Raw genomic sequence first — 71,468 nt, forward strand, 5'->3', positions numbered from 1 at the left:
TGTGTTCCGAGTCTGAATGCTGATAGATACATAAGTGATGAGATTTAATCCAAACGTGTCGATTGAGGATTAGACAAACAGTTTGGGTGTTCGATATAGATCACATGCTAAGATTTGATCGAAATTACACCTTAGATACCGTTATGAATGAACAGATCTATGAACAAGCTCAGTTTTTTTTAAAATGTATAAAATAAATAAACTTTAATAATATAAAACTCAATTTATTAACATTAATGAATAAAACTTATAGACAATTTTATTAATCTATCATAAGTCATTACTATAAATTTATATTTTGTTTCTATTTTATAATTTAAAACTATTTATAATTTGTCAAAAATAATATAATAGATTAACATTTTAAAAACAATACCATTAATCGAACTCAAACTCAATAAGATTTCCTGCGCCAACTGTAGATGGATATCCCCCGCCTTGGTGTCTCTCTCTAATGATCTGATTGATTTATTGTGCTAGCTGCTGACACTCCTATGTGTCATGGGCAGAAGATTGATGGTAAGCACAGAAACGGATCGACTTTTCTGGCAGCGATAGGCTCAGATTCTCGGTAGGGATCGGGGCAGGATCGATGACTTGTACTGTCCATTCATCCCTACGGACAGGGACGTAATTAAGCATCCGAGGGAGGACCTCTTTCCTTAGTGTAGGTGGGACGGGCTTCTTGTCGGCAGAGGAACCGTTCCCATGTTGCCCTTATGAGCGAGTTGATTCTTCCAAATATATGTTCTTGGTTGTTCACTCCAATAGCCTTTGGTAATCCACTAGGGGTTTTTTCACCAAAGATTTGAAGAAATCTCCATCCAACAGTCCTTGCGTAAAAGCACTCGTCAAAATATCCGAGGGTGTCGAAGGAGGGTCCCAAATAACTCGGTCAAACCGATGAGGATACTCTTGCAACGTTTCCCGAGGCTTTTGCTTCATGGTAAACAAATTGAGCGGGGTCTTCTGATACTTCTTGCTGTTGGTAAATTAATGCAAGAAAGTGTTCTTGAAGTCTTTGAAGGAGTGGATAGAAGAGGTGGGGAGTCGAATATTGAACCATCGTTGTGTTGATTCAGACAAGGTGTTTAAAAAGACTCAACACTTCACCCAATTTGTATACTGATGTAGCAGGGAAGCATTCTTGAAGCAACACAGATGGTCCTCTAGGTCGGAAGATCCAGTATATTCGCCTAGCTGCGGCTGTCGAAAATGATGAGGCAACTCTTGCTCAAGGTTTTCTCGAGCAAAAGGAGTCTCAGGCATGTCTTCGTGGTTAAGGACGGGGGCTTTCCCCTTGTGTTCATCTCAAGGTCCCTCCCTCGCACGGGATTTATGTGAGTCTTCCTCCATAGGTGTTGCACCTCTATTGATCGAAAATATGGGCGGTACAACTTCTTCAACTAGGGACCGCATCCGACCACCCGAAGGGACATCTGCCGTAGGGACTAGGAGAGGTTGTGTCTATCGCATGACCTCTTGGACATCTTGATTAATGAGCTGGTTGAGATCTTCTCACGTCAAGGTCACCATCTACTGGTGGTTCCTTTTCTTCGATGGTGTCGCGGTTGTCGATGGTCTGTCTAGTGTTGACCATCATGGTGTCCTAGATCAGTTTCCCACAGACGGCGCCAATTTATTCCGATCAGATGCCATGGACGGTCAAGCCACCAGTCAACTAGTGATTTGACTCACGTGAAACTTTGCTTCTGCCAGTGAAAGAACCTGAAGATATATTGAGCAGAGAGATTAGACTGGTGCAAGAGAGTCCCTACAAACCACTCTGACGCTCAAGTTAGAATCAATCGTAGATAAAGAAGTTTGTGAAGTTGTCAAGAGAGTCTCTCATACATGCTGGAGGGCTTATATATCCACATGAAAGGCATTTCCACGTCAATTCGAGCGGGGTTGTCTGTCAGGCTCGAAGAGATCGGGTCTAACGCTTGCTGACAGGAAGCGCCGACATGAGACATCTGGGGGACCAAGTCTGTCAACCTCGTAACCGTCCTGTGATGCGACAGTATTGATTATCCTTACCTTTTTGGCATCATGCATGGGTCCGAGGACATCCAGGAACAAAGTTCGACAATCTCATTGTCAGTAGTAGTCGTAGAGCCAATTATGTGATGATTGACTAGAGACTTTTATATCATATTCTATTATTAATAAAGGCAAGATTTTTGATTATTATACTTATTTTATATTTGTGCTAAATAACTAAGTGTAATAATGTTCTTGGGTAGCTAGTTCATATCGATGCTTGAGTTGATAGTAAGATGATGTAGAGAACACTACTTTTAATCATTCCTAGTCAAATATTAATATTCAAGGACGATATTAATGCGTTGAGACTAACTTATAGGTCAACTGGATGACTTGATCTCACAAGTCATGGATATGAGATATCGAGTTGACACATAGGTATACATTAGAGAATGTATACTGAATTGACACACCATGAGAAAGTTTTATGGATCGTTATATGAGTGTCATAAACTTTCTCATGTAACTATTGTTATGAATAGTCTTTAGACCTGAAATCACTATGGTTTCCTAGATAAGGGGTTATGTATTTTGGTGTCGTCAAACATCACCCGTAACAGGGTGGACTATAAAGGCGATCACTGGGTATGTAACGAATTATGCAGAGGGATGTGAGTGGTGTAGATGAGATTTATCCCTCCCATATGACGGGAGTGATAAATCTTGAGGCCTCTTGATAAAGTAGGACCACGAAATGCATGACCATACTCAAATGAGTCAATATGAGATATTGACCTCATTTGCTTGAGCGAGTCTACTTAGGAATTAAAAAACATAAACATTGATAAGAGGATGACACAATCTATGCCTCATTTATCAATCGAGATATCGAGAATAGAATGACATGATCATACATTATCATAGTTACGAAGGTTATGTCGGATCTTGATATTTTTGTCACTTGGGTAGTAATGATGCATTGTTAGATGTCACTCATTGCTTATGTTTTTAAAATGGATTTTAGAGACATTGCCAACATTACGAGAATCTATTAGGTCACACACAAATAACATTTTCTTTTAAAGATGAATTCATTTTAGTTTGACTAAAAGAACAATTAAGCTCATTGGATGACCAAGACTTAAATTAGACTCAAGTTAGTTGAATTTGAGTTAGACTCAAATTAAACCAAGTTGATGGATGAAGGTTGATTCATCATGCATGATTAATGTAGATCAATCATGCATTAAAGAAGAGGAGGTTATCATGCATGCTAAGAAGATTAATCATGCACTGATGATGTCACGTCCCGAGAGACGGCTGCCTGAAAAATTTTCGGCAGCATTTCCTCTGTAATAATTCAACTTTCCCTGAATACATAGTAAGACAGAGGCCTACACGACCATCTACAATCCAACATACATACACAAGGGCTCACATGGCCATAACTACATATACACACATGCATCCACTACTATAACAAATCCACATACAACAACAAAAATATAACAAATCCACAACGATAGTGCGATTCACAATAAAATCCAACGACAAACTCCACAAACTACACATCGAAAATAATACAGAACCACACAACCAAATAAAACCCGAACAAAAACCATACGAAGTACTCAACAATCCAAAAACACACGAAGGAAGACCAACTTCGCCTAGCTGTGAAATGGGGGCAGTCCGGCATAACTCCAAGCTTCGTTAGCCTTATCTACTACCTAAGGAGACAGAAAATTCCAGGGTCTGGGTGGTGAGTATAAAAATACTCAGTGGGTATTAGAAGGAAAGGATACAACATAAAAATATAACATGGATATCAAAGTATACAGTCTTTAGGATATTTACTGAACAAGGTCAAACAAATAAGATATGCAACAAAACATATATCAACCAAGTGCAACAACCACAATCATATAACAGCAAGTATGCATCAACTATAAATGCAGTAAACAAAAATAAACAAATGTATGCATGGTCACTGTCTGCACTCGCCACCCCCAGTCACCCACCTAGTGCAGTGAACTAGGGCTCAAAATAGGACAACTACACACCCTCCAACAACAGACCACTACACGTGAATGGGGAGCGGGAAAAATATCACCGTCTACCGTCAACATCCCCAAACACCCACACTGTGCAGTGAACTGGGATGCACGACAGGAATCACTCGCTCCACCAACAGACCACTACACGCGAGGGGGAGGGGCAGTCTTCAAGAGAGCTATCTAGCTAGTCCTGGTAGCACCCACACAGACAGTGCTATAATGCTCTCACCCACACAGGCAGTGAGAGTTAACAATGTATTATGCTATGATGCACAGTTTAACAGATAACTACTACAACATCAAGATATATGTAACATCAATCATGATAAGTCAACATAGATAAACAACAATTAAGAAGACTGTATTGATGATAAACAGATCATATCAAGGTCAACGGTAAGTATCAAGCAACGAATTAAGCCACAAATGTAATAAGAATAGCAATAGGATAGCTACGAAAAGACCTGTGTTGACTAAGCAAGAGTACCCACTTGGTAAGACGCACATCAAAATAAGAACATCTCCATATAACAGGATTACAAATCATGGTCCTGCAATTTACACAAAATACAACATCTTCTAATACAATATTGTATTAAAATTTTACAACAAGGTAAACCTCAACCGAATCTAGACTAACTCAACCAAGTCCAACTAAACTCCAGTTAACCTTAACCAGATCAAACACCAACTTAACCCAGATCCAATTATCTCAACTTGGCCGAATTAATCAAACCAAGTCCAGTTAACACTACTCATCACTATTAGTATCAATGAAATCAAAATATCTCCACAATGTCATGATATTATCCATTTTAGGCCTAAGCCCTCATGGCTTTGTTCTTGGGCTCTCCCCAAAAGGTCTCATACCAATGGAGATATCTTCCATCCTTTTAAACTCATGGTCTTTTCCATGTGTTTTAGATGTGGGACTATGTTTGCACCCTTGCAACCCAACAATTCCCCCTCAAACAAAGGACCACAAGCTCCCCTCAAACGGAAAGCCTCCGTTTAATGTCTGAATCCTCAATCCACTCGGACTTTCTGCCCATTGGTCCATCCGACCTACTAGGACTTCCTATCTAATCGCAACTAGGATTTTCTGCTTGGTATCTAGTCCTCTTGATTCAGATACGGGAATACTCACTTCCTTTTGTTTAAGGTTCAACCCACATGGTTAAATCTGGATCATGGCTCTTCCGGCGGTTAGTCCGGTGAAAAGCAACCTCGCTCTGATACCACTTGTTAGTACCGATGAAATTAAAATATCTCCACAATGTCATGATATTATCCACTTTGGGCCAAAAGCCCTCATGGCTTTGTTCTTGGGCTCTCCCCAAAATATCTCATACCAATGGAGATATCTTTCATCCTTTTAAATTCATAATCTTTTCCATGTGTTTTAGATGTGGGACTATGTTTGCACCCTTGCAACCCAACAATCTCCCCCTCAAACAAAGGACTACATGCCCGCCTCAAACGGACCCAACAATCACACACACCCAATTAAGTTCAATCCATGCTTAACTATTTTGTTTCCGGTTCATAGATGCTTGTCCTAGCCTATGTGTAAAACATTCATTCTAGATTGAATTTTAATGGAGCTAAAGTTCACGTCAAACATTAAAAACTGACAAAACTATTAAATTTATTGCACTGACTAAAATATTCTACTCTCTGGATTATGGAAGTCTTATCTACTTATAAACTTGCTTATGAGCCTACAAATGATGCTATAGAAACACACACATATACGGTAATTGATGTGGTTATAACTCAAATTCTACACATAAATCTCTGTGATTATATGAACTCCTTATAATCACACAATAAAAGGTTTTGAATGAACTCAAATAATCTTCTATCAAGATTAGTCCCAAGTGGCTTATAAGTAGTTGAACAATCTACGGTTATACTCCCAATCTTTCAAAGGTCATTCAATATTACTATATCCACTAAAATCTAGCTTTCACAATAACCAAACATAAATCCTACTAAACCATAGATTCTTTAAAGCTCTTCTGGCCCTTCCCAAAACAATGTAATAAATATTATGCATATATTTGTTGGCTCAGAATCTACAAAAACCACACCGGCAGAAAGCAAAGAAGAAAAAAACAACGAAAAGAAGAAGGCAACGAGGAAGAAACAACCAAAGGGAAGAGGAAAATTTTTATTGCCGTGAATTGATTTCTACATGATTCTGCTATGTATTTATACACAAATCATGATAAAACTTAACGTCACTTAAGCCATTAAATAAAGGCCACGTAAGCTATAAAATAGGAAAGGATAAATTACTATCTCCGTAGGATAAGCATGACGAAGTCCTAAACGTTATCAAAATAACGTTAAATTAAATCTATCAGGATTATTTGCTAACATTACTCCCCCTAATCCTGATATGGCTGTAAATCATGAACGCCAAGTAGTTGTCGCATGGCAACTAATTTCACTCCTGGCAGTGCATTCGTATCCATTAGCAGAAATTGTCAGCCATTCTCAATTAACTTGGGGACTTTATTTTCCCTGGAGCTTAGAAGCCCTCGCTGGAAAACCTTTATTATGGAAGAACTGAACCTTGTCAATTTTTCTGTTTGAGAAGAATTTATAAACTGCAGCAAGAAGCGCTCCCATTGTTCTGAGGCATATGTCTCAAGATCCTCTAAGATTGGTAATCTTACGGTTGTACTCAATGGCATTGGTTCTCTAGGTAAAGTCCCACCATTCACAAGGTGCTTTTGAATATTGATCTGGAACTTTGGGTTTATCTTATAGCTTGTCTCCTTCTTTCTGTCATTAACTTCAAGGAAAACCCTCAGTTGAGGCAACCTATCAATGGCCACTTTGTGTTTGGAAAACCCATCAGGAAGCAACCACTCTTCCACTGACTTTGCTGTTATTGCAGTATCAATGTACAGCATTTGCAAAATGTACCTCTTAGCCATAGGGGGCAATGATCTGAGAACGGCTTCGCAGATGAAAGCACTGTCGTAGAGCTTGTCCAGCTTCACAGCCGGCAAAGCCGCCACCATATCCATGAAGTTCTTGGCGACGATCCGCACCTGCGGCATCTTCTCCTTCCGTGGGATCACAAATCGAGGAGCAGGGCGGCGTGCTCCTTCCTTCATTGCTTCGTACCAGCAAGCCTCGGTTGCAGCCTCTTGGTAACAGGTCGGCTCTTCAGACATCATCAGCATTATCTCATTCTCTTCTTTATCAATACCAACCACTTCCTCAGTGTTGGCATAGATATCAGCAAAGGACCTAAAACGGACTGGCCCTTCATCAGATTCAGGTGAGGTAGTTGCATGAGTGTTCGATGATGATGTAGATGGACTTGATGCTCCTGTCGATGATGGTGTAGATGGGCTTGATGATGGTGTAGATGAACTTGACGCTCTCGTCACGGTTGCTGTCGGTGGTGTGGCATCTTCCGCCCCTGCCTCAATGTCTGCTGCAACAATCACCTCGTCGGTATTGAACGCATCCACCACCATAAATTCTGGTAGGTCTTCTTTATTATCAGCACCTGCGTTCCATATCCATTCACTATTTTCTTGAAACACTACATCTCTACTTACTTGTAGCTTGCCATGCCTTGGATCAAACAGACGATGAGCTTTGCAGCCTTCCTCGACACCCAAGTATACCATGGGTGAACTTCTGTCGTCAAGTTTCTTAAGGTGAGGGGTTGTGTTTTTCACATATGCAACACAACCGAACACCCTCAAGTGAGCAAGATGTGGCTTCCTCCCCATCCAAGCTTCAAATGGGGTACGCTCTCCTAGCGCCTTAGTTGGGAGACGGTTTAGCAGATAGACAGCATGCCTAACCGCCTCTCCCCAGAACCTTGCCGGCATATGTGTACCCTTGAGGAGAGATCTTGCCATGGCCATCACGGTGCGATTACGGCGCTCCACAACACCATTCTGTTGGGGTGTGTAGGGAGCCGTGAGGTGCCGCTCGATTCCTTCATTTTCACAGAACTGAGTGAACTCCGTGGATAGAAACTCGCCGCCCCGGTCTGTTCGGAGTGTTCTGATCTTGTACCCAGTCTTGTTCTCCGTCAAGACTTTGAACTTCTTGAATGCTTGGAATGCATCATTCTTTGCTGCCAATACAAACACCCACATCCACCTTGTGAAATCATCAACAATCAAAAGTAAATACTTGTTACCGGCGAGTGTACATGGTGAGATTGGCCCGCAAATATCAGCATGGAGTAGTTCCAACGGCTTCTCTGCTCTAAAGTTTGCTTGGTACGGGAATGGTGACCTTGCATGCTTGGCCATCACACACACCTCGCAAAACTTGTTTGGCTGGGGCAATAGTGGCACACCAACTGCCAATTTCTTCTCCCCCAAAAGCTTCAAGTCCTGGAAATTGACATGTCCGAGCCTTGCATGCCATAACCAGGTTGGGTCTTCTAGGCTTGCTATGAGACAGACTTGCTTGAATGTCTTCAAGGTTATCTTGTACAAGCGATTTTGTGTTCGCTTTACCCGCATCAAGAGCTTCCCGCTCCTATCAATCACCTTCATGGTATCTCCTTCCATGTGCACCTCGTTCCCAGTTTCTGTCAATTGACCAAGACTCATAATATTACTACAAAGTTTCGGAATGTAGTATACCTCGTGGAGAGCCTTCTGATCGCCATTCTTGCATTCGAACACAACCGTTCCCTTGCCCATTATCTCAATGGTTGATCCATCGCCAAATCTCACCCTCCCGGTGATGGTTTCATCTAGTTCTTGAAACTTCTCGCGATGGCCGGTCATGTGGTTGCTGGCACCGTTGTCAAGGTACCAGACGTCTTTATCTTCTCCTTTCTTAACATTTCGATACATATCCGGTAGGAACCTTTCTTCGCTGAGTAGAATGGTATCCTGCCGCTCACGCCTTGTGTGAGACTCCTCGTGGGACACGGTCATCATCAGTGCTGGCTCTTCATCGGTGGCACAAGTGAGGTGAGCCTCATCACGACGCTTGTTGTAGCATTCAGACGCATAATGCCCCATTTTCTCACAATTGAAACATTTTATATGTCTCTTGTCACGAGCGCCACTGTTGTTGCCGCTAGTGCCTCCTGCACTGTCTTGGCGCTGCGTACCACGGCCACGTCCGCGCCCTCGCCCACGCCCACGCCAGTTGCCACGACTGGGATTGCTGGATCCACGCCCCTTGCCTCTTGATGAAGTGTCCACGTTGCTCCCCTTCTGTCGCATTTGCCATTCGGCATGAGTAAGTAGGAGCTCACCTTCAGTGTTGTTGGTGTTGCCATGTAATCGTAGTGTTCGTTCCTCGTACGCCTTCAATCGCCCTATAGCCTCCTCAAACGGCATAGTCTCAAGGTCGTGGAACTGCTCAATACCGGCAACAATAGGGAAGAATTTATCAGGGACAGAATCGAGCAACTTCTTTACCAGAGAGGAATCTTCAAGCGTGGCACCAAGGGTGGAGAACTTGCTGCTCAAGGCGCTGAGTTTCCCGCAAACTCATCAATCGTCTCGGTCTCCTTCATCCGGAGGGCGTCAAACTCGCTTTTCAATGTTTGTACGCGTGCCTTCTTCACCCGATCACTACCAAGATACCTCGTCTTGAGGCTATCCCAGACTTCCTTCGCCGTCTTCTTATTTGCGATTTGAAGAAGGATGTCTTCGGGGACACACTGCAAGATATATGCACGTGCCTTTTTGTCCTTCTTTGCATCTACTTGGGCTCCTTCTGCTGGCTCCACCGCCTCCCAGACTCCCTGGGCATCAAGAATCGCCTCTGTCTTGATTGCCCACACAGTGTAATTGTGAGGGCTTAGCATCGGATAGAGAAATGGCACTCCGCCGTTCTCCTTCGCAGCAACTTGTGGGATGCCCGACATTTTTGTAGAATCGTGGATTCAAGGCTCTGATACCAATTGTTGGCTCAGAATCTACAAAAACCACACCGGCAAAAAGCAAAGAAGAAAAAAACAACGAAAAGAAGAAGGCAACGAGGAAGAAACAACCAAAGGGAAGAGGAAAATTTTTATTGCCGTGAATTGATTTCTACATGATTCTGCTATGTATTTATACACAAATCATGATAAAACTTAACGTCACTTAAGCCATTAAATAAAGGCCACGTAAGCTATAAAATAGGAAAGGATAAATTACTATCTCCGTAGGATAAGCATGACGAAGTCCTAAACGTTATCAAAATAACGTTAAATTAAATCTATCAGGATTATTTGCTAACAATATTAACGTCGATAGATCGGACTAAGAACTTGGAGAAACTTAAACAAAATCAGGCCTTTTCTTAATGAAGCGTTTTACCTTGGCTACTCCAGCCAAAAGGCCCACTTTTCATCAGTAAATTTCATAAAAGAAGTTGAAAGGAAAAAAAACACGAAACAGATAGGAATTGAAAACCCAAGAGGCGAAAAGGAAGGCCATTCGCCTGAGACGAATAGGTTGGTCGAGGGCTCCACGAGCGGAGGGATAGCAGCGGTAGGTGGAGCAGTTGTCGGAGCAACAACGAAGCAGACGGTGACAACACTGGACGCAGTAGAGGATCGCGTAGAGGGCGATCCGAAGGGGTCGACGGTGGCAGAGGGTCTTGGCAAGTCGAGGGCTGCGGGCATCGAGCGGCGGGCATCGAGCGGCGGACAGAAGGCTCCGATGTTCCTACACGGCGGAGCGGGGGCGATGTGTCAAGAGGAGTCAAAACTGACTCGTTGGTTCAGTTCATCTTCACAAGACGAGTTCTAATTTTCTTGTATCTTATATTCAATAACTTAATGAATTTTGGCTTTAATGATTTACGTGTTTAACTTAATTATAGATTCGACCCATTAACCTAAATGGACTTTTCTAATTTGGGTTTCAACCGACTTAATTTGATCCACTTAATCCGACCCAATTAAAATTCAGCCATTAATTGGTTAATCCTAATCCTAAAATTTCTAGTATTTTACAGATGAGAGAATACCAAAAGTCTAAAAATCGTTGGTATTCATGGCTTGGGTATAAGAAGAGTTTTTCTTCCCAAAAGTCATGTTGGATGTTGATCTTCTTGCCCCCTTCTTCTTCTTGGCCGAAAGTCTCAAAAGAGTTGCTAGCACAACCAAAGTTTTCTCCAAAAAGTGAGTGCTCGTGTAGATATGCATAGAGACACGAACACTTGAACGTGCAAGAGATCCGACAAATTTTGGATGAGCGGATCGGATAAGCGAAGGACACACTTCAAAGGTATACCTACTAGATAAGACTTTGTAGATCTAACTTGTATGAGTTTTCTTTCACATAAATCATTCAAGGAATCCTTTTTCGCTACGATTTATCATTTATCGCATAGGATTCGCTACACTCACAAGCATAATTATAAAATTTTCTTCTACTTCCTCATTTGAGAACTCTTTGATTATCTTAAACATCGGAGTGACTCCGTCAAAGTCCACCTTGGCACCATGTTAATTAATCTTTTCCTTTGTGTTTCTCAAGTCCTTGGATCCTTTGCTCAATTCTTACCTAATCACTAATCACTGATAGTTCATTCATCCATGGTCTTTGATGGGAACATCCTCTTTTGTATAGATTTTGGCATCTACTAAGTGTTTATACATTTACGATTTACCTGCTTCCTTGTAAATAACAATGGATTGCCTTTAGAAGCCATCGCTTATGTCCCAACCACTCAAAGCATTCTTTCGTGTATATGTATTTATGTTTCAGATGGTAATTGGCTCAGTGCTTCAATTAATTTTTGGCCCATTTAGCCCTTCTTTGAAAGCAGCGTAGTTACAGTTCTTTGTAAGCAATCTGTCTTTCTTTTGAATATGAATTACTCCTTTACGTACCTTTTTTGGTGTCTAGATCTGTTTTTCTTAGTCAACTACTCTCGGAGAAACAATCGTTCGACCACAAAAAAATGGTCAAACAATAGAAATGTGCATCACAATGGATTCTCAAACTGATAAGAAAAATAATTAAAAGAACTGGCGTTGGTGGCAACAAGGTGGAGCTAAAGTGAGTGAATATAAAGTGGGATATGTCATATCTAACATCATAGAGTTTAGCGTTGACTTGTTAGCATTAAAAATAAATATAAAAAGGCAAAAACCCATTAGCATTAAAAAAACAAATTTTTATATTTCCCTGAAAAAGCAAAAATACATACGATATAACATACTATAAAATCTCTATATATTTATGTTTCTTCATATTTTATTTTTCAATATTTCCCTGATATTCAGGTAGACTGAAAACAATTACAAATACGATCGATATCAGTGGCAATCTACGCAACTATATATATAATCACTTAAAAGCAATGCCAATTTCATCAAGTTTAATCACTTCAGCATATATTAATTGTATATCTTTGGCAGAAATGGTAAAGTGCAATAAACTCAGAGAAAATTAATTAAGCTGAATATTCACTTGGACTATGCAGATTAATTATCAGCAGCATGGGTAGGTCAACAGATAATGGAACACCGTGTAGCTTCTCTAGTGGTTAATGGTCCTTTTGGTCTGCAGAACAGAAAATATATAGTACATACTTTTCCTATCACCATTACTCTGAGAAGTCAGCAAGCCTTCTGTGGCCTTATATTATTGTCATTGAACTAACCCATGAAGAAGCTTTGTGGACCTGCAACCTCCCTTTCTAAACTATATACATATAAATATATATATATATATAATTCTCCATATATGCCGAGAATAATTAGCTACAGTAGGTTGTACTTGCTTATAAGTGCCCTTCAGCTTCTGTATTTGTCTTTCTCTAGCTCCACTTCCACTGTCATTTTCTCCCTTTGTGATCACCTATGGTCCTTAAATTTGATATATTTGTTATTGACATATTCATGAAAAAAGACAAGAAAAAAAAAAGACTAAAAGAACGTGATCGAAGTGAAGCCGCACGTAGAATTATATATATTAGTTCACTGCATGGATTGTTTTCTCCATTCTCATCCAAGATCATATTTGAACTCGAACAAAAACAGATTAAGGGGAAAAAAAAATTCAACCCGTAGTATTATAATAAAAAATATAACAGCCAGTATTCCTTAGTTTCCGATTACACTATCAATCTCAAAATCAAGAACCTTGATTGCATATCATCAGCAATAGTTGTCCAATCGAGATAAACTGCATATGTAATACGTAGCGGATATAACTGATATGTATAATGAAATAGCAGTCTCGAGATAGAACACTAGTTGCTGTGCTGTGTATGATTACAGTTGCATGTTATTGATTTATATGGTCTCGGCCGAGTTATTAAATCGACCTGTGATCGAGTATGGCGGACATGTTGGTAGGCGCCGTCCTCTGCCGCTTGATCCCGGCCGCCGCGGCTGATGGCGGCTCGTCGACGGGCGTTCTTTCCATGACAGCTTTCAGCGCTTCTTGGATCGCTCCGATGGAATAATGCGGCAGCTGGCCGTCGTCGTCTTCGCCGTCCTCGCCTGTTACGACTAGCACGTGCTTGATGCGGCCGCCGAGGGTGGTGATCTCCGCCTTGAGCGCCCTCAGCCGCAGCGCCTTGAGCGCTTTGATGAGGTCCGGGAGGAGGTCGGAGCGGTCGTCGCAGCACAAGGACGCCCGCACCATGAACCGCCCCTCCGCGTCGTCCGCCGCGTCCACTGTCAGCTCATCGGTCTCAGTCGGAAGCGGGCTCGTCTCCTCCGCCATCTCCGACGTCTGCCGCTTCAATTCTTTGACGTGCTGTATCACCTCCGCCAGCAACGACGCTTTATCCGTCTGCGCCGGAGCAAAAACTCATGAGTTAATTAAATCTTATTTTAATTTTAATCGTAATAAATACATATGAAATCGGAAAATAAATGAATTGGTGGTGGACTGGGGAATTGTATAGTAGTGCTCGAATGCACGCTTCCACAAGGGAGAATGGAATTAGGGTTGGTGATGGCGAGAAGAATTAATTATTTATTTAATAATATGTTCTTTAATTTATCTGACAGGAGTGCGCATGATTGTCTCCTCCAGGCTTCGCCGTTCTCCGGCAGTAGCAATCTCCTTTTGTTACTCTGAATACGCTGCTGGTTTCTCTTTATCATGCCGATGATATTCTCTCTCTCCCGGTCCTTGTCCTCTTCGATCGACTACAATTTACCAGGCTTCCCCAAGCACAAAAATGATCCCAACTTCCAAGAGGAAATCTTTAAGAATGCGTATTGTTTAATTCATATATATAATGGGTAAATTAATCGTATATAGGAAAAACTTCGATAAGAAGCGGAATTGAATTATTAGTTAATACCATCGCCGCCGGCGTTATAGGAAGATGAGCGACGACGGCGAGTTTTCATTGATATGTATGGCTAAGTAATTGATTCTGTTAATAGAGTACGTGCGATGCGAAGGTTTGATGCTTACCTTTGTGGTGCTGGGGAGCAAGCTGCGCAAGCGGGCGAGATGGGCGTTGATGCGCTCGCGGCGGCGGCGCTCGGCCTCACTGTGGCTTTTGGAGGCTGCGAGCGCCTTGGCGTCCATGATTTCCTGGGGCGTCATCCTGGAACCGTTGGCCACAGCCAGCTCGGCGTGGAGGCCGCTGCCGAAGGGGAACGTCGACGAAGACGGAGAGCACGCGCTCATCATCATCCCGAGCCCGCGAACCAACCCGTCGTTGTAATTGATTCCCGCCCCCGACGCCATGAGCCCCACTAGGGGGTCCGGCGGCGCCGGCGGCCCCATATACGGGTCGTGGTAGAACGCCGGCGGCGGAGGAAGCGGCGGAAGCGAATTAGGAAACAAGAAGCTGCGCTCTTGCGCGTGATTGCGAATCAAGAGCGGCGGCTCCAGCACGTTTAGAAGCGGCGGCCACGGGAGATTAGTAGTACTAGAAGACGCAACAGTGGAATTAGCTGCGCCGCCGCCATCCGTCGTCATGGCCACTGCTACGATTTGGTCTTCTTGTGGATAGTTTGGGAGTTCATGGGCGTGATGGAGGCCGGTGTCGTCCATTTTCTGGAATGATATGGAAACCCAGATGGTCCGGCGACCTGAGCGCTACATATAATTAGCTCTTGTGGCATGCTACAATGATGGATTTGGAAGGGATGATGAGCTTTTTGTCTTCTGGGCTTTTGCTCCTTGAGAAAGCTAGCAGAGATTTTTACTTTGCTCTTACGCTACTGTTGCCATGTTCTAAGCGGCTCCGCCCCCTGCTCGACTTATCATTGCGCTTCTATCACGAGAGAGAGAGAGAGAAAGAAGGGAAAGGAGAGGGAAGAAGAAGAGGAAGAACAGATGGAAAAGTGGAGAGGTAGAAGGGAAGATGGAAAAGGTGAGAGGAAGGGAGGAAAAAAAAAACAAATAAAAGAATGATGAAGGGCCCACACGGTCAAGGCCCACGTTCTGGTCCTTTGCTTTCTCATTCCACGCCTGGGCTCGCTGCACCCTCCAAACGATGTAATCATTGTGTCTTGGAATGCATTCCATCTCCAAGATTTTGATACCAACAGAAACAGGTTTGTTTGAAGAGGATTCTGTGAAGCTGTTATTTAATTAAAATTGATGAAGATTATTTAACACAAGAAATATTGAGCTTATTCACAAATAAATATATATAGTCGACATTAAATAAGCTCACACATATATGCTAGATACGATTTTAGGTGGATTCTCTTCTCTAAAACGCTGTATATGTAGGAGAAGTGATCTCCACTAGACTAGCAAGTAGCAACTAGTGGTTGTTGCGAACGACCATGGAAGGATCAAACTTAATGGTGCTTCCGGACGACTTTTAGAGTAGTTTCTGTTGACATGTACTACAAATATGTCAATATATGTTTGTTATGATTAATCCTCCAATTCATTCACCATGCACTGTTTATAGGTGGCTAATAGAATTGAGATCCAAAACCACTAATGATCTTACATTGCACCTAGGCTGAATATTCGGTTAGACGATCAAATCGATTGAATCAATCTAATTAAAATCAAATTAATTAAATTTTTTTTAACAAACTGAATCAACCAAAGTTTGTTATTAAAATTAATCGAACAAACAGAATCAATAAAAAAATTGATTAATTTGATAATCGAATTAATCGAATTATCCTTAGTTGACTACATTTTCATCAGCACTGTCAAATTTACTATTCAATTTATCAGTCAAATAGTTGACTAATTATCTTAATGAGTTGCGACTTCACGATTACACGAGTTCAAAGATTTTTAGGGATTTTGTTTTATCACAGACTTGGACTAGTAGTGGACTTGGTTATTTAATCAAATTCTAAATTTTAAACATATAAATTGAACTGAATAAACCAAAATAATCAAGATTAAAAAAAAAACAAAATTAAACTTTTGAATTAACCGAATTAAAATTTTGAATTAAATCGATTTGATCAATTATTTTGATTTAATCTAGATTTTGGTCACCCCCTGATTGCATCATCCGGTAAGAGCATAAGGCACTCATAGTGAGTAATATAATTTTTTTATATGAAAAATTTGATTGCTACTGTTATGTATTTCTTATGCATTTTAATAAATTCTTCAAAATACTACGATGCGACAATATTTGATCATATTACATGAACCACTATTTCAAATATATATGTTTTACCAAGCACATCATCCCTTTTTATGTGTTTCAAAAGCATGATCCTCGACATGCAAATTGATTACTCCGCTACCATAACCATGTTTATATATACAGCAGCGTTCGGCAAACAGTAGTTCTCGAGTTTAGCAACGAGTGATCCTTTGCTCTCGAAATAGAGACAACACGAGTTTCCATAAATTAATGTTTATACATTAGTTTCATTATGATCATCAGTTTGTTCAACTTTTTTCAAGACTCACTTACCTCATGAATGGAAGGCCAAAATTTCCTCTCTCTTTTCAAGTCTTAATTTTCACCATGCTCTTTTGTTTCAGGAACCGTGATCTCTGCTACAAATTGCCTTAAGTTGCTCCTACACCTTCCCTTGCCACTCTACTGTGAATTGATCCTCTGATACGTACGTAGCCCTACTGCATGGTTTTCTAAATTCCAACAACTCCCTTAATTAGCTTTCTTTGTTATATATATATATATGTCTTTTCTTTTTCACCTGGCACTTGGCACTGGCACTGGCACTGGCAGAATTTGGATTGGGTTTGTGGACTTGTTTTTATTTGTAAAAAGTTGTGGGACTGATCATCAGAGCGGTGTTTGCGTGCAGTGAGAGGTGCCACTACAACATGCGCTTCAGTTGGTCCCCCTGAGCCGGCCCTTTTCATCGCCTTTTCCTCTCCCCATTCAAGGATCCAAATGATGCCGCCACCACAATCCACAGCACAATTGTAGCACAAGGAGTGAAGGAAAGAGAGAGAGAGAGATGATGATGATGATGATGTCAGTAACACCATGGCCTTACGTAGGTAAATTTAATAGCTGCATGCATATATATTCTCCTATTGTAGGTCAGCTCCAATATAATTAGTGCACTCAAATGCAGACTCTTCGATGGAAAGACAAGATATTGTCGATCTCATTATGCTCAAGGTAATGCATTCTATGACTTGCCTCCACTAAATCAACTATATCTAAGGAGCTAAGGAGTAGTTCAGACAGTTTCTGCACTGATGTAGACTAGCTCATGCAGGCAAGCACATATAACAGTTGCTGCAGGATTATTATGTGCTCCGACAGACATCGATGTATATCGAGATCTTCTAAAAAGGAGAGATCTCAAGAGTTACTAGCTAGAACGCAGCATTCATGCCTCTTTATTGATTTGTGCAAGCTGAGATAAAAAAAAAAAATTAAAACAGTTGCAATTCGATCGATCTTTGCGTCCAGACGAGGAAGAGAAGACATGATGTATCCTTTTGGGCAGGCACAGCAAAAGAATTGAAGGTAAAGCCAATGAAGTACGAGCAGTCAAAGACATCCATTGCGAGTTAAAGGTAAAAGATCCATTAGTGCAGACCAAAAGCTAGAAAGATATAGTGCTCCTAATGAATTTGCTACCTGGAGAAGAGCAGGTGATAATAATATGTAATTATTATTCTAACTTTGAGACTTAAGTGGAAAATACAGATGAAATTAATTAATAGAGAGAAGAAAATAATAATGAAAGAAAAAACATGTATATATATATATGTATAACTTACTGTTTGTCTCCATTAATATTAACTGATAAAATCTTGCTGAGAAAACACCACAAGTGCTTAACTCTATAAACAGCTCTGCTGAGAGATCTTAATTATAAATCTTGGTGGCTGGAAGATGGAAGCTGATAAAATTTATGTGGCCATGTGAAGGACGGCACTATGAATTATTGAATAATATGAGTGAATTATCATTTATATATAAAAAAATTAAGCTAAAGCTCTTGGTATATATAACTAAATAAGAATAATTTTTTAGTAAATAAGAGACGTATAATTGAAAAAAAAACAAGTATTTGTGTTTACATTATAATTAATTTTTTTGTCAAGTAATTATGACTATATGGCGTCCAACAAAATAGCGATTAAGAAGATTAAAAAAAACTCACAGAAAAAATAAGCACGAAAAGTTAGAAAATGAAAAGAAGTTGCGGTGTCACTAGGGTTTTTGTCGAAAAAAAATATTCAGTAATTAAAAGTCATCGAAAATAACTAAACATGTGTATAAATAGATTTTAGATAAAATCTTAACTTGCAAAAATCAAAAATACCCTAAAATCATAAAATGATATAGAAAATTACTATAAATAATTAAAAATATATATATATTGAGCCATACATCCACCGTACATCTATTTGTGTTTGTGTGTTCATCATCTCCTGTATATTGTCGCTTCTATTTTTGCATATACCCACACACATACATCCATGTATGTTGCTTCCATCTACATGTCCATCCACACACTTGCATATATACCTCTCAACCTTCACATTTCATTTCCTCCCAAAAATTTTTGTTGTGTGTTCTTTTCTTTTATGGTCACAATCTCTTTATATAGGAGCTCAGACCTAAAGCAGCAATCAATGACTGATTAATGATCATTTATTACCTTTACTCGTCAAAACGTTAGCCGCCAACCACTAATGCTTAGCCATTTCACTCGATCGGTTACGGATTAGTTATTAACCATTGATTAATGTATTCATTGCACATTTAAGCAGTCCAAAAAATGGATTCAGATGGTAAAATATTAGTTCATTCATTGCAAATTTTATCCTGATTGATCCGACATTCGATACGCGCAGATCGTGCTCGCACATGAGTCAATTTGAGTTAGTGTAATTCGAGCTTTAGATTTGCACCCCCTTATAAAAGAAAGTCTTTCCTCATGCATATGTTTACAATATACATGCTTATGAAATAATATAAACTAACAATAAAACCTTGAAATTTTTAATGTGGAACTAAAGTCTCATTAACATTAACATGAAGTCTCCTTCATCCATCTCTTCTTATTTTCAGTCAAATTTCCAATAATTTCTAGCTAATCTTCCTAAAGAAATATAAAGGCAAAGTTTTCAAACTATGTCACGACATTTTACTGGATCATATAAGCAAACATCGATATTACCTAAATCATGTATCCAATTTTCATAATACCCAAATCACATACCATATTCTCTAAATACCCCTCTTTCTTTCTAGGTCCATAAGTCAGTTTCGAACGAACTTAGAAAATTCTGAATCACTCCAAACCAAAACTAATATGCTCTTGGAAACCTCCTTCATGTACTTATGCCCTTGGATCTAAATTCAATAACGTAAATTGAGAATAATAAATTTTTAAACTTGTAAAGGATTAAAAAAATTTATCACGAGCTCATTATAAGACTTAGGACAATAATACTCACTAACCAATACCACTAATAAGTTCTTAAGACTCATCCTATTCGAAAAAATTTTAAAATTTCAAATAGTGTAGGTTCATTGGCCAGTTTTGTATGAAACTAACTGATAAACCTAAAGAAATTTGAATCACTAAAAATCAAAACCAATGTACTTCTAAAAACCTCTTTAATATATGCGTGCTCTCAATTTTGAATTCGATAATGTAAATTGAGAGCAATGAATTTTTGAATTGATAGAGTAAAAATTTAGAAATGTATTTTCAATTTAACTCAGTTTATGCTATCAAATTTTGATTCAGGAGCATAAATAAATTAAAGATGTTTCCAAGAATATATTAATTTTAATTTGGAGTGATTCAGAGTTCTCTAGATCTACCAGTCAGTTTTGAAGGAAATTGGCTGATGGACCTATAGAGGAAAGGGAGGGATATTTCAGGAATATAATACATGATTTATATAATATCGAAACGTGCTTACCCAATTCAGTAAAATGGCATAAATTTTATAACAAAATTAGTATGAATATCTTTCGGCATTTTACCGAATCACGTAGGCAAAGTTCTGGAATATCCAAATCATGTAAGTAAGTTTCAAAATTACCGAATCACATAGTCATTTCCCTTTTACCCCTCATCTCTTTCACATTATTGTTACCAATCGATTGGAAGATTTACCAATCAATTGCTATAGTATAACAATCAATTAATAAATCTACCAATCGGTTCGGAATTATTCTATGTCGTGAATGCATGTCACCAATCAATTGCTATACTATAGCAATCGATTGATAACAGTAACTCGATCGGAAATGAGTTGAAAAAAATCACTACTCTCACATCTATATTTGAGAGCATAGATACATTAAGGGAACGCTCCGGATTGTAACTCAGGGACTCACGGTTCGATCCCTAGCTACGGCGTATTTGTAGGAATTTTCCTCCAAATGGGGAACGCAATCAAAGGATGTTAGGCATCTGGATTGGCCGCCGTATGCGCTTCCCGATTTACCCTGGTGGTCGGTGGGAAACTTCCGTGGGACCGGGCCGACCACCCCCAGAGATGTGGCTACTGGGATTATCATTTTTGCCCCCGGGGCATAGCTGAGTTGGTTACGACGTAGCAGACTTGCAGAAGAGGGCAAAGGTTCGAATCCTGGCGAAGCCAGGCAATACCCTCCTGCGTCGTGACCAACTGCAGTTTCTCGATTTACCTCCTCACAGATGGTCGTGGGGCCGACCGTGTGGGGCCGCTAAGGTGGCGGATCCACCTTTTTGCAGAAGAGAGCATAGATACATTAAGGAGAGTTAAAACGAGTACAAAGGTTTTGGTTTGTAGTGATTTGGAGTTCTCTAAGTCCATCAGTTGATTTCATCCGAAAATAACATTCGAAAGTTATTGATGGATCCACGTCAATAAAAAATTAAAAATGTGATATTATCTGATAAAGGAGAGTCATAGAAAGTCATTTGTGGTGTCAATTAGTAAATATCATCGTCGCAACACTTAATGAATAATGAACATTTGATATAATTTTTCATGTCGAGAATGAGTCGAAAAAATCATGGCTCTCAAAAAACTATATCACATCGATGTTTGAGAGTATAGATGTATTAAGGAGACTTATACGAATATAAAGGCCTTTATTTAGAGTGATTCAAAATTCTCTAGCTAGATCCATCATAATATAATATATTTCAATACAATCATCAACTATTTGATCCAAATAAGTGTTCACATGTTGTTAGGATCATAGTTTCGCGCGCTTTGCATTTGTTGTCGATCTAATTAAACATAATAATCTGCTTCTTGCTCTTCTAAAAACTTAGATTACCTCTTAATACAACATGTTGATCCATAGAAGTATCAATTAGTTCAGTTAATAGCATACTAACTTTTATCAAACATATAAAAAAATGTTTTATCGATTAAAAAAAAAGATCAAATACTAAATAATTTATCATATTTCTAGTAAATCATCCTAAAGACTTCTTCCCTGGGTGGTCATGAAATGTTCGTTAAAAATAATCTAGTGATTGCAAATTAGATTGTTTTTACAGCTGCAAGCAGTGACTGTAAATTACCTTCAGACGTAGACAATGGCAGAGCCAAAAAATTTATAGTGTCCAACTAATCCAGATCTAATCGAAAGTCCCCGAACTATCATCCTCTCTTACATCAATTTTTTATTTTTTTCTACAGTAAATTTAAATGATAATTCCTTTTTAAGCCCTCGGGCCTAAAGCGCGGGTAGAAAGAAACTTGGCTCCACCCCTGGACGTAGAACAGTAAATTGGCCTGCGCAAGATGCTTTTGTAGTTAATAAGTATTCACAGATCGATTCTTAATTATAATATACTATAGATTAATTGCTTTTTAATAAAAAGACAACCTTGAAAACATTGACCGCTAAGTAATGAACCGTTTGTACTTTTCAATTACTCTGATAATCAATAAAAAAAATTTATAAAAACTGAATTCATCATCTTCAAAATTAAAATCTTGAATCATATTATATATATATATCACTGATTAAAATTAAAATTATTTAATTGAATTCTTCTAGATAGTAAGACTTGCGGGGATGGAGGCCTCTTGGGTCTATCCGCAGGTCCGGCGCTGCGACACTGTCAATGATAACGACCCAGCGATAATAACCCATCATTATTAAAAATTCAACGTCAAAGATGGTCGAAGAACCAATCAAAATCCTGATTGGACTTTAGCTTATCAGGCAAGGATTCGCTACGGCGAGCTGTTGCTTTCGTGGAAATTAGAAGTGTAGATATGCATTCCCTGCACGAGTGTGAGTCGCCCCGCTCGCTGCGCCGCCCAACGACACGTTTGTTAGCTGAAAGTCCACACCAGCGCGTGGGCGGATCGTTAGGTAGATCGTCTTCACCGTTCACACATGGACAGACATACGACGACATGGTTCGATACTGTGGCGGTGACGATCTCGCACGTCGAGCTGTCTTGATGCTTATCCTTTTATTTCGTCGCCGGTGGGTCACTGATTCGTTGACATGTTTTCTTTTGACTTTGAAAAGGGTAGTGGAGCATGTAAGCAAGTAATGATCTCCAGAATAAATTTTAAAAAAAAACATTTCTTTTTTCTCGTCTTACCGTATAGTACACGATCATGATTTCCAGGTTGAGGTTTACAAGCACTATGAACGGCAAAACCATTTTGTTTTTGTTTTTGATTTTTTTTTTTTTTTTTTTTTTTTTTTTGTGATGAGGCACGGAAGTTGGAAGAGACACGCCACCAACCATGGCCACATAAGGGCGGTGTGGACCCACCCCGACGCGGTGGCGCCGCACGAATAGGACCGGAGATGCTTGCGCGACCAGCGACAGCGACATCTCGGTCAAAGAGCGGCGGCGGCGGCGGCGCGCCAGGCGGAGGTCGCGATTAGCGGTCGGGTGTGCCAGCCGAGGGTGAGGCAGCCGTCCGCCTCCTCGACCCGGAATCCGTCGCCGCCGGCGTAGAGGGCGAGGAGCATGCTGGCTTGCTTGAAGGCGTTCGATCCCAAGTGCACGGGCTCGAACCCGGCCTGCGCCATTCGGCCTCGCCATCGCCCCAGCGTTTCGTGCCGCTCGGTCCGATCAGTGCCCTCGCTCGCCACCACGTTGCAGATCTGTCGGCCTAGGTAGGCATCCGCCATCGCCCGGTGCTGCTGCTGCTCCTCCAGGTCCCCATCGGCCTCGGTGTCGCCGCCGTTTTCTAGTGAGTCGAACATGCTCGAGTAGTAGTGCAGCGCCTCCGTGAAGCGCTCCACGAACGTCCTGCCGTTGTGGTTCGCCTCCTCCTCCACCACCGTCACGATCCGCGGTCGCAAAGCCCTCACCGTCCCTAATACCTTCTCCACCGCCCCTGGCCGCGCCAGCAGCTGATGAAGTTCCATCACTGAGTTCACGGCCACCGCCTCCTCCACTCCATCGCGGTCGCCCCTCTTGCCCTCCGGTTCGAGCAACATCTGGGGCTCGAGATCGGCGAGGCTCGAGGCTACAAATCCGCGGAAGTGGAAATCGATGCCGATACTTTCTGCGAGCATGGACAGCTTCCAACCCACCTCCTGTAACTCGTCGGAGTTGTCCGGCTGCGGCGGGCCGATGCCTGTGAGGCGGAACGAAGGCGGCCCGCCGGGGCGAAGCGCGAGTGCCTGGAGCAGCGCCGGCCACTGCATCCCCTGCTTTAGCCCAAAGTCGATGACGTGCACCTGGCGGAAGCTGGTGAAAGCCTCGAGGATGGCCTGGTTGGCTGTGAAGTGGGCGAACTTGAGGTAGGGCGCGCTCTCGTAGAAGTGCGAGTGGAGGTGGTTGAGGGCGACACGATCCGCCTGGGGAAGGGGACTATGTCGGTAGATCCGGCGCGCGAGAGCCTCAGCGAAGTAACCGGCCACTTTCCTCATTGGGCCGCTTTGGGAGGCAGCAAGCACCGAGATCTGCTTCAACAGGGCGTCCGCCGCCTTGAAGTTCTCCTGCTGCACCGCCTCCGCGGACGCAAGCAGGGCATGCACCAGGCGGATCCCAGTCTCTTGCGTGTCCACCACCACCACCGGAAGCGCCGCCGTCGCCAATTTCAGCGACGAGGTCGCCTCCTTCGCTGACGAAGACGAGGACGAAGAAGAGCAAGTCCTCATTCGTTTCGGATCTCTCGGAGACAATATCTTCTCAGACTGGGGATCCGTGTCACAGACAACTCGCCCAACGGAGGCGGCAGTCGGCGAAACGACGGGCTTGAAGTCGTGTAGGGCGGATGCCCGCGGGGGAGCAGCGGCGGCGGAGGGCTTGTTGCCTCTGCTGGCTGCGGCGATTGGGGGAGGGAGTTGTGTACAAGGCGGCGCGTTGAGCTCGGAGAGCATGCTGTCGAGCCAGGCGTAGAGATCAGAGGGATCATAGTGGACGGTGTCCGAGGCGATCTGCGGGAGATGAGAGGCGTCGTCGCTGGACATGGCGACCTCCAGCTGCTCCAGCTTCTGAGCTACGTCCGCCATGTCCGACGCCCGCACCTTGTAGCCGAGGGCGGCCAGCAGCTCGTCTACGCCGCACTCCATCTCGTCGCCTGTCCTCGTCACCGGGACCATCTTCCCCTTCGCTGTCTCCGGCCCCATGGCCACCGGGTCATCGCTTCCCATTCCGGCGTCTTCATGCTCTCGTTTCATGCTTATTAATCACTTCCTTTCGGGATTCACTTCGCTGCTCTTCTCTTCTGGTGACAAGCCAGCATTTCACAGGCAGATGGCCTGGCCAGACCGACTCCGCATCTATTTATTTTAACAATAATAACAAAAGCAAGAAAGAATTATCTCTTTTGCGCCGCACGCTGATGGAAAACAATATTCTCAGAATATTCTAATTTTTTATTTAATCTTAATCTAATATTAAGCCAGTTATATACATAGATTGCGTTAATTAGACAATGTTATCATTTCTCAATCGCCTTTTTTATCCGATTGTCATTCGATTCTTTCTTAGAGGAATCTAGATAATCTGTCGAAATATGGAAAAGAAAATATTTATTTTGTAAGATAAAAAAAATTATGATCAAGTTATTCTCTGATCATTACCAGTCCACCCAACTCCCCTAGCCTCGACACGTGTATCTTCTCATCTTTCTTGCTAAGATTCTGATTCGCCGGTCGCTTGGACAAGTTTCCAAGCTACGTTCGTCTTTGCCAACACGTGGCACGTCACTGTAGTAGTATTGCTTTTCCGTTCCGTTTCCGGAAGACGAGAAAGCTACGTCAACGATCTGTACTCGAACTCTAACAAGGAATTTACCCGCCCGCGTACCTACTGTGTGATTGGAGATGAGCAGGCCCGCACGGCGCACTGAGTAAATAGGTACGCTTCGCAATAGTACGTAGATTCCTGATAGTTACATTAAATATTAAACTAAGCTGAAACTTTGATTGAATAACCCATTTGAAAATTTAAAATTTTGATATTTTATAAAATAAAAAAGTTTTAAAAATTCATTAGTAGTGTTGATTAGTGAGTCTATATTTGTTAAAATTATAATATACATATTATTAAAAAAATTAAAATATTAATGATAACATTTAGTTCGGAGGGTTTTTTTATAAAGAGGATTTTCGTGAAGCATGAATGAAATTAAGAACTGATTAAGACACTACCATTAACGAGTCAAAGAAGAGTGAAGCTCATTTAGATATGAACAGCTGGGATCTTGAATTTTTTGAAGATCAAACAAATTAAACCCCACTTAACCATGATTTGACAGGCACAACTTTCTCGCTCGCGATGAATTTGATTGATATTTAGAAAAATTAAGAGGATCATGATAAAATCTGATACAGATCGATCGTGAATGTGATCTTCCTTATTCAATTTAAAGTCCAAACTGAGAGATTTATTTTTGACTTTATTGTTTCTCATTACTTTTAAATTTTCTACGGTTTGTTTTAGAGAATTCTACAAATCTCTGGAAGATTGTGAAATTTTTTTAAAAAGCGACTTTGTGAACCAAAAAATAATTAAAGTCGAAAAGTATATGCGGAAGAATCTAAAGAAGTGTAGCAAAAACTATTATCGTGCCACTATCGTTCGAGCAAACTGACGGACTCTGTTTGGGTCTCAGAATCTGCAGGAATCCAGTGCTTGTTTTGATCTGCCTATTTTGTCACACAACTTGACCATTTGATAATAATTAGTGCGGAAATTATGGCTAAGCAAGGTGGGCTATGAGATAGCAGCATGTCATTCATTCATTATTATTATTTATTTATTATTTTTTAAAATAAAATAAAAAGTCTAACTCATGTCATCTGACCACTGCAGATTATTTTTATCAAGAAGAGAGAGAGAGAGAGAGAGAGAGAGAGAGAGGCTGAGCTGGAAACGATACTGGAATAGTCTAGGGCCGATGCATTAAAGGTACACGTCATGGTTTCGTAAATACGTGGATTTGAACCGTGCACATGTCCTTTCGCAAGAATGGATGCACATTTAAATCTTGTGTGCGATACAACGCCATCAATCGATGCACAAGTGTGTTTTGTGTTTTCCTCTTGGAATATTGATTATAAAGTGATGTGCTTACTGATTAACTCTGACGATTAATAAAAAAATATATATAATCGAATGATTCATTTTTAAAATTAATCGATTTGAAAGCTAAATTAATTGATTGTAAAATTTAAATAACATTGTATTATAAAAAAATCAAAAATAAAAATTATTGTGTTCCGACGTCTGAATGCTGATAGATACATAAGTGATAAGATTTAACCCAAACGTGTCGATTGAGGATTAGACAAACAGTTCGGGTGTCGATATATATCACATGCTAAGATTTGACCCAAATTACACTTTAGATACCGTTATGAAAAATGTATAAAATAAATAAACTTTAATAATATTAAACTCAATTTATTAACATTAATGAACAAAAGTTGCATAGAATTTTATTAATTTATCAAAAGTCATTACTATAAATTTATATTTTGTTTCTATTTTATAATTTCAAACTATTTATAATATGTTAAAAATAATATAATAGATTAACATTTTTAAAACAACATTAATCAAACACAAACTCAATAAGATTTGTAATACAAATATATAATAAACAAACTCAATAAAAAAACAAACTTATGATTAAAGGTAGCTAAATTGTGGTAAAATACCTGTCTGTTAACTAAAGGTAGCTAAACCTGAACAGGATTGTATGAGATTTGATCTTATTTTGGCAGTTGCAGCAGTGATACCACAACACGCAAATCGGATTACAACAGAGCATAGGCACTAAAAACGCGTGGGACAAAATTAGTAGATTTACATTTGATGCTTTATTTGCATCCGAGAAAAAAATTTACAAGAGATACTGACTAAACTGGATAAATAAAAAAATGGCATACTGGGGAAACCATTGGAGAAATGATCTTCGAGATGATTACGGGCAGCTTCCTTTCTCATTAGCTGGCTTCGAAATCATAATATTAGAATCAAATCTTTGGGGCATAAGTTACAAGAGTCTGTAGCCTAAATCACAGGAGTTTGAACTGCTATGCTTTAGGCATTTAATCTAAGGCCGTGCCTCCTTAAAGCAGCTGGCACGAGTTAACAATTCCAGATCCTTGGATGGCAGTGGAAGTGAACTGGGAAGATAGTGTCGCGATGAACGAGTCCTGCATGATAAAGAAACTTCAGCACAGACAGAATTTATTTGAGCTCAAAGATTTGAGCAGAATTTGGCCCTCAATCAATCTTCAGCATGTTTACAACCATTAAGTAGTGGATTGAATGCTACATATAAAAAACTAATTGGCTAGTGACTCAAGTGCAAGTGAAAAATCTCTAGCAATCTTGCAAAGAAAGAGAACTCATCATTAAGGATTTACCTCCGTCGACCTTTTTCATTCAAGAACTCTGAGATTCGGACACTCTCTAACTTGGATATGCGACTTGAGAAGGACAAATAGTCATGGAATGCAGAACCTCTTAGGGTCATTGATAATCTTGCAGGAACTATGGGAAGCAGGACGTCCAAAAGAGAAGATTGTGTTTTCCTGCAAGCAATGATCTTAGTCAAAATATCACCAAAGGTTTTTATAAACAATGAAATATACAAAAGAGAAATGAAGAAGGTATGTAGCATCCTGGAGATATCATAAAATCATGGCAAATGAAGAAAGTTTCATAGGAGCCACTTATTCATGTTGTTTCTGATATTATGATTCCTTTTATTTGTAATTCTTAGTTCTTTCAACAATATTAATAATGTAGAGAAGAAAAAGAAACAATAGTTATTAAACTTGATAATTGAACTCTTAATTTTCCTAGTACGATCTTTGTAGACACAATTCATATATTTGAATTAAGCATATTGTTCTGGATATTGCAATTCTACTGCAAATCTAGCAGGTAAAAGCATACAGTTGTATTTAGCAATGTCCATAAATTGGGTTGCTCAAATTTCTAATTGTAGCTAAATCTGTAAATCCAAGCACTACACGAAAAAAAGGTGGCACATTGTCGAGCATGGCATATGCACATTGTCGAGCATGGAGTATTAGGAAGAAGAGAAGCCAACACATTTCAAAGCAAGTCTTCTAATAATTCACCTATTTACTTAGTTGCACATTCGCTTTCTAACTCCCAGCACCCTTTTCTTGACATTGTTAATGGAGCATTACACAAATATGTAATATTCTTATTCAGCAATAATATGGGCTAACAAGGATTCCTCAAGGAGTAAAGCTAATTTTTCCCTCTACATGGTATCAAAGTTGCTCCTTCTTGGTGTTCCTCTCCATGTTGATCTTTCATCTGAATTGACCCATCTACATGCTCTCTATGATCCTCACTACATCGTCCAAGACCAGCATTGCTCGTGGCACTTCCAACCAAGTGCTCCTCTGAGCTACAACATCCAACAAATGTTGCCCGCGGTGCCTTTGCCCATGCACTCCTCTATGCCACTCGGCCTCCACTTGCATACAACGATACTATGCGCCTTCGCCCCTGCATGAGAATCCATATTGGTTTATTGTTGCCCACACACGCTACACAAGCTCTGCCTCCACCCACCGTACATCTATTTGTGTTTGTGTGTTCGTCATCTCCTGTATATTGTCACTTCTATTTTTGCATATACCCACACACATACATCCACGTATGTTGCTTCCATCTACATGTCCATCCACACACTTGCATACCTCTAAACCTTCACATTTCCTTTCCTCCCAAAGATATCCTTCTTCAATGGATTTACCTCCACGAAAGTCATCTTGCCCACCAACTTCTAAAATCATTCTTTTGTCATTAGGGAGGAGATCCCTTCCCATAATGGTTGTCTCAATGGCTAAATAGCTGGCATCTCTCGACTTTGCAGCCTCATCATTTTTGGATCTAAGAAACTATTCCTCTAGAGGTAGTTGATCATCTGCTGACCATTTTTCTCACATGCCATCCGTCATCCAAGCCCCAATCTGACAATTCCTTGGATTGAAAATTCTTTCTCTAAGTATTTAAATGTTAGGCTCATCTTCATCATTGGTTGAGTCCCTACACATGTCACACTCCACGCATGTCTATCTCATTCTGCATGTGCCATTTCATGGACATTCCAAGACAAATTAATCCTCTTATCTCCATGTGCGACATTTCATGGACATTTTGAGATGAATTTGTCCTTTTTCTTCCATGTTTAAGATGGATCTATCCTCTTGTCTCCCATCACCTTGTGAACTTCTTGAGTTCCTTACAAGAAGTTCATTACTGAAATTATCATTGTGCTTCATCCCATGAATTTCTCAAGTCTCTCTTCCGTATTTTTAACAAGCTGATTTCTATAGTAGATTTGAATCATCTTGAGATGGTGTATTATGTATTATGTATTATGAAGTATTATAAAAATATGTAATATCTAAAAAATTTATTGTAATATTCCTATTTATCAATAATATCTATATAAAGGTAGAGGGAGTTACATAGGGATCCTTGAGAAGGAAACTAAAATTTCCCCTCAATAAACACATTAAAGGGACAACAAGAATTCGTCCAATATAAGCTAAAAAAAAAAGGTAATAGATAGAAGCTCAAATAGTAAGGAACCTAACAATTAATCAAAAGATAGCAAGTGGCAGATAAAAACAAGTTTAACAGAATAATAAGTATAGGGCAGTAAACTAGCAAAATGTTCTAATTGGCAGCATTCTGAAATAGTTAAGAATATTTTTAAGTGTGATCAGTATGTAGTCAATAACATTTTCTAGATTATATTCTATCTAATTTCTCTTGTACCTCTTTGTTTCTCATTGATCATGCAATTTTCCAAATGAATTAGAGAGAATGTTAGTAAAAAAAAGGTGTCCTGCTAATACCATAATTGATATCTTCCTTATAGTATGTTTATAGTTGTGACTGCATATTTCGAAGGTTAAGGAATTTCACTCTTTTAAAACATATTTTTTCTGAATCAAATGTGTGAACTTATTACTCTTCTAATAATATCATATTTAACCTGAAGGCTAATGCTTAATAACTTCATCATCTTGTAATAACAATTTGAGATTGGCCACATGCATTTGATTCCTACAGTAAGTTCTTAACATGTTATTAAAGGAAAAAGAATGCGAAGGCAAAAGTATATCTAGCTTCAACACAGATGGTTGAGATGTGCCTAATGGGGCCACAGGTCTCATGTTTGAACATTGCATGCCCTTTATTTCAAAAAGGAAAAAAAATGACACAGCCAATATGAAAGCTTCGTTCTATGAAGATATAGAACCAATAGGCAAAAGAGATTGTTAATCGTTCAAGATCCAGAGAATGATCAAACCTTGTTGAAATGTCATGTATTGTTTCCTTTATATGCAGACCTCCATAAGAAGAATCCTGCCTGTTAGTGCCTTCCAAGGCAAGCAGCTTCCCAAGTGCCATAGCATTGGTGCTGGAAACCAGCATCTCCTGCATTAGAGTCTCTGTTTGTATTGACCCCATATCTTGGCATGCATTGTCACAATTTTTCAAGAAATGGCATAGGCCGTGTTGAGAGTATGTGGATCCCATCTTATATTGTTCATCATACCACGAGAAATCATCTGGCTCAGTGGCAAGTGTTAATGAAGGATCCAGAACATCCTAAACAATATGATTAAATCTTTAGACCAATTTTTGCATGAGGAAAAAGAAACTTAAAGCTACAAAGAGATGAAAGATCATAAACTTACAGTTATAACAGGGTAACAGCCACTGAACATGATATCAGCATCTGCAATTAAGTCAGTTAATCCAGAAGTGATGTTGAGTATTAAGGACCCTCTTTGGTTTTCTCCTACATATTTTTTCAGTTCTTCACGTTGGTTGTGCAGTTTTTGCCATGTTTCTTGAACTGAAACAGTGCCTGGAGAATTCTGATCACATCTCTTGGGAACTGACTGAATGGAGAAATTAGCCTGGCTGCATTCATCCATAACTTGATATCCACTGCATGAAAGCTCTTGAATCCCATTATCAGAATCACCAAGCCCCTCATCGAGCTCATATAAGTTGCTGATGGGGCATAAGTTCCTGTTGGTTATGGATCGATTTAGATTATTATTTTGTTCTGGTGAAGCATGGATTGGCTGAACCAAATCACCTAGAGTACCACTTATGTTTTTAGAAGATACTACCACTGACATGGTATCGTCTCTCTTGTTGGCCTCAGAACCAGATAGAAAACAAGAATCTGGAACACATGAGACATCCTGTAATTTGAATGTGTCACAAATATGTAAAGCAGATGCTGTGTCAACACTGTTGAGAAAATACTGACATCCATTGTCTCTCTGAGACTCAGCTGGTGAATTCAGTGGACTACAAAGTTCCAGCATTGTAGTCGGTGTATCTACAAATGGATAGTCATTCAAATCAGATGGCATAATTTCTGCAGGTGGAAGTTCATCAGCACTTAAATTATCATTAGACTGAGATGACAGGATGATACGAGGCCTCTTCTTATTAGATCTTGGAAGATCAGCTCCTGCAAGTGACTCAAAAGCATCAGAGAAGTCATCAAGATCATTGCCATTAGCTGGATTTGTAGAATCTGGATCTGACGTTTTCCTCTTTAATTTTCTTTTCTTACTCTTAGTCATACCCTTGGGTACTCCCCCCACGTTAGGTGAACTAATCTTTTCTAGTGAATCAGACTCTACTGGAACTGAGTTGTCTTCTATTGAAGATAATGTTCTGCTGATCTCATCAAGTATCTTTTCTGACAATTCACACTTGAATTCCCACGGAATTGCAGTTGGTATTATCATATGTGTAGCATCAATATCAAAGTGTAGGGGACTATATGTGAGCATATTGCTTCCTGGATAGTAAAAAGAGAACTCAAAAGGCAGAAATTTGGACCATAATATACTCATGATAATATACATAAGGAGTAACAACACTTGGATCAGATTTTAAATAAGTAATGAGGAACAAAAATATCACAGAACTCAAAAAGCATCAGTAAAAGAAGCCAGACTTGCAAATATGCGCCAAACCACAAAAGAAATATGCACATTTGCCAAAAAGACTAGGCTTACGTCTGCTGCTAGCATGAGTTAAAATAAGATAGGCTAACAAATAGGATTACAACTAATCCTGTGACTGCTACTAGCCAGTTGATCTAACATCAATTAGCTTTGCTCATTTGCTATATAACAACCAACAATTTTCTTACTAAGACTTATACAGCACAGACAAATGCTACACTCTCTATCCATTGCTGAATATCTTTTCCCATGATGAATAAAAGAAGACTACATGCTGAAGAGTAACATATTTAGCATCATCATGTATATAAACTTGATCAAGAATCAGTGGAAACTATCTTCTACTTGTTTCATGTAAAAGACCAACATACCAGCTGCTTACCAATTCTAAGATTTTTTCCCTGGCACCAGAATTGTAGTGACAAGATCACCTTACGTATATCACCCAGACAAGAACTGATAAACTGCTTCTGTAAGCAGGATGAAATTTGAGCCCTCTCATTAGCACAAATCTGCACAACAATCAATATAAGCGAGATGCTCTTCTGAGACACAATATACCACATCGAAGACGAATAACATACCGTGTGCACATGTCTAAACAACTCTTCATTTGATGGAAGCTCAAAATCTAAAACCAGTTGATCTAATAGTCGGGTTAGGGCACGATTCTTGCCTGTAGGAGACAACTAGTAAGGTATAATTGCAGATAGAAATGAAAGTATATCATTAATGAGCTACAAACTCACTATTGCTTGTAAGTATTATAGGCCTCTTTGAGGTTTCTGCCATTTGGAGGATAGTACAGATAAAGCTATTAAGACCATGATCATCCTCAAAAACAGAATCCACATCCTCAAAGAGGACCAGTGACTGATTTGCCACTCTAGTCTCTTCAGTCCAAGAGCATCGACTAGGATCATTTTCTTGCATGTCCATAGGAGTAGTAAGTCCAAAATTTTCAGATTTCATGTTTCCCATAGTGCATGGTGCATCTGCAAGTACATCAAGATTTTGCTTTCTTCTTGAATTGTTATTATTGTATGAGGACCTGAATATAACAACATAAGTACTTCGAATTATCAAAAATAATACAATTACATTCATAAAGTCTACAATAATAATTTATAACATGAGTCTAAAATAATATGAATGCATCACGAATAGAACAGTCCAATATACTGTTTACTATCTATGGTATACAGCATATTTGAAATCATCTCTTGCATAGTATCACTGTCAATAATGTAACAGGCCAAATGATTCCTGTTGGATTATGCAAAGGTTAAGATAATCCTAGGGTTAGGTTCAAGGCATGTAAACAACCACGTTGCTTCAAAATATAATATTTTCCACACTCACCAAAATTAACATAGGTCTAGAGCTTTCTATACTGAAATGGTTATTTAAGACGGTGAAGGCATTAAAGCCCGACATGCTTGTCTCCAGTTGTTCCAGATAAATAGTGGATAATTGTATATATGTGTGTGTGGTTTTTTTAATTGAGAAGATCGGTGGGGCCATGATGGGGAAGAAAAGGTTATGTCATAACCACCCCATCCTGCTTATGAGGGTTGATGATGGAAAGTTAAATTCTTGCCTCCGCACACAGCATTACCATCCATACTAAATTGTGTGGTTCAATCGATAATCTTGCAAGAAAGAAGATAATACTTGCAAAGAAAAATTCTATTATTGATTTAATAAACATGACAATTAGAAGGTCTCTTGAATATGCTTTGCCATAAAATAATCATAAAATTCAATCAGATTAAATTAGATCTGTCGAAAATAATAAAATTAGAAATAAAATGAATCTATACTTTATTTCACTCCATGAATGCTAGTAATCCTATCTTCTGTTTATAATGGTCTCATTTGGTGTTGTCCACACAAGGTTCTGCAGACTTAAGCATAGACAAACAGATGTGACAAACATATACACTTCTCAATAGTGTGACAAACAGATGCAATTCTAAACACAGCCTGACCAGACAACTGTATAGGACTCACTCATATCTCTTCTCAATCTTGTGCAATTTAATCCCGCAATGCATATGGCATTCTAAAACCAACTAAACACTACACTTCATATGATGTCCATAAGTGGATCAGTGCTAAGAATCTATCCTTGCATACAAGGCCATTTATGAAAACATGCGACCTTTGAGAATTAACTATCAAGGTTCAGTCATTGGCTTTATAAATACACTGAAAAAGTTGAACATAATTATTTGGACAAAGTCAATAAGATAAGAAATACTAAATCCAAGAGCAGATAACTCACCATCTGTTAAATCCATGTGATTCCACTACCTCCTGATATTTGTTTTTCATACTTGTGCCGTTTCTCAAATCATATGCATTAACCTGTTAACAAGTATTTTATTAGAATATAATAATAATAAATACAAGCAACTAAGCATTTTTCCTATAGTATATAGATTAACTGAGTCAACATAACAGTTCTGAACTCAAATTCAAATGGGAAGAAGTAGCTAACAAGCAATTTTGCAAGGCTTAAATCTAAGTTAAATGTGCCTCACTTACCACTGGTTGGATGAAAAAAAAAAAATAGGTGCAATTCTGAGCTTTTATAGTTTATCTAACATTTTCTTGAATATGATAAGTCATAACTTATAACAAGATTTCTTCATCAATTTCTAGTTTGGCTCGAGTGTGACAACCTAAAGGTCCATGCTACACCATATCCAATGTGAAAAAGGAAAACGAAAAAACTCAGAAGGATGTAAAACAACAACATAATTCCAACTGGCAAAGTGCAACCTATTATACTCAAATTGGTAACAAAATCCCATCCATGAAGAATCTAGACATGAATGCCATCCAGGTATTTAAATATTCTGGTAATCTGGAAAACATCCTTTTAAAAGTCTCAATTAGAATAATATCAAACCATCATTTGCATGCAAAGAATTGTTAAAACATAGAGGACAAGTGAGAGAAGGTATGCAGTCTCTGAAAGGACCAAAGTTATGCTATTTAGTAAGAATAGCAGTGATACTTTAATGGCTAGGCAGGAAATTAGTTCCAGAATATAATCAAAGATATTCAGAAATCTTTGATTAAACATGCAAAGAATTAGACAAAAGCCGATACAAAAGAAAGTCCTGCAAATGACAGTCTGGTCACAGGTCAGCTTTATATTTACAAATCTTTGATTATATGAACAGAAGGGGACAAGAGGCAAAGCAAAAGAAATAGCCTTGCAAGAGGGAATCTGGTCACAGGCCAACTTGCTTCTAAATCAAACTAGTCAGAATGACTTTTCATTAGCTAAAAAGCAACTGTATTTTCCAATGGGTGGTAACCAAAAGTTTGGAACATCCAAAGAGCAGTTCAATTTGCACTCTGAATACCCTGCAGGGAACATAGATTGATAGCTGAGTTTGTCCCAAAACCAGATATTTTGTTGGCATATTGGAATAAGCAGAAGAGAAATTTTATTCATGTAAGAACGATATACTATTTTTGAGAAACTTTTGGGGGAAAAAAACTAGATGATACAGCTATTCGTATCATGAACTGTAAGGAGCAATTCAGTTTTAAAGTAGATGCAATAATTTTTTTAAAAAGGATTATACTATTATCTTCACACAATTTCAAAATAAAATTCAAATCCCGACAACAATCAAATTCCAGAGTAGCATTCTACATTTTATTAAAAGAATATTAGAAGTGGCAATAGATGAAGAAAAACCATTTTGAATCTTATTCTAAAATAATTCTATAGAATAGTTGAATGCATAACAATTCCATTAATAGAATGAATATAAATTTAGGATTACCTCAATGATTTCAAAGCCTGCCTCTTTTGCACAGGCATGTATGGCAGCAGATTTTCCACTCTGCAATAAACACAGATGTCAGTTTCAAATCAATTCACTAGTGTTAGAAGTAATTAGAAGTTGATCCATGAGAACAGGAAACTACCACAAAGAATTCAAATACCAGTTAGACATATTGAGTCAAGGAAATGGTTTGATATTAACAGCTACACAATACTGGTCTAGTGGTTAATATTAGCCAAGGAAAGTTGTTGCATAGGATACGTGACAGTTAGCATTAGAGTGTAAAGCTTCAAAAAGAGTTATCTTTTTACGGTATAGCCAACAAAGTAGAGGTTGGGGCAGATGAAAGGTTGTGATTTGGTAATTGGCATTGCTCAACATTGCACCTAGGCAATTGGGCCTAAGATTATAGGTGGAATTAGGGAATGCAAAGACAAAAGGTAAAAATGGTGAGGCAAGAGGCATCACTGAAATGCAGAACTAGAACCCAAGTGTGCTCAAGGAGATGCAATGGTCCATAGAGACAGCTATTTGCAGCAGCGATGATTGACAGCTGCCATGTTTGAGACGGTAATACTATGGGGAGAGTGAGTGAGGACAATTTTAGAGGGGATGCCTAAGGATCTGTCCGATGATGACAATCATGGAATGTGGATGAGAAGAGTAGGAGAAGATATCAATATTCTGGCAGGAAGGAGAATATGGAAACAATAAAATTCTCACACAAGATGGATGGGTTAGGGGATATTGCATCCTTGAAAGGGATAGTTGCGAAAACCTACAAGGAACCCCACTCCTATACCAAGTTCAGAGGATAAATATTGAATTGTTATCCGAATGAAATTACCTCTAGGCCTAAATAATTATTTGAAAAAAAACAGCCTATCATTCCTAACAATACCACTAATTGATCAAATTATATCCTAGTGTTCATGACAAAATTTATCAAAATAAGCAAACAATTTAATCAGGACAAGTACTGACCCCCACTGGTCCAGTTACCAAAAGCACACTTTTGAGACAAGGACCATCTTCTTGATCCTCCATATCAGACTCAATATTATATAATCTATCGTCATCGTTCTCAACAACACATTGCTCCTCAAGTTGGCACTTCTTGTCACTTTTTTGACCTTTATCATGCCAAGACTTGAGCCATTCAGCGAGCTGACTAACTGAATGAGAGTTTCCACAAACCTGCAAAAGCAATCTGATAAATATTAACCTTTCAATCTAAGATAGTCATAGAATATGTTGATTTATCTACGATTAAATGGCAGATGGTTTTACTATTTGGTGGAATATAATTACAACAGCAGTCAGTAGTCACAACATATTAGTGTGGCATCACCAACCTCCATCCATACAAAGAAACTAAAGAAGCTAACAAAGATAATTGTGCCTTCATAGGGCACAACCGTAGGTGCCTACACCATGGAGAAAGCAAACATAAATATTTCTTACCTCTGAGGCATTTTCGGGCTGGTATTTGGCTGTCCAGAGGCTGTGCTCAGACCAATCGTTAGATCTTCTGTAGTATGATAAAACCCTATAGTTACAAAGGAATTCAAATGAAAATTAATGACAAGTTCAAAGTACAAAAGGATGCAAATACAGATGTTTTGAGAAATGGTGTAATGGCTGCAGTATCAGCATACGAGTATCATAAACATTCGCATGTCTTACCTTTCTTCATCCAATCCATTCTGAGAACAGTTCTCTAAGCTTCCACATCTTGGTGGCAATGACAAGTTGTTTAAATGAAGCTGCAAAAGACTTGGTTGAATGATTAAAAAAGGAGAAAATTGAAGACTTTAATAATGAATTATATTGTATCCCGTATGTAAAAGCACACAAACTAATTTACCTTTGAATAGGGTGACTGGCGCTGTGTTTGGAATTGGCCATTGGATATTGTAGATGTAGTTGTGGTTGAGTTAATGTCTATTGAATTTGATAGAGAAGTATGCCTCCCCTCAAGGAAAACAGGATCAAGCTTCAAAGGCTCAACCAATCTTCCACAATCTTCTTCCATTGGACAGCAACTTAGACCAAAGGCTTGCTCCATAAAACTCCAATTACTCCAATCTAATGAAATATCTTCAACCTAAATCCAAAAACAAGAGCAATACAATATGCAGACAGATCATAAGAAAGATACACTCAATAAATTGACAGTACTAACCTGCACCTACCTGTGAGTCAAGTATATGAAAAGTAGGATAGATATTAGCATCATCACTGGCATATCTAGAGCAGCGCCCACCCTTGTCTGTCAATCTGTTGGTTTCTTTTCTACAAGTGAAAAATGGATGCATCTGCTTTCCTGCAGATAATTGCATATTTTCCTGTTGAAAAAAAAAATTGAAACTGTGATCATTTCCCAGAAAAATAAAATAAGTTAGCTTATAAGGTTATCTTGCCTTTCTGAGCAGGCACAATTACGGATTGCTAAATAGAAGACAGGAGAAAACATAATGCTCAAAGAAACACTAAAACCAAATCCACGAACTCCAAAGCCATGTGATCCAGCAGGAAAACACAAAGATTCTAACTAAAAAACTTGAAAGCTCAATTTTCTAAGCAATGTAAACACCAGAGTATGATTACACAGAAAATAAATACAGAAAAAGTGTGCAAGGCCTACATAATAGGTAAAGTTCAAAAAAAAAGATCAAATATAAAAATATGGTAATTCTGCCTCTTAGACTAAAAATTTTTAGGTTATTTGAATAAACTTGCTCCTTCAAATCTAGTTGTAGCCACAAACAAATTGTTGAGTTTGGGATGCACATGTTTATCTTTTTGCTCAATAAACAGAACTCCAATTTAATGCTCGAAGTCAGGACAATTTAAGAATTCAAAGGACAAATATCTCCAGTGTATAAAAATGATTAAATTATTCAGTGTATAAGAATGAGTGAAATGAGATGGATGCATTGAACTGTTATGGGTTATGGATGACTGAATGTGAGTAGCCTGCGATGTAACTTAACTATTTGCCTAATCATGTAACTAACATAAAGACCAATATGAGTTAATGATCTATTTTAATTAATTTCTATATTCTAAAATAATTTCATTTGAAATGGCTAGTAATCAGCTTGTTCAAAGTTAAAATGCTCATTCTGTAGATCAAGGTGCAGAAATCCAACAAGGTGAACTGAGCTAAGGTAAAAACACATGTTCAGTGCCAGAAAATAAAAGAGGGTAATATTACGTAAAAATAAATAACCACCTCATGTGCTAGTTTTGCTTCTAGCTGTAGATTGCATGCAGACCTTTCTACATTCTGGCAAACAATATCTAAATCCTTCACAATGTCAGATTTACCAGCAGCATCATTCTTCTTTGCCTTTTTGCAGCTGCCATTACCTTCAAATTCATTGTTCATGTCAATATTTATTACACTAAAAGAGTTCATTTCTTGTAATTTGCAACATATCCTAATACCATACAAAACTCTACAAGCAAATATCAGCGAATATATGATGGGAGAAACCATCAGCCAAATCCAGAATCCTACTGGAGAAACATTATATAGCAGACAAGTATTATTGTATATTTTCTGAAAACAGTGAAAAATAAAAATTAAAGGTCGAATACAAACATTCACTTTCCAAAATTCCTTGTAAAAGAATAGGCATAGCCCTCACTATTATTTGTTGAACATTAACTTCAGATGGACAGTGTTAAGTACATTCTGTCACGTTAGTAATCATCTTGGGCTCCCCGTCGACACTCTATTTAGTGTTAGTTATATAAGGGTCAAGGGAAGTGATGATGCCATAATTGCAATTAGGTTTAATATGTATGGAGTAGATCCACTATGCACCAAGGTATTAGAATGGTTATAATGGACTTATTTTTATCAGGCATACCTCAAGTAAAGAATCAGATCAAGTTTGTAAGAGTATTTTTCTTTTAATAAAAAGGATTTGTGGTGACAGGGACCCCTGTATCGCATTAATCAAATAGTGAACAACAATTGAGGCAATAGGCATAATGAGACTGTAGGTTACATGAATGTCCATAGTACACACTCAGCTACATGAGACAACAAATTAAGTCATCATGAAATTTTGTAACCAATTTCAAGTAGTCTGCAAGAAATCTTTTGGGAACTTATCCAGAGAAGCAGCAGCCTCCTCCAACCTTCCAACAGCTCAAGTCTCGACTCTAGCTCACTGGAAGATTGCTAAACACTCAGTTCTCTAAACTACCACAATCCAAGCTTGAGATATAGTGCTAAACAAGCAAATCTCAGTCCTGTGCAGGGACTCTCATAAGAGTTGGTATATAGTTGTATTAAAGCAACAATAACAAACAAGGCTAATCATGAATCTTTTCCTTTTTTTCCCTTATTCTCCTTTATCCTCTTCTGAGAATATTTATATTCACTTCTCTTAACAAATACAATGAGAGCTTGCATTCTTTTCTTAGCCTAACCAATATTAATTACTCTGACCTGTGGATTCATCATCAATCATGTCTCTTCTAACATTGGCAACAGAGTCATTATGGTTAATCCACATTTCACAGATCCTTTTGGAGATTGGCTACAATTCCTCAAAAAGCTATATCAAGATTATTTAATCTTTTTGGAAGACCAAGGAAGATGTACTTGTCAGAAGAGGGCATTCTCTGACATCCTCCTTTATTGCAAGTTCCTTCCTCCCACTTATTGCTATTGTTCCCTATTGGAACCATTTTTATCCCAAAGAAAATACTCTTTCATAATGTCATTGCGAGACACACTCTCTAAAAATACACACCATACCCCCATGCTTACAGTCAGCAATATTAAATACAACTCAATAGAACAATACAAACTAACTCTACCAGATATATAAATAACATCACCTTCTTACAGCAGAATTAAAATTTAATATATGAAATATAATTTTACAAATTGAACATATGAAATATTTGATGTAAATATCATTAATACAATTATAAAAAAAAGTCACTAAAAACAAGAGCTTTTGAATTCTTATATGGCCATTGTGATGATCTAAGGTTGAAATAAACAAATTATAAGAATATGTTATGACCCTTTGTGTTTATGGATCAAAGTATTAGACAATTAGAATACTAATCGTACAAAAATTAATGTAATTAAGAGAGAGTGCTAAGATGACTGTGTGGAATCGCTAGAAAAGATAAAATACAAATATGATTATCTAGAATAATCAGGTGTAGCACTAGCTTCAATCGATGATAACATGAGAGAAAAAGGATGACATGAAAATCATCATAGGTGACAAATAGTTTGACAAATTGTTGATTAAAGTTGAAGGTGTAAAAGATAAGAAATACCAACCAATACAATAAAGAGTGATTAAATTGCACCAAATATTACTAGTGATATAATCTTATATAAAATTTAATAAACAGATTCAATAAAGGCAGACTAAGAACTTCCTGATGCACTTCAAACACAATAATAAACACTTTTCAAACCAAATTTGGAATATAATACAAATACAATGTTAACTAGCATACTTGACGGCATAATACAATTGACAATACATACATGTCGACTTACCAGGTGATTTAGAAAGCCCTGTGCTTCGTGCTCTGGTAGATGGAGACTGCCAGTGAACATTAGAAAAATGTTACAATGTGCAATGTAAACAAAGCAGAAATAATAGTGGCGCTCAATTTTGGTAGGGATTACCGCGTGTTGAAAGAAAGTACCAATTTCATTGGCGAAGAGAAATAATATTGAGGCCAGAGGAAGCGAGACAAGAAATACAATGCATTAAAAAAACACAGCTCTGAACCTAAAACGTCGATCTGCAGCAAGTCACCTTTTTGGGAGTCTTGGTATTCCGTTTTCTACCTGTGCCCTCGCCCTTGCGGATTTCTGCCCTCGCATCCGCAGGTGGAGAGCCAGCATTTTCCTTAGGTCGACCCCAAGAGAGCTTCGTTTGCACGCATCTTCGAATCCGCTTCCCCTCGGGGGGCGACGGCGTGACCATGAACTCGTCCAAGGATTTCCCCATCCTATTGCTGATGCGATCGGTGATTTCGAGCTCCAAACCAACTACGGAACGGATAGAGAACAGTAGGGCTGGGGAAGGAGGAGGGGCTGGGGAAGGAGGAGGAGACGGCTGTAGATTTTGGGCAAGTGAGAAGAATTCCCGCTTTTAAGAATATCGGCCGCCAGGCTTGCAATCACGCCGATGGTCCCGATCTGGACGAACCACCATATATCACGTGACTCGCACGTTATAAAGACCAGGTCTATGCAACAGATATTGATGCGAGGATTTCGATTTTCATATCCGCAACTGAAATTCTAATTTAATAATTACAGTTGCTTAAAGTTACTAGTCTGTATATTAGTTAGAGCAATTTTATTTATCTTTGGAAAAATCTCAAAACACACTTTCTACTTTTTTAATTTCCAAACCATCCTCTGTTACCGCCTAACGTATCCCGATTATCTCTCCTTGATCCAGCAAATAAGAGATGGGCAATAATTCTGTTAAATCAAATAAGAGATGAGCAATAATTCTATTAAATCGATCAAATTTAAAAATTTAATTTAATTATTTTAAAATTTTAATTATTTTTTAAAAAATCAATTAATTTAATTTGATTTTAATTGTAAAAATTTTTATTTAATTAAATCGAATAAACTGAATTAATTAAAATAAAAAATTTAATTTATAAATTCGGTAAATAAATTTATAAATCCCTAACTAATTGATAACTTTTTTATAATATTTAAAAATTTTAATTATTTCAGTTAATTTGGTCGAAAACTAAATTAATCGATATTTAATCGGTTCGCTTTGTTCAATTTTTATTTAAAAATTCGGTAGGTTCGATTAGTTAAAAAAAATCAATTCGATTCAATTTTGAGTAATTCGGTTTAGTCCAATTTTAACCTAATACTCAGCCCTACTAAAAATAAGAGGAAATTTTAAATAGCTCTCCTATATTTTAGGAATTTCTACAATGGGCCTCCAGCATTGGATTGCTTCACCGCCCATCATCTTTGAATCCATTGAGGGGGCATTTGATTGAGGATTATTTTTGATAACCTTAATTATCTGTGCAAGATTATCAATAATAACTTTGTTTGATTTATGTTATTAACAATTCTTGAGCAATACAGTATTACTACCACGTCAGCAAAATGAGTTATAACTCTAAAATTTGATTACCTTGACATGGTAAGATTTTTCATGATTCTGAGGTTAACAATAAATTTATCCCAAAATACCTTTCAATATTTACCCTTTCAAACAAAAATATCCTTACGGGTGTATCAAATATCAAACCGACCTAATTCATTTTAGTCTACTCCCAAATCGTGTCATTTGCAAATTATAATTCCAAAACCCTAACAACTCCCCTCTCACATCTGTTCGACCCTCATCAATGCTTTGTAAATTGCATGGTTCCAAAATCCTACTCCCTTTTCACATTTGTTCTCCCTTCACCAACGTCGATTGTGGGAGCTTGTGTACGCGGCCAAGCAAGCGAGCATGAGGAGCTTCTATAATTTGGATGAGAGATTTGTTTGTTTGATTCTTTCAAAACAATCATTTTTGGAGTGATTCCCGTTTGATTTGTTGAGGCATTGTTTTTCATCTTTTGTTCAGACCTGCAATTAGTTTTAAAACCATAGCCGTTTTATTTTCGGATGAGAACAATTTTAGGAATGCCAACCAAATTTTTCAAGACGATTACGATTTAGGTTTCGGTTCACAGTTCTTTATGGAATAGTTAATTATTTATGTGTTAAATTTTCTATTTCATTGTTTAAAAGTTGTATTTTTTTTAACTTCGTTTAATTATTAATATTTAAGTTTTAAAAAATTGAAAGTCAAAATAGATCTACAAGAATAATTAGTTGTTTTAAGTTAGTAATACCACCGATGAAATTTGAATAAAAATTTTTAAAGTATTTAATATTAATTTGTTCCAACAAAAATCAATATCTTTTCTAACTTATAAGACTGATCAAATCATTTAAAGCAATGACTACTACGTGACCAATTATACAAAATTTGACATTATTCAAAATTTTACTTTGTCATCTTAATTTTATTGATTATTTAAAATTGAAAATAAATAATTTGTTGTCCTCTCATTAATCTTGCTTGATGAGCTTATTTGCTATAATTTTTTTTGACAATGAACATATAAAACTTTATCATTATCATTAGAATTTAGATTTTATATGCATTAACAGTGCTAATTTATTTTGTCCATTACACTATTCCAATTCATATTGTGAGAAACAATAATGATATGATCGGTTAAAAAATCAATTTCTAATAAATTTGCTATTAATTCAGATACAGTAAATATTAAAGGTATACATTAAAATCTCTAAATAAGTTTTGTTACATAATAAAATTAAACCAAATAACATAAATTATATTTTATTCTGTGACTTTAATTATATAATTACTAAATAATCACATAATCAAAATTATACATAATAACTCACCAAACAACTGAATGTAAAAATGATATACTAGAAGGGTTAGGATTTTGACAAAGTCGAACAATATCCTCTTCCGTTGTAATGGAAGTTTTTTGATTTACCTCTTCACAGATGATCGTAAGATCAACCGTATAGAACCGCTGAATGGTAGATTCCATTTTTTATAAAAAAAAATATATATACTATGCATGATTTGCTAATTGGGCTCAGTACTATGTGCATCTCCTCGCTGTTCCCTTCCAAAATGCAGTGGCCAAAATGGCCCCAGCACAAGGACAACTAAAGGAGCGTGGTTTTACTTTAAGACGAAGTAAGCGGCCCACTGAAACATTAGAATATGCGCACCGCAATTATTGTTGTAAACGGAGACGAAGGAAATCCAAATTAGCTTAAAAGCCCCGCTTCCACCCTCACTTCCACGAGGATAGAAGCAAGCAAGCAAACCCTTCTCAGGAATCGGGAAGAGCGGTGGTGGATTTCGCATGGCGATGACGACGCCTGACAACCATCCCGACGGCGGCGGCCACCATCAGCGCCCGCACCATACGCCCGACCATCGGAGGCAGCGCCACTACCTCGGCCAGCCCGTCGCCACCCCTTCCTCCTCCTCTTCCTCCGCTGCCTCCTTCAAGGGTTGCTGCTGCTGCCTCTTCCTACTCCTCACCTTCCTCGCCCTCCTCGCCGTCGCCATCGCTCTCGTCATCGTCCTCGTCCTCAAGCCCAAGAAGCCCCAGTTCGACCTCCAGCAGGTGGCCGTGCAGTACCTCCTCGTCGCCCCCACCGCCTCCCCTTCTGCCCCCGGTTTCTCCGCCGGAGGGAACCTCCCCGCGGCCTACCTCTCTCTCAACATCTCGCTGCTCTTCATCGCGGACAACCCCAACAAGGTGGGAATCCGGTACGAGGCGGCGGCGCTCGATGTGATGTACCGCGGCGTGCCGCTCGGCGTGGCGACGGTGCCGGGCTTCGAGCAGCCCGCGCACAGCAGCCGCCTCGTCCAGACCCGCGTCGCCGTCGACCGCTTCAACGTGCTCCAGGCAGACGCGCTCAACCTCATCCGCGACGCCGCGATCAACGACCGCGTCGACCTTCGCCTCACCGGCGACGTCGCCGCCAAGATCCTTCTCCTCGGCATATCCACCCCTAGGGTTCAGGTGACCGAATCGTTATTTTCCTTCGTCTTTTCCCCCAATTAAGAATAACCACAAATATCCATCAGAGGGAAACTAAATCAGACTTTTTTATTCGAATAATAAAAAGGCGTCGGTGGATTGCGCAATCGTGATCAGCCCCAGAAAGCAATCACTCACCTACAAGCAGTGCGGTGTCGACGGATTAAATTTGTAAATCATAAACAGAAAAGACGAGTTCAGTTAGCTTAAAGACGAAGCAAAGTGGCAGCGGGAGCTGTGGAAAAAAAAGCTACCACTGGCACTAATGCAATGCAGCCCACAGAAGTGCTCATTTCCCCTTATTTTTTTTCTGGGGAGAGTAAGGAAACATAAACCGGTAGAACTGCAGCTTTTCCCAACACTATTTGTTCTCTGCTTTTGCTGACCATTTGCCACTTTCAAATCCAGAAGTGATTTGGTGTGTTAACTCTACGCTGCAAGTGTTTTGATTTTGGTGATGTTAGGAGTCATGATGATTTCATTTTTCGTCTGCCACAAGAAGATATGTGGCATCGAGTCATAACTGTAGTGTTTTGCTAAACTAATGTGCCAAGCAAAGCTTTGTTTTGTTTAGTGTAATCTTGGGATAAGTCAGCGGGAAGGGAAGCATGCGCTCTCTAGTCTCCTGGCTTAGATTTCAATAGGCAGGAGTATTTTGAAACAAAATGCAAAATATTAGGGCATTTTGAAAACAGAGAAGCATGCGCTCTCTAGCATCCTGGCCCAACATTAATAAAACGAGGGAGCGTTCTGTTTGAATGATTGTTGCATACCCGATCCGACATCTCGACCATTATCGGGTTGAGATAGACGGATCATGTGGTACCAAGCGAGACACCGCATCCCGACACGTTTCACCTAACCCCACTTCTACACCGGATCTCACCGAGCCAAGACACGCTCCATCTGTCACATCGAACTTTGGGGGCGCAACGTGTACACGGGCCACAGCCCATTCCGAAGCCAATCGCCAATTCGCCGTTGCTCTTTCTCAACCACATCTTACTCACGCGCTTCTCGCGTGCGTCGGCATCCCGCCTTCCCCTTCCGCCAATCACACGGCTAGAAGCGGCTTCCATTCCATCCCCACGTCCCTCACCGAACTCCTCCCAACCGTCCGATTCGCCCATTGCCTTATATTTACTCGGTCTTTCTCATATCCCCCCCCCCCTCTCTCTCTGCTCTTGAAAGTCGAAACAATGGAAGGAGGCCGCGCCCTTCTCTTTCACTGTGCCGCCTCGGCCTTCTTCCTCCTCTCCGCCATCGTACTCTACCTCAACTGCGCCGCTGGCACAGGAAACCACCCGCTCCTCCTCGCCTCGGCTTGCTTTGCCGTCGTCTCTGCCCTGCTCGCCTGGTTGCGCCTCCTCCGAATCCGATCCTCCCGCAAGGGTCTCCCCGTCCGATGGTCTATCGGTGCTTCAGAAGATACCTCGAGAAAATTCTCCCGTAAGTGCGGGAAGGTCGCCCGAGAGGGGGTGGTTCTATTCGGCAATGGAGATGTGTACGAAGGGGAGTTATCCAGGGGGCGGTGCCATGGGAGCGGGGTATATTACTTCTACGCGAAGGGGAGGTACGAGGGAGATTGGGTCGACGGGAAGTACGAGGGGCACGGGATCGAGAGCTGGGCGCGTGGGAGCCAGTACCTCGGGCAGTACCGGCAGGGGATGCGGCACGGCTTCGGGACGTACCGGTTCTACGAGGGGGACAGCTATTCCGGAGAGTGGGTTGGCGGCCAGAGCCACGGATGCGGCGTGCAAAGCTGCTCTGACGATAGTTTCTACGCGGGCGAGTTCAAGGGCGGCGTCAAGCACGGCCTTGGCCGATATCGGTTCAGGTGACAAATTAGTCTCTTTGATATGCTCTCCGTTCTGCTACTTGGATTAATAGTGACGGATAGAACCCTACTTTTGCTGCTCCTATTAAAAAATAAAGGTCCAAATGTTTTTTGTTGTTTGCCTCGGCGCTGTCGAATTCGATCTTAAATGCTTTTGAGGACCTGGCTTCAGCTTGTCACCTGTGCCCGATGAATGAGTTCTGTTAGGGTTTTTTTCTGTCTGAAGTTAATGATCTCAGAAATAATGCATAATATGCAAACTAGGCTGCCAATCTCATGTCTTTTAATTTGGTTTGCCCTCTTTACCGAACAAAATTTTTGCCTTTCATACTGGTGTTCTCACGAGTTATTCTTGGCCTTTTATACTTGTCTAGTACATGTTTGATCGATTTCCGTTATCCATGATTGGTGATTGAACTGGTGCCTTGCAGGAATGGTGATGAGTACAGCGGCGAATACTTTGGCGACAAAATCCACGGATTTGGGGTTTACAAATTTGCCAATGGCCACCGCTACGAGGGCTCATGGCACGAGGGCAGGAGGCAGGGCTTCGGAACCTACACATTTTGGAACGGTGAGGCAAGATCTGGTGAGTGGGACAATGGCACTTTAAGGAACAGGCTCCAAGCTTCAGATCCTGCAATCAAACGAGCTGTTGAGGTATGCATCTCGATCCATCATCGATTGACAAAAGGAAAAAAAAAGAAGAAGCACATTGTTTTATTCTCATCGAATTGAATCATCTTCATTGGTTTAGGCCGCAAAGAAACTCGCAGAAGATGCAGCTAAAATTCCTCAAATGGAGGAGCAAGTTAGAAAGACCGTCTCAGCCGCAAACAAAGCTGCCATAGTTGCTCGAGTCATCGCCATGAGGGCCGTTCAGAACCAGAAGGAAGGCAAATTCTGCGACATTAACGTGTGAGTTTACACTTAGTGCATTTTGTCAGAACATGCTAAACGCCCCTGGGAGTCATTGGTGGCGATCAGTTGTCAATACATACAACTGTCCGACATCAATGGAGAACATTAGATAGAAATCTAGAAGAAGCTGACACCAAGTGTTAGGAATCTTGCTTATAAATCCAACACTTCCAGGGCTTGTACTGCGTAGAAATTTTCATTATCAAAGATTTGCAAAGCAAAGCCAAAACTTCCTTCATGCTTTTGATTTGTATTTGAAACATGCCACTGTTGCTGTCGACAAGCTCCACCTACTCCCACCTGCAGTCCACTAAGTTCTAGATAAAGAATGCAATCGACCGGTGGAGTATTCGTCCATGCTTATGCAAGCCCATTGACCTTGTTGGGTTTTTGAAATGGTCGAGCGTTTTAAAGTATGCACTTCTATTTGAAAATTCTCCCATCCATATGATTGACCTGCTTCTTCTCCCAGTGAAAAGTAATGCTGTTGAGTGATTTGATCTCGATTTGTCCTGGCTATATCGTCGCGTTCTGCTGGCGATTAAACAGGAAGATATCAAGTGCCAGGAAAGATTTCGATTGGCTTCTTTTTACCAATTTCATCATGGCAAGTTAGTGCTTCGTGGCAACTTGACGCAGACTTTTCTTCTCGTAGATGTGGATCTAATGTTTACTTACTATGTTTGAAACTGATCCATTTGCATGCATTCCTGTGTGGCAAATATATCCATTATTTGGACTCCAGCTAAACTAACAACGTCACGTAGCTTTCAAATGATGCATGTGTTTTGATTGTGTGATCGGTTTCATAATCTGTTCCAATTGATTGCTGCTTTATTGGTCCCCGGGAGCCTTTCCTTTTGACTCTTAACTAGAAAAATGCTTTCGGCTGAAATAAAAATGGCACGAAATAATTCAAAATCTTAGTCTTATGCGTCGAGCTTAATGATCACGTCCTGAATCATAAAAAACTAACACTCATCTTTACGCAAGGAGTAGCGTGCGTTGAATGGCCATCTGACAAAACTTAAGAAAAGGATTAATAGTTCTTATCCAGGAAAATGATTAATAAAGACAAACCCATTCAAAAAGACACAACTAAGTAGCACAAAAATATTAGTGGTTTTCAATCACACATCAAGCGAAAGTTTTAATTTCTTGAGAAACAAGAAATCATTTTTCAGGAACAAGACGAGAGCATGCTTATCTCTTTGAATAATACAGAAAAATCCTGAAAGAGATCTTCCCCTGCAATCATCCAATCGAGAGACATGATAAGATTGGAAATGATTTCTTTCTGACAGTTTATTAATAAAAAAACAAAAAAAATTCTTCGGATTTCTAAGTGTTTGGCGAACTTTTTGCTCAAACGCATAAATTTTTTAATTGATTTGACCAACGCAGTTACCGATTTGTCTCAGCTGGAAGAGTATATTGCAATGTTAGAATCTTGTAAAAGATTATGGACTGGAAATATGATCCATAATTTAACTTCGACATTTCAACTGGACGTTTACTTAGCAGTTATCATGATAATCTTAATTATCTATCTAAAATATTATTACTTAAATCACATCATATTCTTTAAATATCCTTTTTTTTTTTTTAGATCCATTACTTAATTTCGTCTCAAATATTTAAAAAATTTTAAATTAATTAAAATCAATATATCGCTTGAAAAATTCCATAATATATTTATGTTTTATGATCTAATAAAGTAAATTGAGAGTATATTTTTAAAATTTTACATTATCAATTTAAAATTTTATTATTCTTAATTTATGTATGCTATCTATTTTCAATTGAGAGTATAAATATATTATGAGGGTTTTCAAAAATACATTGATTTTGATTTGAAAAGATTCGAAGTTCTCTAAGTTTATATTTCGTCCGAGTTCAAATGAAACTGATTGATGGACCTACGTCATTTGAAAATTTAAAAATTTAATATTTTTGAAACAAGAAAAGTCCTAAAAATCCATTAATGATATTGGCTAATAAGTATCATTGTCCAAGTCTTACAATGTGCATGATAAATTTTATCGAACCTTTAAAAATTTAAAAATCAATTTACACTATCAAATTCAGCATAAATATATTAAGGAGATTTTTAAAAGTACACGAAATTGCATGATGGACTTAGAGAGAAAGATGGGTATTTTAGAAATACGGTACGTGATTTAGATATTATGAAAGTTAAGTATGTGATTTAGATAATATCAAAATTTGCTTACGCGGCTTAGTAAAATACGGAATTTATCTTTGATTTTCTGTGGTGAATATTTTGGTTGCAAATGAATCAATCTGAACGTTAAAAATTACATGGGCTACAATGGAGGCCCATATCGGAAGCCCAAACACCTTATATTTTTGTTCACATTCTCGGCCCAAATCAACATTGTGATGAATTTACCTCGTATTTTGATAATTAATATTGTTTAGAGTTCAGATTGAGTCAAATATTGTGACGTATTTTCCTCGTATTATGTTCATCTTTTGATAATTTATTATTATTATTTTTCCTTTTTCAATTAATCAATAAATTTACGTATAAAAGAAACTGGACCTGGGGTGGAGTGGGAAAAAATATCGAATTTTCGGTATATCGCACATACCATACCGATATTTACCGTCCATATCGAAAATTTTGATATACCGAAAAATTCGGTACGGTATTATACCGTACCGAAATTTTCGATATCGGTAACGGTACGCAATTATTATTGTTCGGTATTTCGGTATAGCAACATTTTCGGTATAATATCGTACCGAAATTATCAGTATACCAAAATTTTCAATATTTTCGGTGTAATATACTGAAAATTTGGTATTTCGGTATTTCGGTATACCGAAAATACCGAAATTTTGGTATACCGAATTTTCGGTATGGTAACGATATAAATTTTTTTATACCGAAATTTTCAGTACGATATACGGTATCGTATACAAAATTCGGTATACCGTATCGAACCAGCCCTATAAAAGAACTCAACTAAACATCTCCAACCCAAAAGTAAATTGGGTAAATTGGCGAAACTTGATCTGCTGTTCGTCTTGACCACGCAAGCCGACTCAGCGTCCAGTCCACACTTCCCACGTGCACTTATCCAAAGCCTTATAAATAATCCCTTTAATTATTTTAATCTCCTCCCAAAAATAGTAAATTATTATTCGTAAAAGAAGATAATAATATTAATACTAAGAATTGTGGGTACAACGGGCCTTCGTGTAATTGAAGAAGGAAGACAATCGATAACGCAATCTGTCCAAACTTCCAATTTTAGGGTGGTCGATCGAAGGAAGGGGCATGCTAAGAGCTGTTGCTAAGCGGTCATGGAGAGGGCTCCCACGCCGCCACCGCCAGGCGACGCAGCCCTTCTGCTCCGCCGTGCTGCCTGATGGCATCGACCGAAACACCGACGCCTTTTCTCGCAACTCCGCGGCCGTTCGGGACCTCGTCTCCCAACTCAAATCCAACATCCATAAGGTTTTCTTCTCGCAGCCCCCTCAATCTCACTCCCTCTGTCTAAAATGTCCGGGGATTTGGGGGCCTTTCGCCTTCTCTAAATGGTTCATTTGATGTCGCGGCCAGGTTCTTGGCGGCGGAGGCCACCGAGCTGTCGAGAGGAATAGGAGCCGGAACAAGCTGCTTCCCAGGGAGCGGATCAACCGGATGATCGATCCTGGGTCTTCGTTTCTTGAGCTGTCTCAGGTAGTGTCGTGGAATCTGGATTAAAAGGCATGATTTTTTGGAATGCTTGACTTATTTATTGGCACGCCTCGTATAGGAAAACTGACATGGAATGACATGTTTTGACAAGCAGCGACTGGGTTGGCACTCGTTGAAGTTGCTAGCCTAATTTGGATGAATATGCTTTTTGTGATAGAGATCTGAATGCAATGCTAATAATAAATTTAAATTTTGCATCCTGCAGATATCTGAGTAAAAGCTAGTTCAGTTGTCACACTATTCCATATTTCAACAATAAGGCATTTACCTAACCATAAAATGATACCATGATAACAATCCTTTCTTGCACAGCAAAATGTTTCACCACTTCCCAGCAGATAAAATCTTTGCTGGAGCTTAGATGCCACTAAAAATTTCCCAAAGCAGCAATATTATGTGCTTACAACTCCATGACTCCAAGAGCTCCATCAAATGAGAAGAATGGCTATTTTCCATGATTCCATCCAAGAAACAGTTACCTTAAAATTGCAACTCGCTTTCAACAATTATCTCTGTTAATCAATCCATTTTAGAATTTTCAATTTGGTTTATGATCTTCTGTTAACCATTGATTTAGTCATAGAGGAACACCCTTGTTTTCAAAAGAAAGGAACCACATTTACATCCCTGTTTTTGTGCCAATTGTCGGGCATGCTTTTATATCTTCTTGAATGGAGACCAATCAGAATTGTTATATTAGATTTGTTGAGAGTTTGAATCCATAGAAAAGAAGTTTGAGATTGATAACATTCTGATTTTAGGTTAACAGAAGATGTCAACATCATTATGTAACTCTAAACATGTGAAGCCTCTAGGCATTGTACTTATTTTAACCCATTCAAGAAGACAATTGTTTTATTTGTTCTTACTGTTCCTGCAAAGATACCTGCTACCGTAGGAGATGAAATGGTATGGAGATCAAAAATTCCTTTTACATAAACCTCTACAGTGTGAACACTCTTTTCCTATAGTTTTCAGGGGTACGATTAAGTTATCTAAGAATAGAAGTTCTTGTATCCATCCACTCCGAGTATAGGAAAGCTTCTATTGCTCATAAGGTTGTCAAGCAATCTGAAATTGTGTGAGGCATGACAATTAAAGGCATTTTTAACCTCACCATATAAGAGGAATCCCCAATACAGAAACCGACCAAAGTTGCTGAACGCTAATTCTGTAAATTAAATGAAGCTGTTCTAGAAGAACTGAAAGATACATGAGGATCTGCCATAACAGGTATTGGATAGGCTGCCACTTTCACATAAAATGCCTAAATGGCACTTCTCCTTATCCTTGTTTTTGAGAACAATCTCGCTCCCTTTTTTGTTGAAAAGGAACTAATATTTTACACCTGGTATTTAGAAGACTAATGTGTATCTTTACCTCTTTCAAACATGTTTGCCTAAGTTTTCACTTTTTTAATGCGTTCATGAAGCTTGCAGGATTTGACCTATATGAAGATGCATTACCTTCAGGGGGAATTATTACTGGAATAGGACCTGTGCATGGGCGGTTGTGCATGTTTGTAGCAAATGATCCCACTGTTAAGGGCGGGACATACTACCCCATTACTGTTAAGAAGCATCTAAGAGCGCAAGAAATTGCTGCTGAATGTAAGTTGCCGTGCATATATATTGTTGACAGTGGAGGTGCTAATCTTCCAAGACAAGCAGATGTCTTTCCTGACCGGGACAACTTTGGTAGGATATTTTATAACCAAGCTAAAATGTCTGCTGACGGCATACCCCAGATTGCCCTGGTTGTAGGTTCTTGTACTGCTGGTGGTGCTTATATACCTGCAATGGCTGATGAGAGTGTTATTGTCAAAGACAATGGAACAATATTTCTAGCTGGACCTCCTCTTGTGAAGGTTTGTGTTGCCTCAAGCTTTTGTTCTGCATTTTGTTCCAATTGTGGCTTATCCCTTTTAGTAAAAGCAACTACTTTCATCGAACTTCAAGTGCATCTTAAAACCCTAGGTTATTCTGAAGGATCAATTTTCATAGGCTGCTACAGGTGAAGAGGTATCTGCCGAGGATTTGGGAGGTGCATCCTTGCATTGTAAGGTATCAGGAGTATCAGATCATTTTGCAGAAGGTAAGCCTCTGACACTTCCTAATCAATTTGGTACTGCAACCAATTTGCCTCTGCTAGACCAATTTTTTGGAATGATTTTTGTTGTGAATGCACTTTGAAATTGTCTTGTGGGATTATTGCCTTTGTTCCTTAACCAATCAGTCACCCACTTAACATTTCAGCTTCCATTAAACAATTTCTTGATTCCTTTTTCTCCTCCTTCTATATATTTTTTCCATTTTGATTTATGAAGCTAAAAGCTATTAGTTCTGAGTTTCTGATGATCTTCATGAATGCAACATGATGTAGATGAAATTCATGGCCTGACAATTGGGAGAAATATAGTTAAAAACCTACACATGGCTGGGAGATGGGCAAATAGTTCACCAAGCATCTCTTCTTTTTATAAAAATCCATTATATGATGAGAAAGAACTTACATTGATAGCACCTGTTGATCAGAAGCAGCCCTTTGATATTAGATCTGTGATTTCTCGCATTGTTGATGGAAGCGAATTTGAAGAATTCAAGAAGTTATATGGCACAGTAAGATCTTCAAAACTACTTGATTCTCATTACATTTTCTTTTGCTTTTGTAGTTCTGTGAATATAGTAATATTAACTAGATTTTACTCTAGACACTTGTGACAGGTTTCGCAAGAATCTATGGGCAACCAGTTGGAATAATTGGAAATAATGGCATATTGTTTATTGAATCTGCTTTAAAAGGATCTCATTTTATTGAGTTATGTGCACAGCGTAATATTCCTTTGATATTTCTTCAGAATATCACTGGATTTATGGTACACCCTTCTATCTTTCTTCTCATTGTATATTGTGCTACTTTAGCAACTAAACATCAGCATGTTCCAAATCACATGCTAGAATGCTAGTATTGTATTTGGTTCTGAAATAGTTCAAACTTTTGCTTGTAATTTCTCAGTTTGTAATAGTCTGAAGCCATCTTTGATGCTTAGCAATGGCAATTAAAGTATCTATCTATTCCTTTCCCAAAGTTTCATCTCCCATGCTCCCCTACATTAAAATTACGTTTTTTGCGTTCCTTAGTCATTTTTCCATTTATGTGGCATACTTGCCTAATCATTAATCTTTGGGTTCCAATTTTGATTGATTATGTGAAGAAATGGTTGAACGCATCATTTTTCCATTTATGTGGCATACCGAAAATTCGGTTCGGAATTTCGGAAAATTTCGGTACAAAGTAACAATTTTGATTGATTATGTGAAGAAATGGTTGAACGCATCACTTAGTAGAGTGATCAAAATAAACTGTTTGTTATATCTAGACATGTAGGATTTATCATAAAAGCTATTTATTTGGTGAATGTTACCTAGATATCCATCTCCAGGTATTTAGAAAATATTCTAATCAAATCTAGACATCACTTCTCATTGAGAAATTGACTTTTGAACCAACCAGTTCCATGTTAAAGAGAGCGAGAAGTGAGGATAGGATAAAACTCCACCTCTTAATCTCACATCTCTAAGTGAGGGTTCTTAAAATACAGTTAATTACTAAGAGGTTTTCCACCTAAATGCTATGGCATTTTACATGATACCGGATGCTCCTGGGCTTTATACGAAAATTTTGGTATACCGAATATACCGAATTTTCGGTATATTACCGAAAATATTGAAAATTTTGGTATACTCCCCTCTAGTGATGTTGAACCTGATGTGCATGTGAAAGGGTGGGAGTCAATCCCTCCCCTCTAGTGATGTTGAACCTGATGTGCATGTGAAAGGGTGGGAGACGAGGAGAGTATAAGAAGCTCCAACTCTTAATCCCATATCTCCAAATAAGAGTTCCAAATACCAAGAGGTCCCTACCTAAGTCCTTACTATGGGTTATATTGGGCTCCCTCTTGAGCTCTCTCATTACCATCCCCTTTGTTTGGCTATTGTGCATTTGAATAGGCATAGGGAAGTAGAGAGAGGTAGAGTTTAAAAAGCAACAAAATTCTCCATCGTTAATGCACTCCTATCCTTGGTTTGCCTTCTGTTGCAATCAGCTACATTCTTATGCGCTGTATGTTATATCACCTGATGAGAGCTTTATTCTAGCATTGGAAAAATTAATGGGGAGCCTGAATGCTTGCAACACTAAAAAAATATATCTTTCCTTCATAGCTTGGTCCTTGTCGATGTGCAGAAAATGCCATCATGATCAACCATATCATATTCTGCAGGTTTCGTTCACATGCACATTTCAAGTGTGTTATAGGTACTTGCATAGTAAGAGTGGTGATCAAGAATGTGCTGGTAAATAAATTGTGCTCAATCTGAATATTTCATTGTCCTGCTAGTTTTTGTGTGTGATGCCAGTGACTCATGTTGCTCACACATATGTTATGTGATTATTTGCCAATCCTGTCTTGACACATTTTTTATCTTCAAAAGAATTTGGTTACCTAACATGCTGCTAGTTCGATTTTTTAAAGAATCTTATATGATGAATGGATCCTATTATATAATGTTTACCATTAATATGTGCTGGTGGGCAGGTTGGATCAAAGTCCGAGGCAAATGGTATTGCTAAAGCTGGAGCCAAAATGGTTATGGCTGTTTCCTGTGTAAAGGTCTCTTCTATTTCCATTTCTCTTATATTGGATATTCTATATTCTTCCTAACAAGGCTGTGTTTGTAAATATTGACCACCATAGATAGTTAGATGGATACACTCAAATTTTTGAGCGGTGATCTGCTTTTGTCCGCTTAGAACTTATGTTTCCTGGATACTGAACCTACTTGTAATACTCACCATTTTTGTGTTCAAGTTGCACTAGTTAACAGTACCTAACGAATTTAGATTTTAGTCGGAGTCTGAGGATGTATACTCAATTTTTGGATGGCTGATTTCATGTTGTGCATTTGAACTATGAAAATATAACAACAAAGATGTACATTGAACTCTGTGTGCAGCTATATCACTACTAATAATTCTTAAATCTTTTACCACTTTTTAAATTGTAGAATTATGTGTTGTCTCGCTATATCCTTCATACCTTCAACTCTAATTGGTTCATTTAAAGTTAATTAATGTGCCTCAATTTATAACTATGATGAGGAATTGTCCATTCTGTTTTCTTGATGTGTAAGTAGGTAAAAACTTGCTTCTCTTGTACCCAACCACATGATGCCCTCATCATTCAAGGAGTCGACCATAGTTGAATATTATATTGTACCTCTACAGTACTTGCACGAAAGATTACATTAATGCTTGTTCACCAGGAAGAAACCATGTTAATCCCCAACACTTAGGATTGGCTACATGGATCTTATCCCAATACTTCAATCTACACTAGATATACTATTATCATTATTGAAATCTCTACCTCATATAGCTCCAATCCTAATCTATTTGACTTGTCTAACTATAAAATCCTTGATCATCTTTGAATATGTCCAAGCATCTTAATATATTTTTTCTCATTTGATAATCTATTTTAGCTACATCCAATTTCTCTAAGATAATGAACGCTATCTTTATAGGTTTTTCTACATATTATTTCTAAATTGCTTGATACTATAATACATAAAGTGTGGTGAATTGTATCGAAAGTGTTATAATTTTCCTTTTAGCCTTATCCAACACAAATTGAATCAATTATTTGTATGTTTGATGCTTGTTTAGGATATTTATTGATGATTTATAGCAGGTTGTCTTATACTGAGTGGTAAGCAGCTGCTATATAAAGACCAGAGTATCTAGTTGTTGATATAACTGGGCTATTCCAATTGTTTTCAAGATATATGGTTTTGCTTCCGAATTATGACTCTTCCATTTTATACTTCACAAGGAAGACAGATTTTGCTGATCAAATAGTTTTTTCTTGTGGAAAAATTTTGTAGGTTCCTAAGATAACAATAATTATTGGTGGAAGTTTTGGTGCTGGGAATTATGGAATGTGCGGACGAGCATACAGTCCCAACTTCTTGTTTCTATGGCCTACTGCGAAGATATCTGTGATGGGTGGCATTCAGGTAGCAGATAACTCCTTTACCTGTATACCTTACAAATGAACTATGTGGAATATTTCTTGTATAAACATATTAGCACTGGGAGGACAATTCTTTATTTATTTTATACTATTCCTACGAAATTCATTTAGAATGGCTTGTCTTATTCTATTCCATAATCAAATTAAATTGTGCATGTTTCTATTCCTTTCATATATTTTATTGAAATTTTTGTTCTAGTCCTTGTCAATTCTTCATCAATCAAACACACTATAAATACTCTATTATCAGGCACCTAACCTTGATAACCTTGCTGCACTTTCGTTGTTGTTTACCTCCTCAGGCTGCTGGTGTTCTTGCCCAAATTGAGAAGAGCAACAAGAAAAAACAAGGAATTGAGGTAATTGTTAATTTTTTATTCCAGCATCATATACAAGTTGAAGACATTTTTCTGAGCAAGGAAAGGGGAAGGTAGAAAGGTGGTAATATAGAGCACAAAATGCTCTCCTACCATATATATTGCAGCACGCTTCTTTATCTTCTCTCCCGATATCATTCTACCAAATTACATTTAGTTGGTTCAATATCTGCGCCCTTTTTTTTACCCAAATAAACACAACCTAAGGAAATTCTCTTTGAAGTAGATGATTGATATTTTTCTTTTTTAATTTTTTTTTATTTTCCCTCTTTTTTCCTGTTGAATGCAGTGGACCGAGGAAGAAGAGGAGAAATTTAAGAGCAAAGTTGTAGAAGCTTATGACAAAGAAGGAAGCCCCTATTTCTCCACGGCAAGGCTGTGGGATGATGGCATCATTGACCCCTCCGACACTAGAAAGGTCATTGGCCTCTGTCTTTCTGCTTCAACTAAGCCTGTCCCTCAGGATACCAAATATGGTGTCTTCCGAATGTGACCATAAATAATGTTTTATGAATGACCAAATGTACAATCATTTGTCTTGGAATAAATGAACTGTTCTATCTTATTTTATTTATTTGTTTTGAATTTTGATATTCTTAAAATGTCTTCCGGACTTTGAAGTTTATTGGGATTGGGATTAAAAGGTCATCCATCTTAGAATTTGTAGTTATTTACATATTTAAATGTTGCTGTGTCATCTTTGAATTTCAAAGCAGTTTTATCGCCAGATGTTGATGATCCACCATTTCATTCTCTCACGACTTTGGAAGTAGAGCTGGCAAAAATTTCAAAGCATGAAGATGAAAATGGAACTTCTGTCGAAGTCAGATAAATATTGACTCTTCTGCCTCCACCAAATCAAATAATGCTAAAGAGATCAGCTACGTCCCCGGGGCAATGGTGCAACGGTAGATGCATCCGGGTTGTAACTCAGGGACCCGCGGTTTGATCCCCAGCTACGACGTATTTGTAGGAATTTTCCTCCAAATGGGGAACGCAATCAAAGGATGCTGGGCATCTGGATTGCCCGCCGCCGCCATATGGGCTTCCCGATTTATCCTGGTGGTCGGTGGAAAACTTCCGTGAAAACCGGACGAACCACCCCAGAGATGTGGCTACTGGGATTATCATTTTTTTGCTAAAGAGATCAGCTACACAAGCTTTGGAACTCAATCTCCAGAAGGATTGGATGAACCAGCTATTTCCGCATTAAAGCAGAGGGTAAGTGTGGTAGTGATAGCAGTTTCTTCTCTAGAATCTGAACTTGATAGGACATAACAAGAGCTTGAAATGGTGCAGATAAAGGAAAAGGAAGCCAGAGACAAGATGGTGGTAGTGCCCATGTTGTTGCAACAAAGAACTGAGGAACTAGGTCAAGCTATATCAGCTTCACTGATGACACAACAACAACTACAAAAGGTCGAAGGAGTCTGATGACACAACAACAACTACAAAAGGTCGAAGGAGTGGAGCTAGCAGAAACCTCTGCAAACTCCACATGGAGCAAATTACAGGTAGCTTTGAAGGAAAAAGCAGCAGCCAAAGAATCAGAGCAGGCATTAGCAGCAGTACTGAAAGCTCTGCAGGAGAGTGAACAGGCTGCGAAAATGAGGGTCTTCGACTCCGAAGGTGATCCTTATTCCACCAGATCAATACTTCACTCTCAGCAAAAGAGTCCATGAAGCTGTGGAACTTGCACATAATAGACTAGCGGCTGCTCTTGCACAGATTGATGAGGCCAAGATATAGCAAATAAGTAGTCTAGAGAGATTGAAGGAAGCATATAGAGAATTGGAACAGCGTAAAGAACTCAAGGTTGCGACTGAGAAGGCAAACAAGGCTTAGGAAGAAAAATTGGATGTAGAACCGGAACTGAGAAAATGGAGGGCCAAATGATGCAGTTAAAGCTTCATCGAGTCCCCTAGGAAGTCCACAATGTAACGATCCGGCCCGTTCGTTCGTGGAAATTTTATTTATTTCGATCCTTATTTTTCTGTAGGTCATGGGCCGTCGACCATCGACCGTGCCGTTACCTACTAGGAACTTTCCATCCATGTCCAGTGGATTTTTGCCTTCCTCAGATTCGAACTCTAGACCTGCAGACTAAAGTACTAAAGTTCTTTGAATCTGGTAATCAAGTGAGAAGCGCTTTTTTATTGTAACGACCTGGCTCGTCCGTCCGTGGGAATTCTACTTATCCCGACTCCTATTTTTCTGTAGGTCATGGGCCGTTTACCATCGACCGTGCCGTTACCTACTAGGATTTTCCACCCCTACCTAGTGAGTTTTTACTTTTTCTAGATTCGAACTCTAGACCTGCAGGCTAAAGTACTAAAGTTCCTTGAATCTGATAACCAAGTGAGAACTGCCTACAGGTCTAGAATTCTGGAGAAGGCAAAAATCCACTGGGCAGAGGTAGAAAGTCCTAGTAGGTAACGGCACGATCGATGGTCGATGGCCCATGACCCATAGAAAAATAGGGATCAGGATAAATAGAATTCTCACGAGCAGACGGACTGGGTTGTTACACACAATGATGAACTCAAAAGCATTACTAAGGAAGAAAAGGATGATGTAGTTCATGCTAGGCTACGAGAGATTGAACCTGCAGGTGTGGTAGTTAACAAGGAGAAATCATTCTTTCCAGAATTGGTTCATCTCTCGTCCAAGAAAATGTTGATAATTGATCCAAAATGATTATGGAGTTAATGGGTTGATGATGTGGCAATTAGTGGTAGTAGTGGTTAGAAGAAAAGTGTCTAGGTTCAATGTATCTTCATTAGTTGAGTTAGTGGGGTATATTTATGGAGTTAATGGGTTTAATGTATTATGTAAGTAGCTTATAAATATGCTACGTATGATGAATGAATTAATTAGAGAAAAATTATTATTGTGTAATCTCCGTGTCTATTTTCTCCTCCTATTATCTTCCTCCTTAATTTCTCTAACAGTGGTATCAGAGCGCGAGGTTTCGACGTGTCCTAGTTGCTTGCAATGGCGATTAATGGAGTTTCTCAACCTCTCATCCCCATTTTCAAAGGCGAGTGCTATGAATTTTGGAGCATCAAAATGAAGACTCTATTTAGATCTCAAGATCTTTGGGATTTAGTAGAGAAAGGTTTTGACGACGAGGATGCCGATGAAAGTCGATTAAAGGAGAACAGAAAGAAGGATTCAAAAGCATTGTTCATCCTTCAACAAGCAGTACATGAGACGATTTTCTCCAGAATTGCAACTGCCTCATTTTCCAAAGAAGCATGGGAAATACTGCAGAAAGAATTCCAAGGCTCCTCTCGAGTGATAGCAGTCAAACTCCAGACTCTCAGAAGTGAATTTGAGGCCTTGCTTATGAAGGGTAATGAAACTTTACAAGATTTTTTATCTAGAGTAATTTCGATCGTTAGTCAAATGAGATCTTATGGAGAAAATATTACTGATGCAATTATTGTTTCGAAAGTTTTGCGAAGTTTGACTCCGAAATATGATTACATAGTAACTGCGATTGAGGAGGCTAAAGATCTTTCGATTTTCTCTTTTGATGAACTAATGGGTTCTTTGCAAGCTCATGAGGCAAGGCGAAATCGATCAGTTGAGAAGAATGATGAAAAGGCATTTCAAGTGAAGGGGGAGATAGAAAAAAAGAAGACTTCGCTGGCAGAGGTCGTGGAAGAGGAGGCTTTCGTGGTAGAGGACGTGGCAGAGGAAGAAGTAATTTTGATAGACAAGTCAACGGGGATCAGAAATGGAACAAAAATTCTATTCAGTGTTATGGTTGCAAAAGATTTGGGCATATAAAGGCAAATTGCAGAAATAGCTCACAAGCAAATTATGTGCAAGAAGGAAATGAAGAAAGTAAGTTATTTATGGTTCATTCTAATTCTAATGAAGTTCAAAACGATATTTGATTTTTGGATAGTGGATGTTCGAATCACATGACTGGCAATAAGTCATTATTTAAAGAGCTTGATGAATCTCAGAAGATGCTAGTAAGACTTGGAGATAATAAGCAAATACAAGTCGAAGGCAAAGGCACTATTGCCGTGGAGACTAGCAATGGTAAAGTGAAATTACTTTACAATGTTTATTTTGTTCCTAATTTGGCACATAGTTTGTTAAGTGTTGGACAATTGATGATGGGTGGATATGCAATTTTATTTGATAATGGAGCTTGTGTTATTACTGACAAAGATTCAGGGCAGTCTATTGTCAATGTGCAAATGACAGAAAATAAGATGTTTCCACTTAAAATATCTAATGTGGGAAACCAAGCTCTTATTGCCAGTGAAGATAATGAATCCAAGATGTGGCATCTGAGATATGGGCATCTCAACATCAAAGGAATGCAGTTGTTAAATCAGAAAGGTATGGTTTTTGGATTACCGCAAATTAGTACTCTTGGTTTATGTGAAGGATGTGTTTATGGAAAACAAACAAGGAAGTCTTTTCCAATTGGGCAATCATGGAGAGCTTCTGAATGTCTTGAATTAATTCATGCTGATTTATGCGGGCCTATGAAAACTACATCACTTGGTGGGAGTAAATATTTTTTGATGTTTACTGATGATTTTAGTCGAATGAGTTGGGTTTATTTTTTAGCAAACAAATCAGAGACTTTTGAGAATTTCAGAAAATTCAAGGCGCTTGTGGAAAATCAAAAGGGTTCTTTAATAAAAACTCTTCGTACAGATCGAGGAGGTGAGTTTTTATCTAAAGAATTTAATCTTTTTTGTGAAGAACATGGTATTCACAGGGAATTGACGACACCTTATACACCGGAGCAAAATGGTGTCGCCGAGCGAAAAAATCGAACAGTTATAGAAATGGCTAGAAGTTTGCTGAATATCAGAGGGCTTCCAAATCTTTTCTGGGCTGAAGCAGTGGCCACATCAGTTTATTTGCTGAATATTTCTCCAACAAGGGCAGTCTTAAATCAAACACCATATGAAGCATGGCGAGGTAGAAAACCATCGGTAAATCATTTAAGAATTTTTGGATGTATTGCATATGCTTTGGTAAATTCTCAATTTCGTCATAAACTTGAGAATAAATCTGAAAAATGCATTTTTGTTGGATATTGCAATCAATCCAAAGCATATCGATTATATAATCCTGTTAGTGGCAAATTAATTATAAGAAGAGATGTAGATTTTGATGAAAATTCAAGTTGGAAGTGGAATACAGAAGGTGAAGAGACTCAAGTTCATATCCCAATAGAGAACAGAACTCCAACAACTGAAGGTGTTGAATCATCTCCTTTGGGATCACCAGCTTCCTCACCATCAAATTCAAGGAGTAGTAGTTCATCATCTCTACAAGATTCTTCTGATGAAACACCTCCAACAAAGTTCAGATCCTTAAGAGAAATTTATGAATCGGGTCAATTTGCTATGTTTGTTACAGATCCTACAACTTTTGAAGAAGCAGTAACAAAGGAAGAATGGCGAAATGCAATGAAAGAAGAGTTATTGGCAATCAATAAAAATGAAACATGGGAGATGGTGGATCTACCTGAAGGCAAGAATGCAATTGGCCTCAAATGGGTATTTAAAACAAAATATCATGCCGATGGAACCATTCAGAAATACAAGGCTAGACTTGTTGCAAAAGGGTATTCGCAACAGCAAGGTATTGATTTCGAAGAAACTTTTTCTCCGGTTGCTAGATTTGAAACTGTGAGAATTATCTTAGCATTAGCTGCACAATTACATTGGCCTGTTTATCAATTTGATGTTAAATCTGCATTTCTGAATGGAGACTTGCAAGAAGAAGTTTATGTTGTTCAACCTGAAGGTTTTATAATTGAAGGCAAAGAGGCAAAGGTGTACAAGTTGAGAAAGGCACTCTATGGATTAAAACAGGCTCCAAGGGCATGGTATAGCAAGATTGATAGTTATTTTCGACAAAATGGTTTCACAAGAAGTGAAAGTGAGCCAACCCTTTATGTGAAGAAACAAGGTAGCGATGATTATATTATTGTTTGTCTTTATGTTGATGACATAATATATATGAGCTCCTCTGATTATCTTATAACTGAATTTAAGTCTAACATGATGGAGAAATTTGAGATGTCAGATATGGGATTGTTGCATTATTTTCTTGGTCTTGAAGTGAAGCAAGGAGTTGATGGAATTTTTATTTCACAAAGAAAATATGCAACAGATCTTCTTAAAAGATTCAGTTTGTTCAATTGTAATCCAGCTACTACACCCATGAATACAAATGAGAAGTTGCAACTAGAAGATGGTTCAGAGAAAGCTAATGCAAAATATTTCAGAAGTTTGGTAGGAGGTTTAATTTATTTAACTCACACTAGACCAGATATTGCTTTCTCTGTTGGTGTAATTTCCAGGTTCATGCAAAATCCTACAAAGCATCATCTTGGAGCAGCTAAAAGGATTTTACGTTATATTGCTGGAACTGTGGATTATGGGATTTGGTATACAAAAGTTTTAAAATTCGATCTTTGCGGATTCACTGATAGTGATTGGGCAAGTTCAGTGGATGATCGAAAGAGTACTTCGGCTAGTGTTTTCAATCTTGGGTCAGGAGCAATTTCATGGAGTTCAAAGAAGCAAGCTACTACAGCTCTATCCTCTTCAGAAGCAGAATATGTAGCAGCAACTTCAGCAGCGTGTCAGGCAGTTTGGGTTAGAAGAGTTCTTGCAGATCTTAAAACAAACATAAGGTTGCGTCATATATATCAAAGAGTATACAAAATTTGTTGATAATATTAGTTGAATATTATTTTTTTTTTGAAAGATTTTTGTCAAAGGTTTCATTCACGCATAATCCATATCGAGTAGACCTTGTCGTTGTGAGAATTCTTAATTCATGAGTTGTAGGGAGGGACTTATGTCACCACAAACAGAGACTAAAGCAAGTGTTGGATTTAAAGCTGGTGTTAAAGATTACAAATTGAATTATTATACTCCTGACTACGAAGTCAAAGATACTGATATCTTGGCAGCATTCCGAGTAACTCCTCAACCTGGAGTTCCACCCGAAGAAGCAGGGGCTGCGGTAGCTGCCGAATCTTCTACTGGTACATGGACAACTGTGTGGACTGATGGACTTACCAGTCTTGATCGTTACAAAGGGCGATGCTACCACATAGAGGCTGTTATTGGGGAGGATAATCAATATATTGCTTATGTAGCTTATCCTTTAGACCTTTTTGAAGAAGGTTCTGTTACTAACATGTTTACTTCCATTGTGGGTAATGTGTTTGGTTTCAAAGCCTTACGAGCTCTACGTTTGGAGGATCTGCGAATTCCCACTTCCTATTCCAAAACTTTCCAAGGCCCGCCTCACGGCATTCAGGTTGAAAGAGATAAGTTGAACAAGTATGGTCGTCCCCTATTGGGATGTACTATTAAACCAAAATTGGGATTATCTGCAAAAAACTACGGTAGAGCAGTTTATGAGTGTCTACGTGGTGGGCTTGATTTTACCAAAGATGATGAAAACGTGAACTCACAACCATTTATGCGTTGGAGAGACCGTTTCGTATTTTGTGCTGAAGCACTTTATAAAGCGCAGGCCGAAACAGGTGAAATTAAAGGGCATTACTTGAATGCTACTGCAGGTACATGTGAAGAAATGATGAAAAGGGCCATATTTGCCAGAGAATTAGGAGTTCCTATCGTAATGCATGATTACTTAACTGGTGGATTCACTGCAAATACTAGCTTGGCTCATTATTGCCGTGACAATGGTCTACTTCTTCACATCCATCGCGCAATGCATGCAGTTATTGATAGACAGAAAAATCATGGTATGCATTTCCGTGTACTAGCTAAAGCATTACGTATGTCTGGTGGAGACCATATTCACGCTGGTACAGTAGTAGGTAAACTGGAAGGGGAACGCGAAATGACTTTAGGTTTTGTTGATTTATTACGTGATGATTTTATTGAAAAAGATCGAAGTCGTGGTATTTTCTTCACTCAAGATTGGGTTTCTATGCCAGGTGTTATACCCGTGGCTTCAGGGGGTATTCATGTTTGGCATATGCCTGCGCTGACCGAAATCTTTGGGGATGATTCCGTACTACAGTTTGGAGGAGGAACTTTAGGACACCCTTGGGGAAATGCACCTGGTGCAGTAGCTAATAGGGTGGCTTTAGAAGCGTGTGTACAAGCTCGTAATGAGGGACGTGATCTTGCTCGTGAAGGTAATGAAATTATCCGTGAAGCTAGCAAATGGAGCCCTGAACTAGCCGCTGCTTGTGAAGTATGGAAAGAGATCAAATTCGAATTCGAACCAGTAGATAAGCTAGATAAAGAGAAAAGCTAAGTGTGCATAATTCAGTAATTCCTGTTTGTTCTCCTAATTGATTGCAATTAAAGTCGGCCCAGTCTTTTCTTAAAAAAAGATTGGGCCGATTACCGAATAAAAAAAAAAGAACGAGCATCCTATATATACTATGTATTTGCATATATGTTTCTGTTTCTTTTACTTTATATGATATGTATTGTTTAGATCTTACTTATATATAATATAAGATAAGATCTAAATAAAATATATAATATAAGATAAGATCTAAATAAAAGATCGAAGACTAAACAACTCAATACTTCTATTGTTTGTTGTTGGATCTATAATGAATTTAATCCAATTTTAGGGATCCTTGGGAGTGGTGGACTTTTTTATATATCTCCTCATTTCGGTCCATAGATCAAGCCAAGGGAAAGACTCCTTCTACCCATCATCCTATATATTGTCTTTTTCGTTGTATGTTGAAATAGAAACTTAATTATTTATTATATTATATAATAAATGAGACTGAGAAATGAGAACAAATTGTTTATTTATAGAAATAGAAACTTTTCACAATTCTTTGGTTTGGATTTCATGGTATTTTATACATCATATGGGAAAAAGCTGTGTCTTTCTATTAAAGACAAAAGTTGAGAAAAAGATTCTATCAATATATTGAAGTAATACTTCGAATTTCCACAAAAGATAATTTTTTCTTTCAATACTTACTCCTCATTAGTTAACAATTCTAATGATTAGATTCGTATGCTTAATTCTGATAGTTAAGGTCAAATGATTATTCATCAAATTTTTTGTATTTTAATTAAATAGGAGGTATTTCTATGTTCAAATGGCGGTGCAATTTTGTATTTTCCAATGAGAAGGTAGAACATAGGTGTGGGCCAAGTAAATCAATAGATAGTGTTGATAGTATTGGACATACAGATAGAAGTGAACAACCTATTCTAAACGATATGGAAAAAAAGGTTCCTAGTTGGAATCGTATTAGTAATTATAGTTTCAATAATGTTGATTATTTATTTGATATCAGGAATATTTGGAGTTTGATCTCTGATGACACTTTTTTTGTTAGGGATAGTAATGGTGATCGTTACTCTATATTTTTTGATATTGAAAATCATATTTTTGAGGTTGACAATGATAGTTCCTTTATGAGTGAACTAGAAATTATTGTTTCTAGTTATTTGAATAGGGGGTCTAAGAAAAAGAATCATACATGTAATGATACTGAATCCAGTTGGAAAAAGAACATTATTAGTAGCATTGATAGTTATCTTCGTTTTGAAGTCAGTATTAATAGTTCTATTTCGAGTAGTACCAACAATTACAGTGAAAGTTACATTTATAATTTCATTTGTACTGAAAATAAAAATAGTAGTGAGAGTGATCGTTCTAGTATAAGAACTAGTCAAAATATCGATGATTTGGATATTAGAGTAGAATCCAATCATAATGATAATCCTTTCCATAAATTCAGACATTTATGGGTTCAATGTGAAAATTGTTATGAATCACATTATAAACAATTTTTTGGTGAAAAAATGTATATTTGTGAATTTTGTGGATATCATTTGAAAATGAGTAGTTCAGATAGAATTGAACTTTCGATTGATCCCGGAACTTGGGATCCCATGGATGAAGATATAGTATCTGTAGACCCCATTGAATTTGATTCACCCGTTGAATTTGATGAAGAACCGGATTCTGATAGAGATCATATCGATTTTTCAGAAGAAGAACTGGATTCTGATTCTTATATAGATCGTATCGATTCTTATCAAAGAAAGACAGGTTTAACTGAAGCTGTTCAAACAGGCATAGGTCAACTAAATGGTATTTCCGTAGCTATTGGCGTTATGGATTTTCAGTTTATGGGGGGTAGTATGGGATCCGTAGTAGGCGAGAAAATTACTCGTTTGATCGAATATGCTACTAATCGATCTCTACCTGTCATTATTGTGTGTGCTTCTGGAGGAGCACGCATGCAAGAAGGAAGTTTGAGCTTGATGCAAATGGCTAAAATTTCTTCTGCTTTATATAATTATCAATTAGATAAAAAGTTATTCTATGTAGCAATTCTTACAGATCCTACAACCGGTGGAGTAACAGCCAGTTTTGCTATGTTAGGAGATATCATTATTGCTGAACCTAATGCAACCATTGCATTTGCGGGTAAAAGAGTAATTGAACAAACATTGAATACGACAGTACCCGAGGGTTCACAAACATCTGAGTATTTATTCGAAAAAGGTTTATTCGACCCAATAGTACCACGTAATCTTTTAAAAGGTGTTCTGAGTGAGTTATTTCAACTCCACGGTTTCTTTCCTTTGAATCACAGTTCCAAAAATTAAAGTATAGCACTAGATTCGTTTATTTTATTTGTAGCGAACAAAAATAAATATTTAATTCATCGTAATCGTAATTAAAAGAAACAATATATATATTGTTTTCCTTGTTGACATAAGTTCTCCTTGTAGATAGACAGAGGTTTCGGATAATTATATTTTTTCTTTTGTTTTTTATTTATAATTATTTATTTAATATATTAATTTAATATATTAAAATTCAAATAATATTAATTATTATTTTAACTTATATTATAATATTCACTTCTGTCGAAGTTAGTATTCAGAGAAGTATTGATTCTTCTGCTTCCATCAAATCAAACAATGCTAAAGAGATCAGCTACGCAAGCTTTGGAACTCAATCTCCAGAAGGATTGGATGAACCAGCTATTTCCGCATTAAAGCAGAGGGTAAGTGTGGACTTGTGGTATTGATAGTAGTTTCTTCTCTAGAATCTGAACTTGATAGGACATAACAAGAGCTTGAAATGGTGCAGATAAAGGAAAAGGAAGCCAGAGACAAGATGGTGGTAGTGCCCATGTTGTTGCAACAAAGAACTGAGGAACTAGATCAAGCTACTAGATCAGCTTCACTGATGGCACAACAACAACTACAAAAGGTCGAAGGAGTGGAGCTAGCAGAAACCTCTGCAAACACCACATGGAGCAAATTACAGGTAGCTTTGAAGGATAAAGCAGCAGCCAAAGAATCAGAGCAGGCATTAGCAGCAGTACTGAAAGCTCTGCAGGAGAGTGAACAGGCTGCACTCTCAGATCAATACTTCACTGTCAGCAAAAGAGTCCATGAAGCTGTGGAACTTGCACATAATAGACTAGCTGCTGCTCTTGCACAGATTGATGAGGCCAAGATATCGCAAATAAGTAGTCTAGAGAGATTGAAGGAAGCATATAGAGAATTGGAACAGCGTAAAGAACTCCTCAAAATTGCGACTGAGAAGGCAAACAAAGCTCAGGAAGAAAAATTGGATGTAGAACCAGAACTGAAAAAATGGAGAACCAAACTTGAACAGCGAAGAAAAGCTAACGATGCAGTTAAAGCTTCATCGAGTCCCCTAGGAAGTCCACAATGATGAACTCAAAAGCATTACTAAGGAAGAAAAGGATGATGTAGTTCATGCTAGGCTACGAGAGATTGAACCTGCAGGTGTGGTAGTTAACAAGGAGAAATCATTCTTTCCAGAATTGGTTCATCTCTCGTCCAAGAAAAGACATGAACAGATGAATCACGGGGGTCATTTGCATGATTAATTTGAAGCTTGACTTTGATCTGTACATGTTCATGGAGTTCATTCTTCAAGCTGCGTGATAATAAACGATTTTTATCCTTTATTAATTTTGTTGGATCGAAGTTTGCTCTTATCAGTAAATTATGGTATTCCTGTAGGAAAATTGTCGTTTGATAAAAGGTAAAAAAAAAGAGTTTAAATATTCGAAGAGTGACATTACTGCAGGAAAATTCCATCCGGGCTTCATCAAGCATGATCAGGAGCATGATCTTCGAAGTAAATATATAACATTATCAAACAATATATATAAGCGATTCAAAGGACGCAATGGAAG

At 38.5% G+C, this 71,468-nt stretch overlaps 7 protein-coding genes across 7 annotated transcripts; 4 read left to right on the top strand and 3 right to left on the bottom strand.

Annotated features, from left to right (window-relative positions):
• Nucleotides 1-13,170: 13,170 nt before the first annotated feature.
• Nucleotides 13,171-15,277, bottom strand: LOC141828197 (transcription factor bHLH30-like). The gene is made up of 2 exons (XM_074715572.1): nt 14,432-15,277; nt 13,171-13,795 (listed from the first exon to the last, which is right to left on the bottom strand). The coding sequence occupies exons 1-2, from the start codon at nt 15,017-15,019 to the stop codon at nt 13,313-13,315; spliced, it is 1,071 nt and encodes a 356-aa protein (XP_074571673.1). The 5' UTR covers nt 15,020-15,277; the 3' UTR covers nt 13,171-13,312.
• A 7,650-nt stretch (nt 15,278-22,927) lies between these two features.
• LOC141826843 (DELLA protein DWARF8-like) lies at nt 22,928-25,102 on the bottom strand. Its single transcript, XM_074714157.1, has one exon. The coding sequence runs from the start codon at nt 25,015-25,017 to the stop codon at nt 23,221-23,223; it is 1,797 nt and encodes a 598-aa protein (XP_074570258.1). The 5' UTR covers nt 25,018-25,102; the 3' UTR covers nt 22,928-23,220.
• Nucleotides 25,103-27,526: 2,424 nt separating this feature from the next.
• On the bottom strand, nt 27,527-42,795 carry LOC141826182 (uncharacterized). Its single transcript, XM_074713428.1, has 17 exons — nt 42,476-42,795; nt 42,211-42,256; nt 39,901-40,037; nt 38,858-39,010; nt 38,530-38,769; nt 38,349-38,428; nt 38,127-38,211; nt 37,647-37,859; nt 36,660-36,719; nt 35,138-35,220; nt 33,600-33,901; nt 33,435-33,526; nt 33,233-33,362; nt 31,552-32,681; nt 31,161-31,462; nt 28,219-28,386; nt 27,527-28,005 (listed from the first exon to the last, which is right to left on the bottom strand). Exons 1-17 carry the CDS (start codon nt 42,668-42,670, stop codon nt 27,903-27,905), a joined length of 3,519 nt encoding a protein of 1,172 aa, XP_074569529.1. The 5' UTR covers nt 42,671-42,795; the 3' UTR covers nt 27,527-27,902.
• Nucleotides 42,796-45,595: 2,800 nt separating this feature from the next.
• LOC141826184 (uncharacterized) lies at nt 45,596-46,907 on the top strand. Its single transcript, XM_074713430.1, has 2 exons — nt 45,596-46,283; nt 46,390-46,907. The coding sequence occupies exons 1-2, from the start codon at nt 45,615-45,617 to the stop codon at nt 46,474-46,476; spliced, it is 756 nt and encodes a 251-aa protein (XP_074569531.1). The 5' UTR covers nt 45,596-45,614; the 3' UTR covers nt 46,477-46,907.
• A 564-nt stretch (nt 46,908-47,471) lies between these two features.
• Nucleotides 47,472-49,493, top strand: LOC141826183 (uncharacterized). Its single transcript, XM_074713429.1, has 3 exons — nt 47,472-48,138; nt 48,570-48,798; nt 48,896-49,493. Exons 1-3 carry the CDS (start codon nt 47,501-47,503, stop codon nt 49,058-49,060), a joined length of 1,032 nt encoding a protein of 343 aa, XP_074569530.1. The 5' UTR covers nt 47,472-47,500; the 3' UTR covers nt 49,061-49,493.
• Nucleotides 49,494-52,314: 2,821 nt separating this feature from the next.
• On the top strand, nt 52,315-59,830 carry LOC141828651 (methylcrotonoyl-CoA carboxylase beta chain, mitochondrial). The gene is made up of 10 exons (XM_074716107.1): nt 52,315-52,546; nt 52,652-52,771; nt 54,222-54,656; nt 54,793-54,883; nt 55,172-55,407; nt 55,500-55,664; nt 57,387-57,461; nt 58,735-58,866; nt 59,186-59,242; nt 59,550-59,830. The coding sequence occupies exons 1-10, from the start codon at nt 52,367-52,369 to the stop codon at nt 59,751-59,753; spliced, it is 1,695 nt and encodes a 564-aa protein (XP_074572208.1). The 5' UTR covers nt 52,315-52,366; the 3' UTR covers nt 59,754-59,830.
• Nucleotides 59,831-70,157: 10,327 nt separating this feature from the next.
• LOC141826043 (protein WEAK CHLOROPLAST MOVEMENT UNDER BLUE LIGHT 1-like) lies at nt 70,158-71,189 on the top strand. The gene is made up of 2 exons (XM_074713296.1): nt 70,158-70,298; nt 70,385-71,189. The coding sequence occupies exon 2, from the start codon at nt 70,412-70,414 to the stop codon at nt 70,976-70,978; it is 567 nt and encodes a 188-aa protein (XP_074569397.1). The 5' UTR covers nt 70,158-70,298; nt 70,385-70,411; the 3' UTR covers nt 70,979-71,189.
• Nucleotides 71,190-71,468: the final 279 nt, after the last annotated feature.

The sequence above is a fragment of the Curcuma longa genome, chromosome 4 (genome assembly GCF_044706935.1).
Source record: "Curcuma longa cultivar G26 ecotype Majalengka, Jawa Barat chromosome 4, ITB_CL_G26_1.1, whole genome shotgun sequence".
Lineage (NCBI taxonomy): Eukaryota > Viridiplantae > Streptophyta > Magnoliopsida > Zingiberales > Zingiberaceae > Curcuma > Curcuma longa.

Bases quoted from the DNA above. Each gene is read 5' to 3' on its own strand.
- LOC141828197 (XM_074715572.1), bottom strand. From the start codon at position 15,019: ATGGACGACACCGGCCTCCATCACGCCCATGAACTCCCAAACTATCCA. The intron at 13,796-14,431 runs GTAAGCATCAAA...GCTCCGGCGCAG, and splicing joins TGCTCCCCAGCACCACAAAG to ACGGATAAAGCGTCGTTGCT.
- LOC141826843 (XM_074714157.1), bottom strand. From the start codon at position 25,017: ATGAAACGAGAGCATGAAGACGCCGGAATGGGAAGCGATGACCCGGTG.
- LOC141826182 (XM_074713428.1), bottom strand. From the start codon at position 42,670: ATGGGGAAATCCTTGGACGAGTTCATGGTCACGCCGTCGCCCCCCGAG. The intron at 39,011-39,900 runs GTGGTTATTTAT...TTTTTTCAACAG, and splicing joins AAGCAAAACTAGCACATGAG to GAAAATATGCAATTATCTGC. The intron at 28,006-28,218 runs GTAAATCCTTAA...TTTATCATGCAG, and splicing joins AATGAAAAAGGTCGACGGAG to GACTCGTTCATCGCGACACT.
- LOC141826184 (XM_074713430.1), top strand. From the start codon at position 45,615: ATGGCGATGACGACGCCTGACAACCATCCCGACGGCGGCGGCCACCAT. The intron at 46,284-46,389 runs GTGACCGAATCG...AATAATAAAAAG, and splicing joins TATCCACCCCTAGGGTTCAG to GCGTCGGTGGATTGCGCAAT.
- LOC141826183 (XM_074713429.1), top strand. From the start codon at position 47,501: ATGGAAGGAGGCCGCGCCCTTCTCTTTCACTGTGCCGCCTCGGCCTTC. The intron at 48,139-48,569 runs GTGACAAATTAG...GGTGCCTTGCAG, and splicing joins CTTGGCCGATATCGGTTCAG to GAATGGTGATGAGTACAGCG. The intron at 48,799-48,895 runs GTATGCATCTCG...TCATTGGTTTAG, and splicing joins CAATCAAACGAGCTGTTGAG to GCCGCAAAGAAACTCGCAGA.
- LOC141828651 (XM_074716107.1), top strand. From the start codon at position 52,367: ATGCTAAGAGCTGTTGCTAAGCGGTCATGGAGAGGGCTCCCACGCCGC. The intron at 54,884-55,171 runs GTAAGCCTCTGA...AACATGATGTAG, and splicing joins ATCAGATCATTTTGCAGAAG to ATGAAATTCATGGCCTGACA. The intron at 55,665-57,386 runs GTACACCCTTCT...GCTGGTGGGCAG, and splicing joins AGAATATCACTGGATTTATG to GTTGGATCAAAGTCCGAGGC.
- LOC141826043 (XM_074713296.1), top strand. From the start codon at position 70,412: ATGGTGGTAGTGCCCATGTTGTTGCAACAAAGAACTGAGGAACTAGAT.